At 44.1% G+C, this 55,869-nt stretch overlaps 1 protein-coding gene across 2 annotated transcripts; it reads right to left on the bottom strand.

Annotated features, from left to right (window-relative positions):
* Positions 1-6,473: 6,473 nt before the first annotated feature.
* lrrc56 (leucine rich repeat containing 56) lies at positions 6,474-41,438 on the bottom strand. Of its 2 annotated transcripts, none has more exons than XM_039017692.1 (9): positions 41,209-41,438; positions 17,071-17,167; positions 16,654-16,851; positions 13,402-13,634; positions 10,739-10,996; positions 10,326-10,393; positions 8,196-8,338; positions 7,805-8,007; positions 6,474-7,624 (listed from the first exon to the last, which is right to left on the bottom strand). In XM_039017692.1, the coding sequence occupies exons 3-9, from the start codon at positions 16,755-16,757 to the stop codon at positions 7,110-7,112; spliced, it is 1,524 nt and encodes a 507-aa protein (XP_038873620.1). In that variant the 5' UTR covers positions 16,758-16,851; positions 17,071-17,167; positions 41,209-41,438; the 3' UTR covers positions 6,474-7,109. The 2 variants fall into 2 exon arrangements, with proteins under 2 accessions (XP_038873620.1, XP_038873618.1); XM_039017690.1 differs by having other exon boundaries at positions 13,402-13,582.
* Positions 41,439-55,869: the final 14,431 nt, after the last annotated feature.

Raw genomic sequence — 55,869 nt, 5'->3', positions numbered from 1 at the left:
CAGGGCGCCAGTGGCGAATTTGCCAATCTTGGTGTTCTCTGGCAAATGCCAAACGTCCTGCACGGTGTTGGGCTATAAGCACAACACCTACCTGTGGACGTCGGGCCCTCATACCACCCCCATGGAGTCTGTTTCTGACCGTTTGAGCAGACACATGCACATTTGTGGCCTGCTGGAGGTCATTTTGCAGGGCTCTGGCAGTGCTCCTCCTGCTCCTCCTTGCACAAAGGCAGAGGTAGCGGTCCTGCTGCTGGGTTGTTGCCCTCCTACGGCCTCCTCCACGTCTCCTGATGTACTGGCCTGTCTCCTGGTAGCGCCTCCATGCTCTGGACACTACGCTGACAGACACAGCAAACCTTCTTGCCACAGCTCGCATTGATGTCCATCCTGGATGAGCTGCACTACCTGAGCCACTTGTGTGGGTTGTAGACTCCGTCTCATGCTACCACTAGAGTGAAAGCACTGCCAGCATTCAAAAGTGACCAAAACATCAGCCAGGAAGCATAGGAACTGAGAAGTGGTCTGTGGTCACCACCTGCAGAACCACTCCTTTATTGGGGGTGTCTTGCTAATTGCCTATAATTTCCACCTGTTGTCTATTCCATTTGCACAACAGCATGTGAAATTTATTGTCAATCAGTGTTGCTTCCTAAGTGGACAGTTTGATTTCACAGAAGTGTGATTGACTTGGAGTTACATTGTGTTGTTTAAGTGTTCCCTTTATTTTTTTGAGCAGTGTATATACTTGTGTATTGATTTTAAGAAAGGCATTGATGTTTATGGTTAGGTACACATTGGAGCAACGACAGTGTTTTTTTCGCTAATGCGCTTGTTAAATCATCACCCGTTTGGCGAAGTTGAAGTATGCTGTGATTCGATGATAAATTAACAGGCACCGCATCGATTATATGCAACGCAGGATAAGCTAGATAAACTAGTAATATCATCAACCATGTGTAGTTAACTAGTGATTATGTTAAGATTGATTGTTTTTTATAAGATAAGTTTAATGCTAGCTAGCAACTTACCTTGGCTCCTTGCTGCACTCGCATAACAGGTAGTCAGCCTGCCACGCAGTCTCCTCGTGGAGTGCAATTTCATCGGCCATAACGGTGTCCAAAAATGCAGATTATCGATTGTTATGAAAACTTGAAATCGGCCCTAATTAATCGGCCATTCCGATTAATCGGTCGATCTCTAATCATAACTGCCATCGATAAGAGACAATACTGTGCAGCCGTATTCATCGACCTGGCCAAGGCTTTCGACTCTGTCAATCACCATATTCTTATCGTCAGACTCAACAGCCTTGGTTTCTCAAATGACTGTCTCGCCTGGCTCACCAACTACTTCTCTGGTAGAGTTCAGTGTGTCAAATCGGAGGGCCTGTTGTCTGGACCTCTGGCAGTCTCTACTGGGGTGCCACAGGGTTCAAATCTCGGGCCAACTCTCTTCTAAGGACAGTCTCGTGGTTAAAACAGACACACCTTCGTACAGTATGTTCTGTATTTTTGCGTCTCCATGAATCCCACACAAGTCCTCCATGGTAGTGAGTAATCAAACAGTACTCTGTGGTCGCGATGGAAATCTGTTTTGTTGTTCTATGGCTCCTTTATTTCTGTTCTTTTGCCAGAGACAGCAGTGAAGCAGAACTGACAGACATGCAGAGTGGAATCAGGCCCTCTGTTTGCTGTTTGCTTGTGTGTGTGTCTCCAGGAACAGGATTTGGCCTTCTCAAATACTTCAGCTTGGTTAAAATTGTTCACCTGTTCATAGCAGTAACTTACACGAGGACATATATGTCCAGAACTCAGCTCGGTACCAATTATTTCTAATTTGAAAAAAATATTGATAATATATATAATTTGTACACAATAAAATCAATTATGGATCAACTTCTAAATATTGCTGCCAGCATTGATCAAAGATCAGAACGCTATTATTCTTGATCTGACTGAGTTCTATTCACACCTGCCTCTCTACGAACGAGTGGAATCATGAACAGTGATTTGTTTGTCTGCGTCCCCTAGATTTTCCTCCCAGATTTGCCTTTTTAGCAGCACATTCACCACTCTCTCAAACAACTAACTCCTCCCCCTCGCAACACAGGCCGAGAGACGTGACATTTTAAAACCGTCCCGCGACTCCTGCATGTCTGCAGACATCCCCATAGCCGCGGGAAGTAGTTTGGGAGTGCTGCGAGAGAAAAAAAGCCCTCCTTGAAGACGTCTATATTGGTCCACTAATACAGGACTAGTAAAGGCCCAGTGCACTACTTTTGGTAATTTTTTAAAACTAAATGTATTTGAGTGTTTACCAGCACTTGTAACTTGAGTCTGATAATTATCTGTACAAAACAGTTAATCAGATAATACTTGTGGAATATAAAAATACTTACTTGATATGTTTTCCAGTTTCTTGAAATACTTTGCAAATACAACTTATTTCTATGTAAAAACTGAAATGGTCTATTCATTCCTTTTCAGTAGATGCTCTTATCCAGAGCAAGTTACAGTAGTGAGTGCATACATTTTCATACTGTTCCCCCATGGGAATCAAACCCACAAACCTAGCATTGTAAGCACCATGCTCTACCAACTGAGCCACATCATCACAAATCAAACAAACCTAAATGATCAACCTATTTACATTAAGTGGTTTGTAAGGATGGTCAATTAATTCTCCACGAAAGGTGGTGGTTTTCCATGTTTTTTTATCAAGAAAAATATTTAATATGATGTGGAAGTTTTGTATCTTTGCCTATACCTTTGCAACTTTTGATGTAAATGTTTGAGGACAAGGTTTTGTTCTTTCTGGATTCCATTAGAATGACAATCACAGAGAAAGGGAAAGGGCAACAACTCTTACAATTCTAACTATTGAATCCTGCAAGATACTGTTCTTAACTATACAACAAAAAAATATTTTTGCCTGCTCTACAAAGGTATATATCGGTTGAAAAAAATATATAATAAATGTATTCTGATTTTTCAGGGGGTGCTGGCTATGGACATCCCCCAAACAAACTGCCTCTGGGAGAATGAGTGCACAACTGCAAACAAGTCGATTATAAATATGTCAGTCAGTCAGGGGGATAGCCTCTTGCAGAGACTTCTATTGGCAGTAACTGGCAGGAACGTTGAAGGGCTCTGGTTAGTATCACTTAGCTTGCTAGAAGGATGAATGAAGTAAGAAGCTAACGTTAAACGAAGCCTACCTCAGCAGGAGCAAAAATTACGCAACTAAGTTCTCATAATAACTTTGCTTTACATAGAGAAGGCTACTACTGAGACAGACAGTGAGTGATATGGCACTCAGTGGTGAGGCGGAGGCAGGCTGCAATGCATGCAGAAGGAACTAGAGGAGACAGAGAGGAAGCAACCAGAGATTGCAAGCAGAGAGAGGGTCAGAGAGGTTAGTGTAGTGGTTCCCAAACTTAGGGTTAGGGCCCCATTGGGGTCCCCTGAGAAAATCTGTACTAATCTTATCTCCACATGCAAAACCTGGACCTGTACAAACCAGCTGGGCTAAACAATCTGGAACCTCTCTTTCTAAAATTATCCGTCGCCATTGTTGCAACCCCTATTACCAGTCTGTTCAACCTCTCTTTCGTATTGTCTGAGATCCCTAAAGATTGGAAAGCTGCCGCGGGCCATCCCTCTCTTCAAAAGGGGTGACACTCTAGACCCAAACTGTTATAGACCTATATCCATCCTGCCCTGCCTTTCTAAAGTCTTCGAAAGCCAAGTTAATAAACAGATCACTGACCATTTTGAATTCCACCGTACCTTCTCCGCTATGCAATCCGGTTTCCGAGCTGGTCACAGGTGCACCTCAGCCACGCTCAAGGTACTAAACGATATCATAACCGCCATCGATAAAAGGCAGTACTGTGCAGCCGTCTTCATCGACCTGGCCAAGGCTTTCGACTCTGTCAATCACCGTATCCTTATCGGCAGACTCAACAGCCTTGGTTTCTCAAATGACTGCCTCGCCTGGTTCACCAACTACTTCTCAGACAGAGTTCAGTGTGTCAAATCGGAGGGCCTGTTGTCCGGAACTCTGGCAGTCTCTATGGGGGTACCACAGGGTTCAATTCTCGGTCCAACTCTTTTCTCTGTATATATCAACGATGTCGCTCTTGCTGCGGGTGATTCCCTGATCCACCTGTATGCAGACGACACCATTCTGTATACATCTATGCCTTTCTTTGGAAACTGTGTTAACTAACCTCCAAACGAGCTTCAATGCCTTACAACACACCTTCATTGGCCTCCAACTGCTCTTAAACGCTAGTAAAACCAAATGCATGCTTTTCAACCGTTCACTGCCCGCACCCGCCCGCCCGACTAGCATCACTACTCTGGACGGTTCTGACTTAGAATATGTGGACAACTACAAACTACACAGTTGTCTGGCTAGACTGTAAACTCTCCTTCCAGACTCATATTAAACATCACCAATCCAAAATTAGATCTAGAATCGGCTTCCTATTTCGCAACAAAGCCTCCTTCACTCACGCCGCCAAACATGCCCTCGTAAAACTGACTATCCTACCGATCCTCGACTTCGGCGATGTCATTTACAAAATAGCTTCCAATACTCTACTCAACAAACTGGATGCAGTCTATCACAGTGTCATCCGTTTTGTCACCAAAGCCCCATATACCACCCACCACTACGACCTGTATGCTCTAGTCGGCTAGCCCTTGCTACATATTCGTCGCCAGACCCACTGGCTCCAGGTCATCTATAAGTCTATGCTAGGTAAAGCTCCGCCTTATCTCAGCTCACTGGTCACGATAACAACACCCACCCGTAGCACGCGCTCCAGCAGCTATATCGCACTGGTCGTCCCCAAAGCCAACACCTCCTTTGGCCGCCTTTCCTTCCAGTTCTCTGCTGCCAATGACTGGAACGAATTGCAAAAATCGCTGGAGCTGGAGACTTATATTTCCCTCACTAACTTTAAACATCAGCTATCTGAGCAGCTAACCGATCGCTGCAGCTGTACATAGCCCATCTGTAAATAGCCCACCCAATCTACCTACCTCATCCCCATATTGTTTTCATTTACTTTTCTGCTCTTTTGCACACCAGTATTTCTACTTGCACATCATCATCTGCTCATCTATCACTCCAGTGTTAATTTGCTGAACTGTAATTACTTCGCTACTATGGCCTATTTATTGCCTTACCTCCTCACGCCATTTGCACACACTGTATATAGACTTTTTCTTTTGTGTTATTGACTGTACGCTTGTTTATTCCATGTAACTCTGTGTTGTTGTTTGTGTCGCACTGCTTTGCTTTATCTTGGCCAGGTCGCAGTTGTAAATGAGAACTTGTTCTCAACTAGCTTACCTAGTTAAATAAAGGTGAAATAAAATAAAAAAAATAAACATGGCCTATCTTCTCTATAGGCCTACATTAAAATGCAATCAATACAGTTGTAAAAATGTAATACATTTTAGTTTCGATGCTGATGCGACATCTCAGTGTGAATCATTTATCATATTTCCCCCCTTTCAGAGGTATAACATTACAATTGTATAGCTAATAGGCTATGTGTTTGTAGATCGACTGAGGTGAATGAACCTACAGCAGCCACGGTGATAATGTCTGGGGTTATTTTCTTCTTGTTTTTGCTGTTCTCTAAATACCATTTTAAAGTTTTTTAATTGTATAGAATTGCAGTAAATGAGCTTCAACTTCTTTTTTTTTTTATCCTCCCCCATCCCCTTCCAGACCTCATTAAAACTCAAACCCTGGTTACGGCCCTGCACCTGTTGTCGACAATGGATGTCACGTGAGGAGGAGGGTGTCACACAGCTTATCCAGTCAAAACAAACAGTACTCGTATTACTATCTACCCGTAGGAACTGATTTAGGATCAGTTTTCCCCTCTCTGTACCTGATCTTTCCACTGTAAGCTTCACAATACCACTGGCCCTTTTCCAGCAGCTCAGGACTATTTCTCGAAGCAGGGACACTGGCCAACTAACTTTTCCAGTTTTCCCAAATATTTGGAAAAAACTCCAGTAGCGTTAGTATTGACCTAAAGCGCTCAGACACAGTTATATTTACACACACACACTATTTCATTTAGTAATGTCTTAATTGCTTTTGCTGTTATAATCTCTCTTTGATCCGGCCCAAAGCAGAGAGTAGAATGTGGGTCTTGAGTAGTTTCATGGAGGCAGTGTTGACAAGACGGTAGGGGCAGTAGTGAGTGTTATATGGCGTCCCCAAGTGGCATAATATTGCCACACCACCACAAAGTTGGGGAAAGTGAAGTGAAAGATGATACATTTCTTCCATTGCAGAATAATCCTTGATTGGACTATACACGCTTTCTTTATATCTTAACAAACCTGGATAGATTCAAACTCTAGAGATGTGATTTAACAACTAAGACATTTGATCTTACTAAGCTAGTCAATATCAAATTGTTCCATTAAAGGAAAGATTAGTTGATCAAACTATGTTTTTATTTAAGGTGTGGATAAGGTAGTATTTGAGTGAATAAAAACAGTACAAAATGTAATTCAAACTGAAAAACACAGATATAAGACATGAATGAGACATGTGAAACACACTTAAGTCCCACAACAATTCAGCATTGTGAAAAGCATACTAATTCAAATTAAAGGCCATTCCAAGAAATATATCTTCGACCAAACTATAAACCTTTTCAAATAGAGCTGTTGTCCTTAGTAAAGCCAATGTGAGCTCAGTATCAGAGTCATTGTAAGTACTGTACTGTGCTGAGCTGAGAGAGCAGAGGGATGCAGGTGATTCTCTAACTGTCCATCAGAGGAAGTCAGAACACTGAGATAGCAAGTTCACACTTGGATTCAACAGCTTTTATGTTGCATTCTCCAGGTGACAGTTGGATGTAATCCAGCCCCCAGGGTCCTCTTTCCTAAACATAACATAGAGGGAGACTTGTCACTGCACTCTTAGGAAGTCTTCACATCACAAGATAGCTCAGCTCAGAAGAGCGGGGACCTGGAGGACAATCTCTATATTTGCCTCCGTTCCATCTCTGCCTCAGCTCCTGTTTTGAGTGTTCCCCTCTCAGGAAACAATCCCACACAGTGTGTGGCTTAGTCTAAGTGAGAGTTCCCCCTGCTGGGCTGGAGTGTGAGGCGCTGTGGCGTTTTCTGCAGTGCTGCCTTGGCCGCGTGAGGACGCATAATGGCCGGCCTCCCTGGTGGTCTGCTCAAGACGATTGGTTGAAGCCCGTTGACAGAATGCACAGAAGCTCCACCTGTTGGTGACCTGAGCCTTCTGACCAGTGGGCTGGAGGCTGGCCTGTGGGGCATGTTGTAAGTAGCCTTGGGCAGCAGAGGGACTTTGGGCCTCACAGCCTCCTGGAGCCCCTGGTTCTCCAAGATGGGGACTCCTGTGATCGTCTCTGAGTCTGTATGATATTCAGCTGGCCTTACAGCAGCCCCAGCCACCCCACCACTGAGCCTCAGTCTGTGTGCTCGCAGCATTGACAGCCTCCGGCTACCAGGGGCTGATGTGGCACTTTGAGGGGGAGAGGGCGACAGAGTGCAGTCAGGGGACAGGGAGAGCCGGGCCACTTCAGGGGATTTGGCTTCTCTCTGAAACACATCTATAAATTATACATAGTTTATTAGACAACATTTCAGACTGTGTTGTGGTAGTGTGATCTCAAGTTATTCTGTGTTTAAATCCCTGGATTTAGATTTGGATTTCTTGGTTTTATATTTCATATACTGAGTAGGTTTGGCATGTTTGATGGCCTTCTTAACCAGAGATGAGAGAGACTCGCCTGGAGAGGGGGACTGGGAAGACGAGTCTGCCGAGTCAATGTTTAACCAGTGACTCAAACCAGCGCTCTCTTTTTTTCCCTCCTCTTCTTCCTCCTTGCCACTGAAAATGCTGAGACTTTCATCATCTTCATCATCCTCCTCTTCATCACCATTGAGGATGGTCAGTATCTGAGGCCCATCCCTCTCCATGGCTAATAGACGTCTGGAACACAAAGCAATAGAAAACGGTTCAGTAATTATCGGTTCAGTAATCTCTCACACAGACAGTAAGTAAGTGAGTAAGTGAGTAAGTGAGTGAGTGAGTGAGTGAGTGAGTGAGTGAGTGAGTGAGTGAGTGAGTGAGTGAGTGAGTGAGTGAGTGAGTGAGTAGGTGGATTAGGTGGTCAGTACTTGTTATGCTGTTCCCTCCAGGCCCTGAGCTCAGAGAACACATCACTGCGCTGGCATCCTTCTTGCTCCTCAAGGTCATAGGTGTGCTCCGGATCATGGAGGGGCGGGGTGCTAGGAGTGGACACAGGGGAGGGGGCTGCATTCTGCATAAGGAGGCAGTAAGGGAATTTGATTAAGCTGGCCCGGGCGCCTAGGTAGGCGGACTTTGCACCGGTTGAAAAGTGATTGCATTCATTTTTGAACCAGGCTGCCACAGGTGCCCGTTATGGCCGGCGGCGAAGTCGGCTCAAAACAAAATTGCCGTAGTTTAAGCACGTGGAGTAATCAGTAGCATTCTTTGTTTTCACATTCAAAAGTTATTGCTTTTCATGAAAATGTATTATCTGCATTCCCAATGAAAACTAGTGAGAAAATTCTAACAGATATTTTATGCTGTACTTTTCTGGGCTAAACCTGGTTGAATTAACGTTGTTTCCACAACATTTAATCAAAAAATACAATGTGTTGACGTTGAATCAACATGGAAAACTGATTGGATTTGCAAAAAGTCATCAACGTAGGGGAATTTTGTCTTTTTTTCAGAGAACTTTTAACCGAAATCCAATGACATAGTGAATTATTTTGTTGATTTGACCTTGAATTCATGTTAGTTGACAACTCAACCAAATATAAATCAAAACTAGATGTTGAACAGACGTCTGTACCCAGTGGGATGCTACCTTGTTGACCAAATGACAGAGATAACTGTTCGATTTCCGCAGGGCGCGCCTCCCTCACCGGATTCGCCCGATCACGTGACGGGCCATAGCCCGGGTCAACCCTGGCTAGCTTAATAAAATCCCCTCAGTAAGAGAGAAAGATGAATGAGTTTCGCGATAGAAGAGGGATAGAGAGACGGAGGGAATTAGAGACTAATAGAGGGATAGAGGGACAGGAATAGTAAGAGGGATGGAGAGATAGAAAAATGATACAAAGGGAGACAAAATACAGAGAAGATCTGAAAGAGAAATTAGGGATAAAGATTAAAGAGAGAGAATGACAGCTCAAGAGAGAGAAGAGTGTGACAGCAGTTTGAGAGTGAGTGACGGATGGCAGGTCTATAGAGATGACAAGGTGACAGATCGCCTGGCATTGGCAGTGCTCCATCTGTCATGTCACCGGGGCAACAGCTGCATCCCTCTATCACCCTCCCCTCCTCTCTCTGATAATTATCTCCTTCTGTTCATCCTGACATCACATTAGAGAGACAGGGGGAGATGTCACGTCACCCAGTCATAATGGCCTGTCACAAAGAGGGGTAACCGCAGGTAGCCTAGCGGTTAAAGACAGCATGTTCGAAATCTGCCGTTCTACCCTTGATCAAGTGTGAGAGAAAAAGTACGTATTTACTTGATTTATTTGATATTAATGGTTAACAATTAATGCTAATGCTGTGTTTTTATGGTCTTCACTCTAGTTCCATGCAGCTAATCTGGGCGTATGGTCACCAGAGATGGCTTGAGCTGACAAACGAGATAAAGATTGCATTACATAGACAAGAATGTGTTTTACTAGAGATAGCTTAGGAGTAGAACAATCGCTCAATGGGGTGGGGGGAGGACCAACCATGAATAAGCATTCTTAGTGTCAGCTATATAAAGTCAGCTATATAAAGAACTCTGCATTTGTGTAAGGGTTAGGTTACTCGGTCCAACACTCAAGGGATTTTGGGTCAACCAGCCTCATTATTGCAATAATTAATCGATATTGAATAAATATAATTGTTTGAAGAAGTCTCTCTCACTTGATTAAAATATTCCATGACACAAGGTAGTTGACCCCAACAGCAACTGCTCCTCGGGTGACGCGGACGTCGATTAAGGCAGCCCCCCGCACCTCTCTTGATTCAGAGGGGTTGGATTAAATGCGGAAGACAAATTTCGGTTGAATGCATTCAGTTGTGCAACTGACTACATATCCCCTTTCCCCAACACATAACTACTCCCCTTCACTCTGGGCCACTTTCCCCTGACGCTGGAAAACTGTGTCAAATCTCTGCTGTGGTCAATGTGCGGAGAGGACTCAAGTTTGTCAAATAAGGATTGAGACGCTGCAGTTAATTAGTTTCATGCTAATGATGGGTCAACAAACCCTCATCTTCTGTCGCCTGGCTCTGAGGGCCTGGACAGGGCTCCCACAGAACAAGACCTTCCCTGCACCTGGAGAGAAACAAAACCATTTCATTACTATGGAGGATAGCTAATCAGGGATGGGATTGTCACAATATAGGAATTTAGAAAAATTGCTAAAGGTATAAGGCATAGTATGCCTGAACTCTGGGGTTGGAAAATCAAAGATCTCTGATTTAAAAATACATAATGAATCTTCAGACACTGTTACAAGATGTCCTCATGGTGGCAGTGTTGAATAATTATACAGGTGAAAAGGATACAAAACAATAAGCCTGATTCATTATATGGACCTATTCAGGGACGTAAAACTGAAGCTTTATATGTGGAGATGGTAGGGCTTTCAGTGCCAAGGACACCAATACAGTGTCTCACCGTGTGTCAGAATGCTAGCGTCTGGGTCCACAGAGACTGGATCTGCATCAGTAGAACCAGATCTGGACCCGGGAGGGGAGAGGGCTCTGTACCCAGCCGCTGATAAGGGTCGTGACCCAGACAGGGGTCTGGAGCCGGCTGCTGAGAGGGGCCTGGCAGTGACCGGTCGGCTGGAGGGACGGGAACTGGAGAGGCTGCTAGCTAGGCGCTGGCCAGAGCTGGGTCTGGAGTAGGCACACACACTGACTGCTCTCTTCTCTATGGCCAGACAGGGTAGAAGGAAAATATTGCATATCAAAACACAGAGTAGTAGAACTGGCCTGGTGGATCTACTGTCTTTGATGTTCAGATACAGTGCATTTGGAAAGTATTCAGACCCCTTGGCTTTTTCCACATTTTGTTATGTTACAATTGTTTTTTTCCCTCATCAATCTACAAAAGCAAAAGCAAAAACGTTTTTATTTTAAATGTTTGCAACAAATGTATATTTAAAAAAAACGGAAATATCACATTTACATAAGTATTCAGACCATTTAATCAGTACTTTGTTGATGCACCTTTGGCAGTGATTACAGCCTCGAGTCTTCTTGGGTATGACGCGACAAGCTTGGCACACCTGTATTTGGGGAGTTTCTCCCATTCTTCTCTGCACATCCTCTCAAGCTCTGTCAGGTTGGATGGGGAGTGTCGCTGCACAGCTATTTTCAGGTCTCTCCAGAGATGTTCGATCGGGTTCAAGTCCGGGCTCTGGCTGGGCCACTCAAGGACATTCACAGACTTGTCCCGAAGCCACTCCTACGTTGTCTTGGCTGTGTGTTTAGGGTTGTTGTCCTGTTGGAAGGTGGAACTTCGCCCCAGTCTGAGGTCCGTTCTGTACTTTGCCCCGTTCATCTTTCCTTTGATCCTGACTAGTCTCCTAGTCCCTAACGCTGAAAAACATCCCCACAGCATGATGCTGCCACCACCATGCTTCGCCGTAGGGATGGTGCCAGGTTTCCTCCAGACGTGGTCAATTCAGGCTAAACAGGTCATTCAACAGAGAACCTTGTTTCTCATAGTATGAGAGTCCTTTAGCTCAAACTCCAAGCGGGCTGTCATGTGCCTTTTATTGAGGAGTGGCTTCCGTCTGGCCACTCTACCATAAAAGCCCGATTGGTGGAGTGCTGCAGAGATGGTTGTCCTTCTGCAAGGTTCTCCCATCTCCACAGAGGAACTCTGGAGCTCTGTCAGAGTGACCATCGGGTTCTTGGTCACCTCCCTGACCAAGGCTCTTCTCCCCCAATTGCTCAGTTGACCGGGCGGCCAGCTCTAACATGCTGACCAGACCGGACACGTCGCGTGCGCAGGCGTCGCAAAATAAATTTAGAAATCCATGTTATTCAATTATTGCACCCACACTACTCGCACGCGCCAACGAGAGTCTGCGTTACCAAGGGCTAAAATAGAACTCCTTTCTATTTCTGACGCAGATCGCGCTGAAAGTCCTGCCTCTCCCAGCTCATCATTGGTTTATAGAAGCAGGTACCCACGTGCCATCTCCTCATTGGTTATACCCACGTGGGTGATTGAAAGATGAACTGTTTTGCCTGTAGTCGTGGTAATACTATGAAAGTTTAGATGTGATCACCATATAAGTTCAATGATGAAAAAGCCTGGAAGGAGGAGAGATGACTAGAAACGATTTGGTTGACCGTTTTATGTGTGGATTAATTTGTCGGAGTAGAGGACCTTGTGCAGTTCAGGTAAAATAACAACTCAATGTTTATATCCCAGGACAAATTAGCTAGCAACAGCAAGCTAGCTAAATAGCACAAATTAGCTAGCAAGTGCAAGCTAACTAGTTAAATTGCCATACATGTTTAATGCTTTTCGACCTGTCCCCAAATTAATGTCATTGGTTCAGAGTTTGTTTTGATATTTTAACCTGCGTGTCGTGATCGCGTTTGGTGTAGGGGGACAAAATACATTTATGCACGATAGCGCACGCGCGCAGCCGGTTTGGGTTCCGTGTTAGAAGAGTCTTGGTGGTTCCAAACTTCTTCCATTTAAGAATGATGGAGGCCACTGTGTTCTTGGGGACCTTCAACGCTGCAGAAATGTTTTAGTACCCTTCCCCAGATCTGTGCCTCGACACAATCCTGTCTCGGAGCTCTACGGACAATTCCTTCGACCTCATGGCTTTGTTTTTGCTCTGACATGCACTGTCAACTGTGGAACCTTATATAGACAGGTGTGTTCCTTTCCAAATCGTGTCCAATCAATTACATTTACCACAGGTGGACTCCAATCTAGTTGTAGAAAAATCTCAACGATGATCAATGGAAACAGGATGTACCTGAGCTCAATTTTGAGTCTTATAGCAAAGGGTCTGAATACTATGTAAATAACATTTTTCTGTTTTTTATTTTTCAATACATTTGCAAACATTTCTAAAAACCTGTTTTCGCTTTCTCATTATGGGGTATTCTATGTAGATTGATGAGGGGAAAATATAATTTACTCTATTTTAGAATAAGGCTGTAACGTAACAAAATGTGGAAAAAGTCAAGGGGTCTGAATACTGAATACAAATGCACTGTACACACACAGACAGATATGCACACAAGCAGATGCAAGCACATAGATCCACACACACACAGATGCACAGACCCGCACACACACACCCTCTGCTGTCTCTGTAGAGCTGCAGTCTGTAAAAGACTCTCTGAGCAGGGCCCAGTCTTCCCCCATTGAGATGCTGCAGCGAGACCCCGCCTCCTCCCTGGCATGCATATTGTCTAGGTAACGCAGCTGTGGGACCAGCTCCCTCACCGATGACCGGTAGCAGTACCCCTCCTCCTCCTCCTGGGAAAAGGAGAAGACAGCATCCACAAAAGAAAGGGGGGGGTGGTTGTATCTGGAAGAGAGCCCAGCCCACACCTCATTCAACGAATCATGTTTCATATGAGCAGATGAGAAGTTGAATTAGGCTAGGTTTGATAAAACTGGGCCCACCCCTGGACGACTGTGATAAAGAATGATAGATGATACAGTAATAGGACTGCATAAAAGGGTTCAAGGTTGTACCTTTAGTTGTGATTTGAAAGGTTGATAAAGGCCAAGGTAAGTCCAACCTTTCAAAGTTAGCCTTTCAATGCCAAATACACAACACTTAACACCAGTATACCATACCATAACACAGCATAACAATACATAACATAGAGCTTTTTAGGCAACAATGAATGTGTAACTTCTGTTCAAAGGAGGAGACAAAGAACATGGTTCTGAGTGGGCCGATAACAGAGTACTAATAAAGGCAATAATCTGCACTTTGTACTGTGCTTTGATCATTTATAAGCACTGAGAGACAGCTCAGAGAAGAAAGAGGAGAGAGAGACCAGTAAGAGCACTATGCTGCTGCTGCTGCTGAGAGATCAAACCCACAGAGAGAGGGAACGAGATGAGGGAAGAGGGGGTTAGAGAAGGGGGGAGAGAGAGAGAGAAACCCAAGGACCCCTCTCTCAGTGCTTGGACCAGGCCTAATGCATATTCAGATCAGCCTTCCCTCCCTCACTGCCCCAGTTTCCTAAGTCCTGCTGCTGGCTGGGTAGGTGAAAATAAACACATTCACTCTGTCCCAAAAATCCTACAAAGCACTGGGGCACATCGCCTCACAGGCCAAGCTCCTGGGCTCTCCTAAAAACCCACAATTGGTAAACAAGATAATATGTGGCACAGGAACTAGACTAAAACATGGAATGATATGGGCAGGAAGCATCGTCCAGTCATACCACTTCATCGTGTCATTGTGCGATAGTAAAACCTTAATAAACCACTTTAATATGGGCTCAATCCCATCACTCAAAACATTGTTTTTGCTTTGTCATTTCCTTTTTCCACATTTTGTTACGGTACAGCCTTATTCTAAAACGGATAAAATAAAATAAATTCCCCTCATCAATTTACACAGAATACCCCATCATGACAAAGTGAAAAAAGGTTAAGAATTTTAGCATTAAAAAAATGTGTCAAATGTATCAAAAATTTAAAAAAAACTGAAATACTTTATTTACATAAGTATTCAGACCCTTTGCTATGAGACTCGAAATTGAGCTCAGGTGCATCCTGTTTCCATTGATCATCTTTGAGGTGTTTCTACAACTTGATTCGAGTCCACCTGTGGTACATTTTATTGATTGGACATGATTTGGAAAGGCACACACCTGTCTATATAAGGTCCCACAGTTGACAGTGCATGTCAGCGCAAAAACAAAGCCATGAGGTCGAAGGAATTGTCCGTAGAGCTCCGAGACAGGATTGTGTCGAGGCACAGATCTGGGGAAGGGTAGCAAAACATGTCTGCAGCATTGAAGGTCCCCAAGAACACAGTGGCCTCCATCATTCTTAAATGGAAGTAGTTTGTAACCATCAAGACTCTTTCTAGAGCTGGCCGCCCAGCCAACTGAGCAATTGGGGGAGAAGGGCCTTGGTCAGGGAGGTAACCAAGAACACAATGGTCACTCTGACAGAGCTTCAGAGTTCCTCTGTGGAGATGGGAGAACCGTCTCTGCAGCACTCCACCAATTAAGCCTTTATGGTAGAGTTGCCAGACGGAAGCCACTCCTCAGTAAAAGGCACATGACAGCTCGCTTGGAGTTTGCCAAAAGGCATCTAAAAGATTCTCAGACCACGAGAAACAAGATTCTCTGTTCTGATAAAACCAAGATTTAACTCTTTGGCCTGAATGCCAAGCATCACGTCTGGAGGAAACCTGGCACCATCCCTACGGTGAAGCATGGTGGTGGCAGCTTCATGCTGCGGGGATGTTTTTCAGTGGCATCGACTAGGAGACTAGTCAGGATCAAGGGAAAGATGAACGGAGCAAAGTACAGAGATCCTTGATGAAAACCTGCTCCAGAGCACACGGGACCTCAGACTGGGGCAAAGGTTCACCTTCCAACAGGACAACGACCCTAAGCACACAGCCAAGACAACGCAGGAGTGGCTTCGGGACAAGTCTTTGAATGTTCTTGAGTGGCCCAGCCAGAGCCCGGACTTGAACCCGATCGAACATCTCTGGAGAGACCTGAAAATAGCTGTGCAGTGACACTCTCCATCCAACCTGACCGAGCTTGAGAGGATCTGCAGAGAAGAACGGGAGAACTCTCCAAATACAGGTGTGCCAAGCTTGTAGAGTCATACCCAAGAAGACTCGAGGCTGTAATCGCTGCCAAAGGTGCTTCAACAAAGTACTGAATAAAGAGTCTGAATACTTATGTAAATATGATATTTCCATTTTTTTATATACATTCGCAAAAATGTTGAAAAACCTGTTTTTGCTTTGTCATTATGAAGTATTGTGTGTAGATTGATGTGGGGGAACAAACGATTTAATCAATTTTAGAATAAGGCTGTAATGTAACATAATGTGAAAAAAGTAAAGGGGTCTGAATACTTCCGAATGCACTGTATCTAGCTACCATCCCATAGCCTGCATTGCATATGAAGTGTGGCTAAGCTCATCCGTGGACATATGGAGAAAATTACCATTTGTGCTCACTGATTGGCTAAATGTCAAGTTGTTGGCCACTGACGCGCATTGGTATATTCGTTGCTACCGGGTTGCACGCAGGTACAACTTTTGTTCTAGCAAGAGAAGGAACGGCTTCCCACTGTGATAAGTAGCTATTGGCAGTGAGATTCTTGGTGTGTTTCATGCTTTAAAGCAGCCTGGGATCACAGCCAGACTCACTGCATTTTGGCCAATATCATCTGGGCCCATCAGAGAGAGCATGGCTCACAGCCCCCCATACACACACATACACAACTTGAGTATCTATGAGGATTCAGTAATGAATTCAATAATATACACGATTATGGAATTGTGGTGAGGGTTAGGGTAAGAAGATACAGTAGGAGTGTGTGTATATAGGTACCTGTGTGGCGTTGGGGTGGGGGCACATACAGACGGGGTTTCCCTCCAGGGTAAGTGTGCGGAGCTGGGAGCAGAGGCCCAGGTACTGCACCTGCACCAGGTCATTCACATCATTCCCTTCCAGGTCCAACAGCTGTAGATTCTCCAGCATGCTCACCTGACTCAGGTCCGACACACTGTTGTAGGCCACATACAGCTCCTAGCGTAGGGAGAGGACATACCAACACAGGCTCAGGTTTAGTGTCGCTCAACTGTTATTTGCACATAGTCAAATGCATAAAACTTCAACTTTTGTTGAATTGTGAGATTTTCACAGGTGAGCAAAGTGGGTAGAAGCCAGGTGGATTAGGCAGGTGGAACAAGTCTATCCTCTAGTTCATGATGGTCCACTGCAAAAGTTTTCTAGTACCAACTCTACCTTGAGAGAGGAGAAGGAGGGAATCCCATCCAGGTCTGCCAGGTTGCAGCGAGACATCCACAGCACCTGCAGATGGGACAGCGTGGTTCCCAGGTCCCTGGGAGACATAGACAGTCATGATCCAGAGGCAAGGGTGGAATTGTATCAACAGAACATCAGGTGCCGTGACATATGGTTTATGAATTTATAAAATGTGAACCGCAAATCCAGGATGGAAAGAAAATAAATTGCCTCGTAACATGAGTCCTAACTTTTGAACGGTTTAGGCTAGAGACGAGCAGTTTTCTGCAACGTAAAGGTACAACGTGGCGTTTTTTTTAATGGTACACTACATGGCCGAAAGTATTTGGACACCTGCTCGTCGAACATCTCATTCCAGAATCATGGGCATTAATATGGAGTTGGTCTTGTTGGAAAGGGGGCACGTTGAAAGCCACTGAGCTCTTCAGTACAGGCCATTCTACTGCCAATGTTTGTCTATGGAGATTGCATGGCTGTGTGCTCGATTTTATACACCTGTCAGCAACTGGTGTGGCTGAAATAGCCAAATCCACATACTATTGGCCATGTAGTGTATCAAGAGGCTGTGGTACAGCGAATCCTAATCAGACTTGCACAAGCTCAGGGTTGGGTAGGTTACTTTCTAAATGTAATCCATTACAGTTACCTGTCCAAAATTGTAATCAGTAATGTAACTTTTGGATTACCCAAACTCAGTAATGTAATCTGATTATGTTCAGTTACTTTTAGATTACTTTCCCCTTAAGAGGCATTAGAAGAAGACAAAAATGTATGTTACCAATTGAGCGACATCTATTGCAGGATAAATCAATGTTAAAGTTTACATAGCTGGCCATATATGGACGTTAAATTTTACTTTATGGGTTGGTTATGTAGGCTTCTTCTAAGTCATCGCTTTGTACTACATATAATAATACGATTAAATTATATAAACTATATATATTAATGTAAAGATAAGTCACAAAATGGATGTAGCAACTACAGATTACCCCTTTAAGTCTATCAAAAGTTTACGAGTTTAAGCATGTGTCCATTAGGCCTATGGAACAAAAATGTATCAGCATGAATTAGATTGAGCAATAAAAGCCTTACTTTTATTCCATAGTCTGGGATCTGCACTATGCAGCTTTTGCATTTTTCACTGGCTGTCCACTGGTTTCAAAAACAATGATTGATTGGCAGCTTAAACTTCTTGAATTCAACCATTATTGGGTTCAAATACACATTTAGATTTGTGAACAGCCATCCACAACAACCACAATATGTAAGGCGCAAATAGCTAAATGAGAGAGCAGCAGTGTGATTCACATCAATGCGCTATGTAGATATCAATAATAAGTGATATCCATATCGCCGTAGACTACACCACTGCTGTCATCCTTACCTCCAAGAGTTTATTCAAATTGGATAATCTTTGGATGCCGACAGTAGTCGCACCATTGGAAGACATACAAAACACATTCTTGCTCTTTTCCCACGATCCATCAAACACATTTGGTGTGTCATCATAGTGGTCTCTGACTTGTGGTCAGACTCGCTAAGGCAGAACAAGTTTAAACATGCGCCTTTTTACAATGCTGATTTTAATGTAATTGAGAAAACAGAGAAGTGTCAAAGATTTTTTTCCCGCAAACATATTTTTCTGAATTTAAAAGTAATCCTCAAAGTAATCATCTAGGTTTTCAAAAGTATCTGTAATCTGAGTACAATATTTTAGCTGGTAACGTAACGGGTTACAGTTACCGTTTTTTGTAATCATTTACTGTACATGTAACGGATTACATGTCATCCGTTACTCCCCAACCCTGCCCGCATCTCATGGTTGTCACGGGTGAAGTGCAAAGGAAATTTACAGATGAAGGATGATTTTATATTAATTGAAATGGGTTCAGGTGTTGTGATACTGATGGTTTCTTGGAACTGATGGCTTCTACAGTTGTGGCTAGTTGTAGTACAGCCATGTAGTTGTCGAGTCAGGGACAACTGTAGCACTTCAGCTAAGCCTAAAGCTCAAGTTTAATAAATGCTTCCGAGTCAAAACAGTTAGTGCATATATTATGACAAAATGTTGTGATTTCTTGGCTAATTTTGATCTTTGGGATTTTTTTTGTTAGCTGTTCGTGTGTAACAGTATAACTTTAGTACGTCCCCTCGCTCCGACCTCGGGCGCGAACCAGGGACCCTCTACACACATCAACAACTGACACCCACGAAGCGTCGTTACCCATCGCTCCACAAAAGCCGCGGCCCTTGCAGAGCAAGGGGCAACACTACTTCTAGGTTTCAGAGCAAGTGACGTAACTGATTGAAACGCTAGTAGCGCGTACCCGCTAACTAGCCAGCCATTTCACATCCGTTACACGTGCACACAATTTTTCTTTATGCAAGTCCAAGTTTGGTAGCCAAAGTATTTTTTTTGTCATTTAACGAGAGAACTCCTTGTCAAAAATGCCAAAATTAATGACCGATTTATTGATTTATTTTAGATTACTTCGGACTATTTTAAGGAAGTGTTTCGGGCTATGTTGTTGCTACAGTGGCTAAAGAAGGACAAATAACAATTTTTTTTCAAGTAAATGTGTTTAGGGAGTATACGAGCACAGACGGTTGTTTCGCCTAGCCAAGTTCTGCTAGGCGCAAACCAAACCTATGTATGAAGACGCCTTAACCCTAACCTTAACCTAATTCTCCTAACCTGCTGCATTAATTCTCCTAATCTGCCGCGTTAGTTCTCCTAACTTGCCGTGTTAGCTCTCCTAACCTGTTGCGTTAGCTCTCCTAACCTGTTGCATTAGCTCTCCTAACCTGTTGCGTTAGTTCTCCTAACCTGCCGCGTTAGTTCTCCTAACCTGCCGTGTTAGTTCTCTTAACCTGTTGCGTTAGCTCTCCTAAACCTGCTAGGTAAAGTCACTTCTGTCTGTAGCTGTACTCCATCTAGCCACAACCGTAGAAGTTGTCAGTTCAGAGAAACCATTTATCACAACACCGGGACCAATCACAATAATGTGATCGGTAAATAAGTTGCCAAAATCTGACCAATCACACCATGTTTTGTTTTGTATTCCCATTGCGATTGTTCCGAGCCTGAACCCATAGGAGGCCATTTTCAAATAATATAAAAGCCTCCTTCATCTTTCCATCTGTAACCCGATGTTAACAATAACGAAGCAATTTAACCAAATTCCACTTTCCTCCAAGTTTTGTTGAATTCCTCTTCAATCTCACAGGTGAGGTGAAATGATACAATGTATCGACTTTGCTCATGATGTGCATCACTGAATTAATGGTAGAATACAAATGTAACAACAGCCTGCGCACCTGACAAGAAACAACAACTTTGCTAACTCCCAACGACATACATAGTATTTTGCCATTCTATGTAATATCTGGGTGAATATTTTTCTAGGCACACTGGTGCTACCAAATCAATACTCCTCATGATGAGGAAAAACAATCAAAGTTCTGAAAGAATCCTACTGCCCCTTTTCCCAATGCATGTCCACACTTGTATTTTGTATTTATTATGGATCCCCATTAGCTGCTGCCAAAGCAGCAGCTACTCTTCCTGGGGTCCAACAAAATTAAGGCAGTTTATTCAATTTAAAACATTACAATACATTCACAGATTTAACAACACACTGTGTGCCCTCAGGCCCCTACTCCACCACTACCACATATCTACATTACTAAATCCATGTGTATGTGTAGTGAGTAGGTTATCGTATGTGTGTGTGTATGCATGTGTATGTGCCAATGTTTGTGTTGCTTCACAATCCCCACTGTTCCATAAGATGTTTTTTAATATGTTTTTGAAATCAAATTTTACTGCTTGCGTCAGTTACATGATGTGGAATAGAGTTCCATGTAGTCATGGCTCTATGGAGCACTGTGTGCCTCCCATAGTCTGTTCTGGACTTGGGGACTGTGAAGAGACCTCTTGTGGCATGTCTTATGGGGTATGCATGGGTGTCAGAGCTGTGTGCCAGTAGTTTAGACAGACAGCTTGGTGCATTCAACATGTCAATACCTCTCATAAATAAAAGTAGTGATGAAGTCAATCTCTCCTCCACTTTCAGCCAGGAGAGATTGACATGCATATTATTAATATTAGCTCTCTGTGTACATCCAAGGGCCAACCGTGCTGCCCTGTTCTGAGCCAATTGCAATTTTCCTAAGTCCTTTTTTGTGGCACCTCATCACACGACTGAACAGTAGTCAAGGTGCGACAAAACTAGGGCCTGTAGGACCTGCCTTGTTGATAGTGTTGTTAAGAAGGCAGAGCATCGCTTTATTATAGACAGACTTCTCCCCATCTTAGCTACTACTGCATCAATATGTTTTGACCATGACAGTTTACAATCTAGGGTTACTCCAAGCAGTTTAGTCATCTCATCTTGCTCAATTTCCACATTATTTATTACAAGATTTAGTTGAGGTTTAGGGTTTAGTGAGTGTTTTGTTCCAAATACAATGCTTTTAGTTTTATAAATATTTAGGGCTAACTTATTCCTTGCTACCCACTCTGAAACTAACTGCAGCTCTTTGTTAAGTGTTGCAGTCATTTGAGTAGCTGTAGTAGCTGACGTGTATAGTGTTGAGTCATCCGCATACATAGAAACTCTGGCTTTACTCAAAATCAGTGGCATGTCGTTGGTAAAGATTGAAAAAAGCAAGGGGCCTAAACAGCTACCCTTGGGGATTCCTGACTCTAACTGGATTATATTTGATAGGCTTCTATTAAAGAACACCCTCTGTGTTCTGTTAGACAAGTCTTTATCCACATTATAGCAGGGGGTGTAAAGCCATAACACATACGTTTTTCCAGCAGCAGACTATGATCGATAATGTCAAAAGCTGCACTGAAGTCTAACAAGACAGCCCCCACAATCATTGTATCATCCATTCCTCTCAGCCAATCATCAGTCATTTGTGTAAGTGCTGTGCTTGTTGAGTGTCCTTCCCTATAAGCATGCTGAAATTCTGTTGTCAATTTGTTTACTGTGAAATAGCATTGTATCTGGTCAAACACAATTTTTCCCAGAAGTTTACTAAGGGTTGGTAACAGGCTGATTGGTCGGCTATTTGAGCCAGTAAAGGGGGCTTTACTATTCTTGGGTAGCGGAATTACTTTAGCTTCCCTCCAGGCCTGAGGGCACACGCTCTCTAGTAGGCTTAAACTGAAGATGTGGCAAATAGGAGTGGCAATATTGTTTACTATTATCCTCAGTAATTTTCCATCTAGACTGTCAGACCCTGGTGGCTTGTCATTGTTGATAGACAACAACAACAAAAATTCACCTCTTCCACACTGACTTTACAGAATTCAAAAGTATAATTCTTGTCTTTCATAATTTGGTCCGATATACCTGGATGTGTAGTGTCAGCGTTTGTTGCTGGCATGTCATCCCTAAGTTTGCTTATCTTGCTAATGAAGAAGTCATTAAAGTTGTTGGCAATATCAGTGGGCTTTGTGATGAATGAGCCATCTGATTCAATGAATGAAGGAGCCGAGTTGGCTTTTTTTCCCAAAATGTCATTTAAGGTGCCCCAAAGCTTTTTACTATCATTCTTTATATAATATATCTTTGTTTCATAGTGTATTTTTATTTTTATTTAGTTTAGTCACATGATTTCTTAATTTGCAGTACATTTGCCAATCAGTTGGGCTGCCAGACTTAATTGCCATTCCTTTTGCCTCATCCCACTCAACCATACAATTTTTCAATTCCTCATTAATCCAAGGGGATTTAACAGTTTTTACATTTTCTTAATGGGTGCGTGCTTATTAGTAACTGGAATAAGTAGTTTCATAAATGTGTCAAGTGCAGCGTCTGGTTGCTCCTCGTTGCACACCACAGACCAGCAAATATTCTTTACATCATAAACATATGAATCACTACAAAACTTCTTGTCTGACCTCTAATACACTATATTAGGCCCAGCCTTTGGAACTTTGGTTTTCCTAGATAGGGCTATTATATTGTGATCACTACATCCTATGGATTTGGATACTGCTTTAAAGCAAAACTCTGCAGCGTTAGTAAAAATGTGATCAATACATGTTGATGATTTAATTCCTGTGCTGTTGACCCCTCCATCTGCCACTGTCCCATCTCTCTCTCCCCTGCACTCTCTTCCCGCTCTAACCAGCCTCTGTTATCAGTACCCCTGGACCTCCACTCAGCACACTCCTCACAGTCCCCCCCGACTGGCCTCCAGAACCCAGTCAGCACACGGCACTCTCAATAACCCCTCTAGCATTCCAATCCCAACTCTTCCCAGCCACCGCATTCACTCCCAGGGCCATAGATTACATTTCAATTGATCTATGACTTCTGGTCAGTACCCAACTTCAGCATACTCTCAAAGGCTGCCCCACCCTCAGCCTTAGCCTCAGGAGGCACACTCCCCAATTTCTCACCTGACTTCTCACAACACCAGCAGCCCCAGTATCCAGTTGACCCTGACCACCACCCTCCCTCCCCAACACTCTCTCCTCCTCAGCCCCCGCAGCCCAGAGCAGGAAATGCTATCAGGGGCTGTTCACGTCAGGCCGGCCCTTAGCTGCTCATAACAGGGTGGGTCACACAGTTCTCTATCTCCACTCTGCTCCTCCCCTCTCTTATCCCTTGTTCATGTACAGCTTTCTATCTTCCCTCTGCTCTCTTATACTTCACTCCCTCTACAGGACTCCCAGGGTGTGTTACACAGGTATATTTCTTCCCTCTGCCCCTGTCCTTTCCTCTTGCGTTCTCTGCTTCCTGTTCCCCAGATGCATCTTACTTCATCTTCATCCTACAACGACAGGCTTTGTCCAGCAGCACCTTTTCAGTCTTGCCTGGTTCCCTGATCTGTGTGCATTGTACCACTATACTTACGAATGAAAAAGGTTCTGGCTAAAGCAAAAACTGTTCTGGCAACCAGGCTACTGTCTGTCTGCTGTGCGATTTACAGGTGGGGTGCATCCGCTCCACAGACAGAGGACCTCAGTCAGATTCGCTGCTCCCCCTCATCCTACTGTTACAGCTCCCTATGGCCTGCCTAAGTGGAAATAAAAACCCTGCACCTGTACTGCGTGATGTTCCCATCCCATGCCCAACCAACAGGGTCTCAGTCTTCAAAGCACAGCTCTTAACTATATCCCTGTCCTCTAGAGCCTCCTACTCTAGGGCGTTTCCTGATGCAGACAACCAGACCAGGGTGAAGTATGACAGGGATCCCCATGGGGCGACACTAGCTCTGGTTCCAATTACGGCTGGGATTGTACCATTTGAGCCACTGGCTTAATCCTATTCTTTAACTTTTATTGTTGTTCCGCCCTCAACTTCTGGACTTGTCTCTGTGCTACTGTGCTGTTTGTTGCTCCTTGGCTATCTGCCAAACTTTTTGGTTTTTACTTTTAATACATTTACCTACGTTTTTTCCTCACTCTAATTTTTTTATTAAACTTTTTCACCCCAGACGCTTTATCTAGACATGGTTCTACAGGACCTCCACTAGGCGAAAAAGCTAAGTAGTAACATTAACACTATGCCATCTAATTGCAGTCGCTGTACTCATAATATACAGGAGAACTATCGCCTTATGGTGAGGTAGCCGTGTTGCAAGCACAGCTTCATATGCAATCGTTAGGCAAGTGCAATTTAAGTGTAGGAAAGGATGAAACAGCGTCTGTGCCACCAGTAAATTCAGATTGTAGTAAAAATCCCCCCGCACAGTCCCCGCAGCCGGAACATATTCTCTAGGCTTCTGGAATGAAATGCTGTCGGCATGCTCAACCAGTGTTGCTCATTCAGCTGACAAACTTTCAACCGGTTCTCCCCATTAAGCAGCGAGTCAGAGTCGGAGGCCAAGCCTTCTCAGGTCTCTCCTCCACCTGTTACGGTGTCTGAGCCGTCCCACCATTAGCTCTGAAATATTGAAAACCTTAGTCTTTGGCGGCTCCATTACCCACAATATTAGACTTGAAAATAATTATCCAGCGATCATACACAGGTGGCAGTGCTACCAACAAAAAATACTATTCTGAAGATGGTGCTGGCTAAGGCTATTGTAGAGAGTATAGGGATATTGTTATCCACGTCAGCAGCAACGATGTTAGGATGAAACAGTCAGAGGTCACCAAGTGCAACATAGCTAGAAAGATGTGTCGGCATCGAGTAATTGTCTCTGGCCCCTCCCAGTTAGGGGGAGTGATGAGCTCTACAGCAGTCTCACAACTCAATTGCTGGTTGAAAACTGTTTTCTGCCCCTCCCAAAAGATAGAATTTGTAGATAATTGGCCCTCGTTCTGGGACTCACCCACAAACAGGACCAAGCCTCACCTGCTGAGGAGTGACGGACTCCGTCCTAGCTGGAGGAGTGCTCTCATCTTATCTATCAACATAGACAGGGCTCCACAATGAGATAGGGTGCAGGCCGCAATCTGTTAGCCAGCCTGCCAGCTTAGTGGAGTCTGCCACTAGCACAGTCAGTGTAGTCAGCTCAGCTATCCCCAATGAGATCGTGTCTGTGCCTCAATTTAGGTTGGGCAAAACTAAACATGGCGGTGTTCGCCGAAGAAATCTCACTGGAATAAAGACCTCCTCCATTCCTGTCATTATTGAAAGAGATTGTGATATTTCACATCTCAAAATTGGGTTACTTAATGTTAGATCTCTCACATCCAAGGCAGTCATAGTCAATGAACTAATCACTGATCATTATCTTGATGTGATTGGCCTGACTGAAACATGGCTCCAGCCTGATGAATTTACTGTATTAAATGAGGCCTCTCCTCCTGGTTACACTAGTGACCATATCCCCCACGCATCCCGCAAAGGCGGAGGTGTTGCTAATATTTACAACAGCAAAATTCAAATTACAAAAAATATACAAATAAATGACTGCGTTTTTGTATTTTGAGCTTCTAGTCATGAAATCTATGTAGCCTACTCAATCACTGTTTATAGCTACTGTTTACAGGCCTCCTGGGCCGTATACAGCGTTCCTCTCTGACTTCCCTGAATTCCTATCGGACCTTGTAGTCATGGCAGAAAATATTCAAATTTTTGGTGACTTTAATATTGACATGGAAAAGTCCACAGACCCACTGGGTTTTGTCCAACATGTCTCTGGACCTACTCATTGCCACAGTCATACCCTGGATCTAGTTTTGTCCGGTGGAATAAATATTGTGGATCTAAATGTTTTTCCTCATAATCCTGGACTATCAGACCACCATCTTATTACGTTTGCAATCACAACAAATAATCTGCTCAGATCCCAACCAAGGATCATCAAAAGCCGTGCTATAAATTCTCAGACAACCCAAAGATTCCTAGATGCCCTTCCAGACTACCTCCACCTATCCAAGGACATCGGAGTACAAAAATCTGATGATCCAAATGTAACCTTGTGTAATACCCTAGATGCAGTCGCACCCCTAAAAACCAAAAACATTTGTCACAAGAAATTTGTTCCCTGGTATACAGAAAATACCCAAGCCCCGACTAGCTTGGAAAGACAGTACCGTGCAATATTGAAGAGCCCTCACCGCTGTTCGATCATCCTATTTTTCCAGCCTAATTGAGGAGAATAAGAAAAATCCAAAATTTATTTTTGATACTGTTGGAAAGCTAACTAAAAAACAGCATTCAACAAGAGAGGATGGCTTTCACTTCAGCAGTGATGAATTCATGAACTTCTTCAATGAAAAGATCATGATAATTAGAAAGCAAATTACAGACTGTCCTGAGTCTGCACAGAACTGCCAGGAACTAGGATCAACGGAGACACAAGTTTTTTTTAATCCTGTATCTCGACACATTCATGAAAATAGTCATGGCCTCTAAACCATCAAGCTGCAAACTGGACCCTATTCCAACTAAACTACTGAAAGAGCTACTTCCTGTGCTTTGCCCTCCTATGTTGAACATAATAAATGGTTCCCTACCCACCGGATGTGTACCAAATTCACTAAAAGTGGCAGTAATAAAGCCTTTCTTGAAAAAGCCAAACTTTGACCCCTGAAAATGTAAAAAATTTCGGCCTATATCGAATCTCCCATTCCTCTCACACATTTTAGAAAAAGCTGTTGCACAGCAACTCACTGCCTTCCTGAAGACAAATAATGTATATGAAATGCTTCAGTCTGGTTTTAGACCCCATCATAGCACTGAGACTGCACCGAAGGTGGTAAATGACCTTGTAATGGCGTCAGACCAAGGCTCTGCATCTGTCCTCATGCTCCTAGATCTTAGTGCTGCTTTTGACACCATCGATCACCACATTCTTTTGGAGAGATTATAAACCCTAAATTGGTCTACACAGACAAGTTCTTGCCTGGTTTAGATCTTATCTGTCGGAAAGATATCAGTTTGTCTCTGTGGATGGTTTGTCCTCTGACAAATCAATTGTAAGTTTCGGCGTTCCTCAAGGTTCCAGTTTAGGACCACTATTGTTTAAACTATATATTCTACCTCTTGGCGATGTCATTCGGAAACATAATGTTAACTTTCACCGCTATGCGGATGACACACAGCTGTACATTTCGATGAAACATGGTGAAGCCCCAAAATTGCCTACCCTTGAAGCCTGTGTTTCAGACATAAGGAAGTGGATGGCGGCAAATGTTTTACTTTTAAACTCGGACAAAACAGAGATGCTAGTTCTAGGTCCCAAGAAACAAAGAGATCTGCTGTTGGGATCTGACAATGAATCTTGATGGTTGTACAGTCTTCTCAAATAAAACTATGAAGGACTTCGGCGTTACTCTGGACCCTGATCTCTCTTTTGACGAACATATCAAGAATATTTTAAGGACAGCTTTTTTCCATCTTTGTAACATTGCAAAAACCTGTAACTTTTTGTCAAAAAATGATGCAGAAAAACTCATCCGTGCATTTGACACTTCTAGATTAGACTACTGCAATGCTCTCCTCTCCGACTACCCGGATAAAGCACAAAATAAACTTCAGTTAGTGCTGAACACGGCTGCTAGAATCTTGACTAAAACCCCAAAATGTGATCATATTACTCCAGTGCTAGCCTCTCTATGCTGCTTCCTGTTAAGGCTAAGGCTGATTTCAAGGTTTTACTGCTAACCTACAAAGCATTACATGGGCTTGCTCCTACCTCGCTCTCTGATTTGGTCCTCCCGTACATACTAGGGATAAACAATATCAGTAATCAGTGAACATATCGGAATCGGCCGATATTAGCTAAAAATGCCAACATTGGTATCGGTATCGTAAGATGGTGCCCCCAGCCGATTGTGTTTTTTGGTTTGTTTATTTGCAACTTATTTTTTTACTTATTTTGTACATAATGTTGCCGCTACCGTCTCTTATGACCGAAAATAACTTCGAGACATCAGGACTGCGATTAATCACCACGGACTAGCAGAATAATCTGTTTCCTTTCATGACTCTGACGAGCCAGACGCAAAGGATATACTGCTTCCTCGGGAACAGGCCCAATCCCCGTGATCTGCGTGAAGAGGAGGCGGAGAATGAGGGGCCGAAGGTCAGGCTGCCTTCTGAGAACTCGTAGGCAATCGAATAAACCCCCATTTCCCTCCATTCTGCAAGCATATGTGCAATCTTAGGAGAATAAAATCGCTGAGTTACGCGGAAGATTAAATTACCAATGGGACATTAAAAACTAACATCTTATGCTTCACGGAGTCGTGGCTGAACGATGACAATATCAACATACAGCTGGCTGGTTATACGATGTACCGGCAGGATATAGCACTGGGGTCTCGTAAAACAAGGGGCGGCGGTATATGTATTTTTGTAAACAGCTTGTGCACGATATCTAAGGAAGTCTCGAGCTATTGCTCGCGTGAGGCAGAGTATCTCATGAAAAGCTGTAGACCACACTACCTACCGAGAGAGTTTTCATCTGTATTCTTTGTAGCTGTTTACATACCACCACAGTCAGAGGCTGGCACTAAGACAGCATTGAATGAGCTGTATTCCGCCATAGGCAAACAAGAAACCGCTCACCCAGAGGCGGCGCTCCCTAGTAGCCAGGGACTTTAATGCAGGGAAACTGAAATCCGTTTAACCAAATTTCTTTCAGCATGTTAAAAGTGCAACTAGAGGAAAAAGAACTCTGGACCACCTATATTCCATACACAGAGACACATACAAAGCTCTCCCACGCCCTCCATTTGGCAAATCTGACCATAATTCTATCCTCCTGATTCCTGTGTACAAGCCAAAATTAAAGCAGGAAGCACCAGTGACTAGATTAATAAAAAAGTGGTCAGAGGAAGCAGATGCTAAGCTACATGACTGTTTTGCTACCACAGACTGGAATATGTTCCGGGATTCCTCCGGTGGCATTGAGGAGTACACCACATCAGTCATTGGCTTCATCAATAAGTGCATTGTCGTCCCCACAGTGACTGTACGTACATACCCCAACCAGAAACCATGGATTAAAGGCAGCATCCGCACTGAGCTAAAGGCTAGGGCTGCCGCTTTCAAGGAGCGGGACTCTAACCCGGAAGCTTATAAGAAATCCCGCTGTGCCCTCCGACGAACCATCAAACAGGCAAAGCTTCAATACAGGACTAAGATCGAGTGGTACTACACTGGCTCTGACGCTCGTCTGATGTGGCAGGGCTTGCAAACCATTACAGACTACAAAGGGAAGCACAGCCGAAAGCTGCCCAGGGACACGAGCCTACCAGATGAGCTAAACTACTTCTATGCATCGCTTCGAGGCAAATAACACTGAAACGCATGAGGGCACCAGCTGTTCCGGAAGACTGTGCGATCATGCTCTCCGCAGCCGATGTGAGTAAGACCTTTAAACAGGTTAACATTGACAAGGCTGCAGGGCCAGGTGGATTACTAGGACGTGGATTACTAGGATGTGTACTGCGAGCATGCGCTGACCAACTGGCAAGTGTCTTCACTGACATTTTCAACCTCTCCCTGGCAGAGTCTGTAATACCAACATGTTTTAAGCAGACCACCATAGTCCCTGTGCCCAAGAACACTAAGGTAACCTGCCTAAATGACTACTGACCTGTAGCACTCACGTTTATAGCCATGAAGTGCTTTGAAAGGCTGGCAATGGCTCACATCAACACCATCATCCCAGAAATCTTAGACCCACTCCAATTTGCATACCGCCCCAACAGATCCACAGATGATGCAATCTCTATTGCACTCCACACTGCCCTTTCACACCTGCAAAAAAGGAACTCCTATGTGAGAATGCTATTCATTGACAACAGCTCAGCATTCAACACCATAGTGCCCTCAAAGCTCATCAATCCATCTGCAACTGGATCCTGGACTTCCTGACAGGCCACCCCAAGGTGGTAAGGGTAGGTAACAACACATCCGCCACGCTGATCCTCATCACAGGTGCTCAGTCCCCTCCTGTACTCCCTGTTCACTCATGACTGCACAGCCAGGCACGACTCCAACACCATCATTACATTTGCCGATGATACAACAGTGGTAGGCCTGATCACCGACAACGACGAGACAGCCTATAGGGAGGAGGTCAGAGACCTGACCATGTGGTGCCAGGACAACAACCTCTCTCTCAACGAGATCAAGACAAAGGAGATGAGGTGAGGTGAGAGATGAGAGGAAAAGGAGGACCGAGCACGCCCCCATTCTCATCGACGGCTCGACGGGGCTGCAGTGGAGCTGGTTGAGAGCTTCAAGTTCCTTTGTGTCCACATCACCAACAAACTAACATGATCCAAGCACACCAAGACAGTCGTGAAGAGGGCACGACAAAACCTATTCCCCCTCAGGAGACTGAAAAGATTTGGCATGGGTCCTCAGATCCTCAAAAGGTTCTACAGCTGCACCATCGAGAGCATCCTGACTGGCTGCATCACTGCCTGGTATGGCAACTGCTCGGCCTCCGACCGCAAGGCACAATAGAGGGTAGTGCGAACGGCCCAGTACATCACTGGGGCCAAGCTTCCTGCCTTCCAGGACCTCTATACCATGCGGTGTCAGAGGAAGGCCCTAAAAATGGCCAAAGACTCCAACCACACTAGTCATAGATTGTTCTCTCTGCTACCGCACGACAAGTGGTACCGTAGCGCCAAGTCTTTGTCCAAGAGGCTTCTAAACAGCTTCTACCCCCAAGCCATAAGACTCCTGAACATCTAGTCAAATGGCTACCCAGACTATTTGCAGTGCCCCCCCCTTCCCACACCACTGCTACTCTCTGTTGTCATCTATGCATAGTCACTTTAATAACTCTACCTACATGTACATACTACTTCAACTAACCTGTGCCCCCGCACATTGACTCTGTATCGGTACCTACTGTATATAGTCTCGCTATTGTTATTTTAATGCTGCTCTTTAATTACTTGTTACTTTTATCTCTTATCCATATTTTTTTTAAACTGCATTGTTGGTTAGGGGCTCGTAAGTAAACATTTCACTGTAAGGTCTACACCTGTTGTATTCGGCGCATGTGACTAATAAAATTTGATTTGATGTCTAGTTTAACGCCCCGATGTGCAAAACCGATGTCAAAGCTGACATGCATACTTATATAACTTAGGTACATGACGTAATGACGCCACGTAAAATGTTGCGCTATACGTGCAACACAGCATTCCTACACTAGCCCACAATGTGTGCTGTGTGGATCGAGCAGTCATTTGAAAGAGTAACAAAATTTCAGCGGGACAACTTGAAGACGAAATCCATTAATGCCAAGATAATGGAATTCATGGCCCTTGACAATCAATCGTTCTCTGTCGTGGGTGATGTTGGCTTTCGCCGACTTAGGAGCACCGGTACACACTACCAAGTGCGCTATTTTTCAGATGTTGTCCTACCGGAGTTACACAGTAATAGTGTCACTGCTATTAGCTTCACGACATACAAACTATAAAACGCTGTTTGGGTCTTTGCGTGTCAAAAAAGATACAGTAGCACTGTCAAAGCTGTACAAAAAAGTATGCAAACAAGCAAACACAGGCCACGAATGATTTGTTTACAATACCGCGTTGGTAATAAAGCATAATTTGTTCGACCGCAACTTCTGGGGTAGCTAGCTTTAGCTTGGTACCTAGCTAGCACCAATACAACCAGCCTGAAAACTGACCATTAGAACATACAGTCATTTTCACTATTCTTAGCAATGATTTAGGAATCCTTGTGCGTAAGTTTTAGCTAGGTTGCCACTTGTTGTTCACCTATTGAAATTGAACTTTAGTTCATGAAAATAAATGGCTAGTCAGCAACTTAACCCTGGTGCCCAAAGTTAACGTTATAAGCAGAGAGCTAGCTTCATCTGGCTAGTGAGGCTCGACCACACCAGGTTGTGTTGTGAAGCTAGCCACAATAAGGATTAGGAACAATAGTGGAATTTGCGGTTTGCCTTCAAAATAAAGTGTGTCATTGACAGCTCTGCACTATGGGACTCCCAATCACGGCCGGATGTGCTACAGCCTGGATTCAAACCAGGGACTGTAGTGATGCCTCTTGCACTGACATGCAATGCTTTAGACTGCTGTGTCCATGTGTGTGTGTTAACTATTTAACTGTACTAGAATGCTTTAAAGGCCGCTAAAATTGTAAATATCGGTTATCGGTATCGTGTTTTTTTGTCAAGGAAAATATTGGATATTGGTATCGGGCAAAAATGTCATATCGGTGCATCATCAGTACATACCTACACGTACGCTACGGTCACAAGACGCAGGCCTCCTTATTGTCCCTAGAATTTCTAAGCAAACAGCTGGAGGCAGGATTTTCTCCTATAGAGTTCAATTTCTATGGAATGGTCTACCTATCCATGTGAGAGACGCAGACTCGGTCTCAACCTTTAAGTCTTTACTGAAGACTCATCTCTTCAGTAGATCCTATGATTGAGTGTAGTCTGGCACAGGGGTGTGAATGTGAACGGCAAGGTACTGGAGTGACGAACCACTCTTGCTGTCTCTGCCTGGCCGGCTCCCTCTCTCTACTGGGATTCTCTGCCTCTGACCCTATTACGGGGGCTGAGTCACTGGCTTACTGGTGCTCTTCCATGCCGTCCCTAGGAGGGATGCGTCACTTGAGTGGGTTGATTCACATACGTGATCTTCCAGTCTGGTTTTGCGCCCCCTCAGGCTCGTGCGGTGGAGGAGTTCTTTGTGGGCTATACTCAGCCTTGTCTCAGGGTAGTAAGTTGGTCTGTTGATATCCCTCTAGTGGTGTGGGGGCTGTGGTTTGGCAAAGTGGTTGGGGTTTTATCCTGCCTGGTTGGTCCTGTCCTGGGGTACCTGTCCAGAGGTAGTGTCCTGTCTGAATTTAAGTATGCTTCCTCTAATTCCGATTAGAGCAATTAGGAAGCATTTAAGTATGCTTCCTCTTCCTCTGATTTTTCCAAGATGGCGTAGCAGTTTTGTTTTTGTCCCATGGAAATAGTATTTTTCGTTTTTTTTGTAAACATATTTCAATCTCCTTTTTCCATTTTCAAATTAAATATACCTTCCTGCAACCCGCCTCACCCAATGTGGTACGGATCTGCTATTTTTTAGACCTTATAACTGGAACCTCCATCAGAAGCTAGCCGTCAGAAGCTAGCCAACTAATTAGCTACTAGCTATTTAGTCATTGTTAGCCACTGCTAGCGGTGTTTACCTTTAGCACGGAAACCAGCCGCTTTAGCCTGGATAGCCCAGATAAAACCTGCCAGTCTGCACAGCGGGATGTCAAACCTGAGCATATCGGACTGCTTCTTTTTTCCACTACATCACCGGATTCCTGCCGCAAGCTCTGGACCATTACACCGGATTGTCGCAGCTAGCTAGATGCTATCGAGTGGCTATTGTGGCTAACGCCCTTGTCCAGAAGCATGCACCAGTTAGCCTCGAGCTAGCCTCGAGCTAGGCCCATCTCCCAGCTAACAAACAAAGTACACCAACTACAATTTGGCCTGGACCCTTTGTCGACATGGAGCCCCGCCGATCTATCACGACTGGTCTGCTTATCTGCTGATGTAATTCAGCTGATGTGCTCTCAACCGGCCTCTGCATTGTGGATGTGGTGAAGATCCATCTGCTAGCCCTGGCCCGCTAGCTTCCTGAACACTGTCTCCCGCTTGCCTAGCGTAGTAATCGACTACCGAACATCTCCCTGTTTCATCTATTGCTGCTCATTGGACCCTAAGATCACTCGGCTACACAGCTGATGCCTGCTGGACTGTTCATTAACACGGTACTTAATTTTGTTTATCGGTCGGCCCCTGCCTTGAACTCAGGCCCTGTGTGTAGCTAACAGACCCTCTCTTTGCCTATTTATCGCCTTGTACCTGTTGTAGTTGTCTTAGCTGTTTACCCGTTGTTGTCTCACCCGTTGTTCTCTTAGCTCTCCCAATCAACACCTGTGATTGCTTTATGCCTCTCTCTAATGTCAATATGCCTTGTATACTGTTGTTTAGGGCAGCTCTCATTGTTTTATTTTACTGTGGAGCCCCTAGTCCTGCTCAACATGCCTCAGATAGCCCCCTTGTCCCACCCCCCACACATGCGGAGACCGCACCTAGCTTAACTAGCGCCTCCAGAGATGCAACCTCTCTCATCAATGCCTAGGTTTACGGCCACTGTACTCGCACCCTACCATACCCTTGTCTGTACACTATGCCCTGAATCTATCCTACCACGCCCAGAAATCTGCTCCTTTTATTCTCTGTTCCCAAAGCACTAGACGACCAGTCCTTACAGCCTTTAGCCGTACCCTCATCATACTGCTCCTCTGTTCCTCTGGTGATGTAGAGGTTAACCCACGCCCTGTGTGTCCCCAGGCGCTCTCATTTGCTGACTTCTGCAACCGTAAAAGCCTTGGGTTCATGCATGTTAACATCAGAAGCCTCCTACCTAAGTTTGCTTTATTCACTGCTTTAGCACACTCCGCCAACCCTGATGTTCTAGCCATGTCTGAATCCTGGCTTAGGAAGGTCACCAAAAATTCAGAAATGTCCATCCCCAATAACAACACTTTGCGTCAAGACAGAACTGCTAAAGGGGGCGGAATTGCAATCTACTGTAGAGATAGCCTGCAGAGTTCTGTCATACTATCCAGGTCTATGCCCAAACAGTTCGAGCTTCTACTTTTAAAGATCCATCTCTCCAGAAAGAAGTCCCTCACTGTTGCCACTTGTTATAGACCCCCCTCAGCTCCCAGCTGTGCCATGGACACCATATGTGAATTGATCGCCCCACATCTATCTTTAGAGATCGTAATGCTAGGTGACCTAAATTGGGATATGCTTAACACCCCGGCCGTCCTACAATCTAAGCTTGATGCCCTCAATCTCACACAAATTATCAAAGAAACTACCAGGTACAATCCCAAATCCATAAACATGGTCAACCTCTTAGATATAATCATGACCAACTTGCCCTCTAAATACACCTCTGCTGTTTTCAACAAGGATCTCAGCGATCACCGCCTCGTTGCCTGCATCCGTAATGGGTCCACGGTCAAACGACCACCCCTCATCACTGTCAAACGCTCCCTAAAGTACTTCTGCAAGCAGGCCTTTCTAATCGACCTGGCCCGGGTATCCTGGAAGGATATTGACCTCATCCTGTCAGTAGAGGATGCCTGGTTGTTCTTTAAAAGTGTCTTCCTCACCATCTTAAATAAGCATGCCCCATTCAAAAAATGTAGAACTAAGAACAGATATAGCGCTCGGTTCACTCCAGACTTGACTGCCCTTGACCAGCACAAAAACACCCTGTGGCGTACTGCACTTGCATCGAATAGTCCCCGCAATATGCAACTTTTCAGGGAAGTCAGCAAAGCAAAGGCTAGTTTTTTCAAACAGAAATTTGCATCCTGCAGCACTAATTCCAAAAAGTTTTGGGACACTGTAAAGTCCATGGAGAATAAGACTACCTCCTCCCAGCTGCCCACTGCACTGAGAGTAGGAAACATTGTCACCACTGATAAATCCACGATAATCGAGAATTTCAATAAGCATTTCTCTACGGCTGGCCAGGCTTTCCACCTGGCTACCCCTACCCCGGCCAACAGCTCTGCACCCCCCGCAGTAACTGTCCCAAGCCCCCCCGCTTCTCCTTCACCCAAATACAGATAGCTGATGTTCTAAAAGAGCTGCAAAATCTGGATCCCTACAAATCGGCCATGGTCATCCCCCTCTTCAAAGGGGGAGACACTCTAGACCCAAGCTGTTATAGACCTATATCCATTATAGACCTATATCCATCCATCTGCCCTGCCTTTCTAAAGTCTTCAAAAGCCAAGTGAACAAACAGATCATCAACCTTTTCGAATCCCACCGTATCTTCTCCACTATGCAATCTGTTTTCCGAGCTGGTCACGGGTGCACATCAGCCAGGCTCAAGGTCCTAAACGATATCATAACCGCCATCGATAAAATACAATACTGTGCAGCCGTCTTCATCGACCTGGCCAAGGCTTTCGACTCTGTCAATCACCATATTCTTATCGGCAGACTCAACAGTCTTGGTTTCTCTAATGACTGCCTCACCTGGTTCACCAACTACTTCTCAGATAGAGTTCAGTGTGTCAAATCGTTGTCCGGACCTCTGGCAGTCTCTATGGGGTGCCACAGGGTTCAATTCTCGTGCCAACTCTTTTCTCTGTATATATCAATGATGTCACTCTTGCTGCGGGTGATTCTTTGATCCACCTCTACGCAGATGACACCATTCTGTATACATCTGGCCCTTCTTTGGATACTGTGTTAACAAACCTCCAAACAAGCTTCAATGCCATACAACACTCCTTCTGTGGCCTCCAACTGCTCTTAAATGCTAGTGAAATTAAATGCATGCTCTTCAACTGATTGCTGCCCGCACCCACCTGCCCGACTAGCATCACTACTCTGGACGGTTCTGACTTAGAATATGTGGACAACTACAAATACCTAAGTGTCTGGCTAGACTGTAAACTCTCCTTCCAGACTCACATTAAGCATCTCCAATCCAAAGTTAAATCTAGAATCGGCTTCCTATTTCGCAACAAAGCCTACTTCACTCATGCTGCCAAACTTACCCTCGTAAAACTGACTATCCTACCGATCCTTGACTTCGGCGATGTCATTTACAAATTAGCCTCCAACACTCTATTCAGCAAATTGGATGCAGTCTATCACAGTGCTATCCGTTTTGTCACCAAAGCCCCATATACTATCCACCATTGCGACCTGTATGCTCTCGTTGGCTGGTCCTCGCTACATATTCATCGCCAAACCCACTGGCTAGTCTTTGCTAGGTATAGCTCCGCCTTATCTCAGCTCACTGGTCACCATAGCAATACCCACCTGTAGCACACGCGCTAGCAGGTATATTTCACTGGTCATCCCCAAAGCCAACACCCGCTTTGGCCGCCTTTCCTTCCAGTTCTCTGCTGCCAATGACTGGAACGAATTGCAAAAATCACTGAAGTTGGAGACTTATATCTCCCTCACTAACTTTAAGTGTCAGCTGTCAGAGCAGCTTACCGATCGCTACAGCTGTACACAGCCCCTGTAAAAAGCCCATTCAACCAACTACCTACCTCATCCCCATATTTTTTTTCTTCTGCTCTTTTGCACACCAGTATTTCTACTTGCACATCCTCATCTGCACATATATCACTCCAGTGTAAATTGCTAAATTGTAATTACTTTGCCACTATTGGACTATTTATTGCCTTACCTCCTTACTTCATTTGCACACACTGTATACAGATTTTTCTATTGTGTTATTGACTGTACGTTTGTTTATCCCATGTGTAACTCTGTGTTGTTGTTTTTGTCACACTGCTTTGCTTCATATTGGCCAGGTCACAGATGTAAATAGGAACTTATTCTCAACTGGCCAACCTGGGTTAAATAAAGGTGAAATAAAAAATAAATAAATGAAATAAAAATAATTCTCTCTCTCCCTCCCCTCCCAGAGGACCTGAGCCCTAGGATCATGCCTCAGGACTACCTGGCCTGATGACTCTTGGCTGTCCCCAGTCCACTTGGTCGTGCTGCTGCTCCAGTTTCAACTGTTCTGCCTGCGGCTATGGAACCCTGACCTGTTCACCAGACGTGCTACCTAGTCCCGGAAGTGATGTTTTCGACTTTCTCTCTCTCTCTACCGCACCTGCTGTCTCGATCTCTGAATGCTCAGGTATGAAAAGCCAACTGACATTTACTCCTAAGGTACTGACCGGTTGCAGCCTCTACAACCACTGTGATTATTATTTGACCCTGCTGGTCATCTATGAACATTTGAACATCTTGAAGAACAATCTGGCCTTAATGGCCATGTACTCCTATAATTTCCCCCGGCATAGCCAGAAGAGAACTGGCCACCCCTCAGAGCCTGGTTCCTCTCTAAGTTTCTTCCTAGGTTCCTGCCTTCCTAGGGAGTTTTCCCTAGACACCATGCTTCTACATATGCATTGCTTGCTGTTTGGGGTTTTAGGCTGGGTTTCTGTATAGCACTTTGTGGCATCTGCTGATGTAAAAAAGGCTTTATAAATACATTTGATTGATTGATAGGAAACCCATACACAGTGGGTCTCCTGCTCTGTCCCCTATCATGGAGACTGAGCATATACAGTTGAAGTTGGAAGTTTACATATACTTAGGTTAGAGACATTAAAACAAATTTTTCAAACATTCCATAAATTTCTTGTTAACAAACTATAGTCTTGGCAAGTCGGTTAGGACATCTACTTTGTGCATGACACAAGTAATTTTTCCAAAAATTGTTTACAGAAGGATTATTTCACTTATAATTCACTGTATCACAATTCCAGTGGGTCAGAAGTTTACATACACTAAGTTGACTGTGCCTTTAATCAGCATGGAAATTTCCAGAAAATTATATCATGGCTTTTGAAGCTTCTGTTAGGCTAATTGACATCATTTGAGTCAATTGGAGGTGTACCTGTGGATGTATTTCAAGGCCTACCTTCAAACGCAGTGCCTCTTTGCTTGACATCATGGGAAAATCAAAAGAAATCAGCCAAGACCTCAGAAAAAAAATTGTGGACCTCCACAAGTCTGGTTCATCCTTGGGAGTGTCACGTTCCAGACCTGTTTTCTGTTAGTTTTGTATGTGTTAGTTGGTCAGGACGTGAGTTTGGGTGGGCAGTCTATGTTTTCTGTTTCTATGTTGGTTTAAAGGGTGACCTAATATGGCTCTCAATTAGAGGCAGGTGTTTTTCATTTCCTCTGATTGAGAGTCATATTAAGGTAGGTGTTTTCACACTGTTTGTTTGTGGGTGGTTGTTTCCTGTGTCAGTGTGTGTTGCACCATACGGGACTGTCTAGGTTTGTTTGTACGTTCGTTCTTTTATGTAGTCAGTTTTCCTGTTCATGCGTTCTTCGTGTTTATGTAAGTTCGTCGTCCAGGTCTGTCTACTCCGTTTGTTGTTTTGTTAGTTTATAGTGAAGTTCGTGTTTTCGTCTTTTCTTTAAATAAATCATGTCAACTCAAGACGCTGCATTTTGGTTTAATCCCTGCTCCTCCTCTTCGGATGAAGAGGAGGAGGAACGCCATGACAGGGAGCCATTTTCAAACGCCTGAAGGTACCACGTTAATCTGTACAAACAATAGTACGCAAGTATAAACACCATGGAACCACACAGCCATCATACCACTCAGGAAGGAGACGCGTTTTGTCTCCTAGAGATGAACGTACTTTGGTGCGAAAAGTGCAAATCAATCCCAGAACAACAGCAAAGGACCTTGTGAAGCAGCTGGAGGAAACAGGTACAAATGTATCTATATCCACAGTAAAACGAGTCCTATATCGACATAACCTGAAAGGCCGCTCAGCAAGTAAGAAGCCACTGCTCAAAAACCGCCATAAAAAAAGCCAGACTACGGTTTGCAACTGCACATGGGGAAAAAGATTGTACTTTTTGGAGAAATGTCCTCTGGTCTGATGAAACAAAAATAGAACTGTTTGGCCATAATGACCATCGTTATGTTTGGAGGGAAAAGGAGGAGGCTTGAAAAAGACCATTACATATTTATCTCTGACCCCACAGAAAGCCTTGTCGGGAACAGAAGACCTCGTTCGGGTCACTTCCCTGGAAATGTGTGTGGACACTCAGGAGAGCACTCTTGGCAACTTTGGTGAGAGACAATCACTGGTCAAGCAGCTGTTAGAGCGCAAAGAACACCATCCCAACCGTGCAGCACGGGGTGGCAGCATCATGTTGTGGGGGTGCTTTGCTGCAGGAGGGACTGGTGCACGTCACAAAATAGATGGCATCATGAGGGAGGAAAATTATATGGATATATTGAAGCAACATCTCAAGACATCAGTCAGGAAGTTAAAACTTGGTCGCAAATGGGTCTTCCAAATGGATAATGACCCCAAGCATACTTCCAAAGTTGTGGCAAAATGTCTTAAGGACAACAAAGTCAAGGTATTGGAGTTGCCATCACAAAGCCCTGACTTCAATCCTATAGAAAAGTTGTGGGCAGAACTGAAAAAGCGTGTGTGAGCAAGGCCTACAAACCTGACTCAGTTACACCAGCTCTGTCAGGAGGAATGGGCCAAAATTCACATAACTTATTGTGGGAAGCTTGTGGAACGCTACCTGGAACGTTTGACCCAAATTAAACAATTTAAAGGCAATGCTACCAAATACTAATTGAGTGTATGTAAACGTATGACCCACTGGGAATGTGATGAAAAAAATAAAAGCTGAAATAAATCATTCTCTCTACTATTATTCTGACATTTCACATTCTTAAAATAAAGTGGTGATCCTAACTGACCTAAGACAGGGCATTTTTACTAGGATTAAATGTCAGAAATTGTGAAAAACGGAGTTTAAATGTATTTGGTTAAGGTGCATGTAAACTTCTGACTTCAACTGTATATATCTACCTCAATTACCTCGTACCCCTGCACATCGTCTTGGTACTGGTACCCTGTGTATGTAGCCAAGTTACAAGTTGGCTAAGGTGTATGTAAACTTCCGACTTCAACTGTACAGGGCTACGTGCCTTTTTACTGTGAAGTACTGCTAGCAGTAGTATTTGTAGTACTTGGAATGCAGAAAGTGCTTTGTTTTACCTAGTCAAAGAGAAGTAAAAAACTACAACACATAACTATAATAGACATACAGAGACAGAGCACTATAGTGGAACTTTCCACTTACCTCACTGACATTATCATACTGTTGTTCATTTTCAGCTGCACCAGCTTGGGCAAGTAGGCACCTGCAAGATGATAAGATAGAGAGAGACGTTCCTCACACGTCACAGAGGGCCGATGACTTGATGTGATTGGGTCTTAAACAGATGGCTGGCTCCCTCCCAGCCATGCCTCAACAGGCCTATAAACTCCATTCATTAGCAGAGAGATTGAGAGTGAGATGGACTCTGCTGCTAGTGCACTAGCCAGACGCACGTGATTCACCCCTGTGCAGACAAACTTCAGTCAAGCCAGCACACGTTGTGCAACTGAGGTTTTCCTAAGGACATATGTGAGCATGATGGTGTGGTTCTTTCTGGCCTTATCTTTAAAACCAGTGAGAAGAGAGAGGGAGGGAGTTGTGCCCAGTGAGAGAGCTTTGGTACAGTACAAACCTGAGGGTGAATTTGGCATGTTCTGTTTTGTGTGTCACACAGCTACAGTGTTTTTTTGTCTGGTCTTTATCTATGTCTGACGAGAAACCATGTCTGTATAGATTGTGACTGTCTTCATTTACCTATGCTATAAGTCATTACATGAACTCATCAAGTGTGAGTCGATCAACCCTGTACATTTCCACATTTGCAGTAGGTATGGCATAACGCCCACTTCGTGTTTGATTAAAAACGAGGATTCACATACAGTACTATTGATATACACTTCATATACAGTACATAGTCCCCTATAAATTCAAATACTGCATGCAAAAATATGTATATATCTATTTGTAGTGTATGCTGCTTGACCAGTGATTGTCTCTCACCAAAGTTGCCAAGAGTGCTCTCCTGAGTGTCCACACACATTTCCAGGGAAGTGACCCGAACGAGGTCTTCTGTTCCCGACAAGGCTTTCTGTGGGGTCAGAGATAAATATGTAATGGTCTTTTTCAAATTGATTCTCTTAGCCTACATTATGTGAGAGCACACTGGTTGAATTAATGTTGTTTCAACGTAATTTGTCATCCTATTGTGATGTGGAATCTACGTGGAAAGCATTTGGATTTGCAAAAAGTTATCAACCAGTACTGTTTATCTAATTTCAACCAGTGTTGCAAACATTGAAATTAGTGTAAAACTTAACTTAAATACAATGACTTAACCTGACTAACAGGTTGTTACGTCAATCTAATTTCAACATAGTCATCAGAACTATGTATACGTTGAAAGTGCTTAGAAAATTCCATGTAGAAACGGAAACAATATTTTTCATCCTATATACAATATACTTTATATTGGGTGGTTGATATTATGTAGAATTTCATATGATTAGATTTATGTTTACCTTGTTTCAATGTTGATAGTAAAATTATATGTTTGAATCAACCTCATTGTTTCTACGTCATGCCATCAACCTAAATAAAGAGGTGTATTGAAACAAAATTTGAAGCCACAGTCAAATGATTCCTGCCTGAACAGTGACTTGTGCTGGTTTATGAGGGATAATGCACTTCATTGACAACTAGTCTTCCATCCAGATGCCTACCTCTATGTATAACCTGGTCTCAGTGCCTTTTCGTATTATTCTGTACGTAAATCTGAGTCACTCCTTTTAGCATGATATGCTACTTTTCGTATGGTATGTATTAAATTGTGGATGTCCATTATGTATTAATCTGTGGATGTCCATTATGCATTTGCATGATACAGTATTATACGAATTCTAGCTAGCTGGCTAACGTTAGCTAGGCTAGGGGTTAGGGGTTGGGTTAGGGTTAAGTTTAGGAGTTACATACAGTACATTTGGAAAGTATTCAGACCCCTTGACTTTTTAAACATTTTGTTACGTTGCAGACCTTATTCTAAAATTTATTAAATAGTTTTTTCCCTCATCAGTCTACACACAATACCCCATAATGACAAAGCAAAAACAGGTTTTTAGAATTTTTGGTAAATGTATAAAAAAAAACTGAAATATTACATTTACATAAGTATTCAGACACTTTACAAATGCTTACTTACAAGCCCTTAACCAACAATGCAGTTAAGAAAAACATACTTAAAATAAAAGTAACAAATAATTAAGGAGCAGCAGGTAAATAACAATAGCGAAGCTATATACAGGGGGTATCGGTACAGAGTCAATGTGCGGGGGCACCAGTTAGTCGAGGTAATTGAGGTAATATGTACACGTAGGTAGAGTTATTAAAGTGACTATGCAAGAAAAAGTATGGCAAGAAAAAGTATGTGAACCCTTTGGAAATACCTGGATTTCTGCATAAACTGGTCATACATTTTTATCTGATCTTCATCTAGGTCACAACAACAGACAAGCACAGTCTGCTTAAACTAATAACACACAAACATTTATACGTTTTCATGTCTTTAATGAACACACCGTGTAAACATTCACAGTGCAGGGTGGGAAAAGTATGTGAACCCTTGGATTTAATAACTGTAACGTCCTGACCAGAGTTCTTATGTGTTTTGCTTGTTTAGTGTTGGTCAGGACGTGAGCTGGGTGGGAATTCTATGTTGTGTGTCTAGTTAGTCTGTTTCTGTGTCCAGCCTAATATGGTTCTCAATCAGAGACAGCTGTCAATCGTTGTCCCTGATTGAGAATCATATATAGGTGGCTTGTTTTGTGTTGGGGATTGTGGGTGGTTGTTTCCTGTCTTTGTGTTTTGTCTGCACCAGCTAGGACTGTGACGGTTAGTTTGTTTTGTCATTTTGTATAGTGTTTTGTGTTAATTAAATAATTCCAACCAACACTGTGAATGGTTAAATTATGTATTCAATATAGACAAGAAAAATACAATTTGTGTGTTATTAGTTAAAGCACACTATGTTTGTCTGTTGTTGTGACTTTGTTGAAGATCAGATCAAATTTGATGACCAATTTATGCAGAAATCCAGGTAATTCCAAAGGGTTCACACACTTTTTCTTGCCACTATAAATAATAAACAGAGTAGCAGCAGTGTAAAAGAGGGGGGGGGGGGGGGGGCAATGCAAATAGTCTGGGTAGCCATTTGACTAGATGTTCAGGAGTCTTATTTTATTTATTTGTATTTTATTTCACCTTTATTTAACCAGGTAGGCTAGTTGAGAACAAGTTCACATTTGCAACTGCGACCTGGCCAAGATAAAGCATAGCAGTGTGAACAGACAACAACACAGAGTTACACATGGAGTAAACAATAAACAAGTCAATAACATAGTAGGGGAAAAAAAGAAAATCTATATACAATGTGTGCGAAAGGCATGAGGAGGTAGGCAATAAATAGGCCATAGGAGCGAATAATTACAATTTAGCAGATTAACACTGGGGTGATAAATCATCAGATGATCATGTGCAAATAGAGATACTGGTGTGCAAAAGAGCAGAAAAGTAAATAAATAAAAACAGTATGGGGATGAGGTAGGTAAATTGGGTGGGCTATATACCGATGGACTATGTACAGCTGCAGCGATCGGTTAGCTGCTCAGATAGCAGATGTTTAAAGTTGGTGAGGGAAATAAAAGTCTCCAACTTCAGCGATATTTGCAATTCGTTCCAGTCGCAGGCAGCAGAGAACTGGAAGGAAAGGCGGCCAAATGAGGTTTTGGCTTTAGGGATGATCAGTGAGATACACCTGCTGGAGCGCGTGCTACGGGTGGGTGTTGCCATCGTGACCAGTGAACTGAGATAAGGCGGCGCTTTACCTAGCATAGCCTTGTAGATGACCTGGAGCCAGTGGGTCTGACGACGAACATGCAGCGAGGACCAGCCGACTAGAGCATACAGGTCGCAGTGGTGGGTGGTATAAGGTGCTTTAGTAACAAAACGGATGGCACTGTGATAAACTGCATCCAGTTTGCTGAGTAGAGTATTGGAAGCTATTTTGTAGATGACATCGCCGAAGTCGAGGATCGGTAGGATAGTCAGTTTTACTAGGGTAAGTTTGGCGGTGTGAGTGAAGGAGGCTTTGTTGCGAAATAGAAAGCCGACTCTCGATTTAATTTTGGATTGGAGATGTTTGATATGAGTCTGGAAGGAGAGTTTGCAGTCTAGCCAGACACCTAGGTACTTATAGATGTCCACATATTCTAGGTCGGAACCATCCAGGGTGGTGATGCTAGTCGGGCGTGCGGGTGCAGGCAGCGACCGGTTGAAAAGCATGCATTTGGTTTAACTAGCATTTAAGAGCAGTTGGAGGCCACGGAAGGAGTGTTGTATGGCATTGAAGCTCGTTTGGAGGTTAGATAGCACAGTGTCCAAGGAAGGGCCAGATGTATACAGAATGGTGTCGTCTGCGTAGAGGTGGATCAGGGAATCGCCCGCAGCAAGAGCAACATCATTGATATATACAGAGAAAAGAGTCGGCCCGAGAATTGAACCCTGTGGTACCCCCATAGAGACTGCCAGAGGACCGGACAACATGCCCTCCGATTTGACACACTGAACTCTGTCTGCGAAGTAGTTGGTGAACCAGGCAAGGCAGTTATTAGAAAAACCGAGGCTACTGAGTCTGCCGATAAGAATATGGTGATTGACAGAGTCGAAAGCCTTGGCCAGGTCGATGAAGACGGCTGCACAGTACTGTCTTTTATCGATGGCGGTTATGATATCGTTTAGTACCTTGAGCGTGGCTGAGGTGCACCCGTGACCGGCTCGGAAACCGGATTGCACAGCGGAGAAGGTACGGTGGGATTCAAGATGGTCAGTGATCTGTTTGTTGACTTGGCTTTCGAAGACCTTAGATAGGCAGGGCAGGATGGATATAGGTCTGTAACAGTTTGGGTCCAGGGTGTCTCCCCCTTTGAAGAGGGGGATGACCGCGGCAGCTTTCCAATCCTTGGGGATCTTAGATGATACGAAGGAGAGGTTGAACAGGCTGGTAATAGGGGGTGCGACAATGGCGGCGGACAGTTTCAGAAATAGAGGGTCCAGATTGTCAAGCCCAGCTGATTTGTATGGGTCCAGGTTTTGCAGCTCTTTCAGAACATCTGCTATCTGGATTTGGGTAAAGGAGAAGCTGGGGAGGCTTGGGCGAGTAGCAGCGGGGGGGGGCGGAGCTGTTGGCCAAGGTTGGAGTAGCCAGGAGGAAGGCATGCCAGCCGTTGAGAAATGCTTGTTGAAGTCTTCGATTATCACGGATTTATCGGTGGTGACCGTGTTACCTAGCCTCAGTGCAGTGGGCAGCTGGGAGGAGGTGCTCTTGTTCTCCATGGACTTTACAGTGTCCCGGAACTTTTTGGAGTTAGAGCTACAGGATGCAAATTTCTGCTTGAAAAAGCTGGCCTTTGCTTTCCTGACTGACTGCGTGTATTGGTTCCTGACTTCCCTGAACAGTTGCATATCGCGGGGAATATTCGATGCTATTGCAGTTCGCCACAGGATGTTTTTGTGCTGGTCGAGGGCAGTCAGGTCTGGAGTGAACCAAGGGCTATATCTGTTCTTAGTTCTGCATTTTTTGAACGGAGCATGCTTGTCTAAGATGGTGAGGAAGTTACTTTTAAAGAATGACCAGGCATCCTCAACTGACGGGATGAGGTCAATATCCTTCCAGGATACCCGGGCCAGGTCGATTAGAAAGGCCTGCTCGCAGAAGTGTTTTAGGGAGCGTTTGACAGTGATGAGGGGTGGTCGTTTGACAGCGGACCCGTAGCGGATACAGGCAATGAGGCAGTGATCGCTGAGATCCTGATTGAAGACAGCAGAGGTGTATTTGGAGGGCAAGTTGGTCAGGATAATGTCTATTAGGGTGCCCATGTTTACGGATTTAGGGTTGTACCTGGTGGGTTCCTTGATGATTTGTGTGAGATTGAGGGCATCTAGCTTAGATTGTAGGACTGCCGGGGTGTTAAGCATATCCCAGTTTAGGTCACCTAACAGAACAAACTCTGAAGCTAGATGGGGGGCGATCAATTCACAGATGGTGTCCAGGGCACAGCTGGGAGCTGAGGGGGGTCGGTAGCAGGCGGCAACAGTGAGAGACTTATTTCTGGAGAGATTAATTTTTAAAATTAGAAGTTCGAACTGTTTGGGCATAGACCTGGAAAGTATGACAGAACTTTGCAGGCTATCTCTGCAGTAGATTGCAACTCCTCCCCCTTTGGCAGTTCTATCTTGACGGAAAGTGTTATAGTTGGGTATGGAAATCTTCCTAAGCCAGGTGGCCTTCCTAAGCCAGGATTCAGACACGGCAAGGACATCAGGGTTGGCAGAGTGTGCTAAAGCAGTGAGTAAAACAATCTTAGGGAGGAGGCTTCTGATGTTGACATGCATGAAACCAAGGCTTTTTCGATCACAGAAGTCAACAAATGAGGGTGCCTGGGGACATGCAGGGCCTGGGTTTACCTCCACATCACCCGAGGAACAGAGGAGTAGTAGGATGAGGGTGCGGCTAAAGGCTATCAAAACTGGTCGCCTAGAGCGTTGGGGACAAGGAATAAAAGGAGCAGATTTATGGGCGTGGTAGAATATATTCAGGGCATAATGTGCAGACAGGGGTATGGTGGGGTGCGGGTACAGCGGAGGTAAGCCCAGGCACTGGGTGATGATAAGAGAGGTTGTATCTCTGGACATGCTGGTTATAATGGGTGAGGTCACCGCATGTGTGGGAGGTGGGACAAAGGAGGTATCAGAGGTATTAAGAGTGGAACTACGGGCTCCATTGAAAACTGAAACAATGGTAACTAACCCGAACAACAGTATACAAGGCATATTGATATTTGAGAGAGACATATAGTAAGGCATAAAGTAATCGCAGGTCTTGATTGGGAGAGCTAGCTAAAACAACAGGTGAGACAACAGCAGCTAGTCAGCTAACACAACAACAGCAGGTAAAATGGCGATGACTAGGCAGAGAGGGTCGGATTAACTACACACAGAGCCTGAGTTCGCGGCTGGGGCCGACAGATAAACACAAATAAACAGAATGGAGTACCGTGATTAATGGACAGTCCAGCAGGCATCAGCTATGTAGCCAAGTGATCGTAGTGTCCAGGGGGGAGCAGTGGATGGAACAGGGAGGCTGTCACCACGCTAGCACGCGGCGTTTAAAGTTAGTAGCCCGGGGGTGGTCTGCTCAGACGGAGGCCGGTTGAGGGCACAGCGGATGGAGTATTTGTCGGCAGACCAGACGTGGTGGTGCGGCGGGGCGCCGTGTCGACAGAGAATCCAAGCCAGATGGCGAAAGAGGTATTGTAGAATTTTGTTTGCTAACTGGTGCTAGCTTCGTGGCAGTGGCGTTAGGGGATAGCTTCGGTACTGGGTGCCACGAAGGGTGCAAGCTAGCTGTGAGCTAGCTAGCTGCAAGCTGTGAGCTAGCTAGCTGCAAGCTACCTGTGAGGATCAGAAGTAGTGGCTCAGGGATTACGGCAGGAATCCTGCGTTGTTGTGGCTTGGGGTAGAAGCTGTTTAGAAGCCTCTTGGACCTAGACTTGGCGCACCGATACCGCTTACCCTGCGGTAGCAGAGAGAACAGTCTATGACTATAGGCCAGAGTCTTTGACAATTTTTAGCACCTTCCTCGGACACCGCCTGGTATAGAGGTCCTGGATGGCAGAAAGCTTGGCCCCAGTGATGTACTGGGTCGTACGCACTACCCTCTGTAGTGCCTTGCGGTCGGAGGCAGAGCAGTTGCCATACCAGGCAGTGATGCAACCAGTCAGATTGCTCTCGATGTTGCAGCTGTAGAACCGTTTGAGGATCTGAGGACCCATGCCAAATCTTTCCAGTCTCCTGAGGGGGAATAGGTTTTGTCTTGCCTACTTCACGACTGTCTTGGTGTGCTTGGATCGTGTTAGTTTGTTGGTTATGTGAACACCAAGGAACTTGAAGCTCTCAACCTGCTCCCTACAGCCCTGTTGATGAGAATGGGGGCATGCTCGGTCCTCCTTTTCCTGTAGTCCACAATCATCTCCTTTGTCTTGATCACGTTGAGGGAGAGGTTGTTGTCCTGGCACCACATGGCCAGGTCTCTGACCTCCTCCCGATAGGCTGTCTCGTCATTGTCGTTGATCAGGCATACCACTGTTGTGTCATCAGCAAACTTAATGATGGTGTTGGTGTCGTGCCTGGCCATATGTGAGTTAACAGGGAGTACAGGAGGGGACTGAGCACGCACCTGAGGAGCCCCCGTGTTGAGGATCAGCCTGGCAGATGTGTTGTTACCAACCCTTACCACCTGGGGCTTGCCCGTCAGGAAGTCCAGGATCCAGTTGCAGAGGGAGGTGTTTAGTCCCAGGGTCCTTAGACTAGTGATGAGCTTTGAGGGCACTATGATGTTGAACGCTGAGCTGTAGTCAATGAATAACATTTTCACATAGGTGTTCCTTTTGTCCAGGTGTGGAGTGCAATAGAGATTGCATAATCTGTGGATCTGTTTGGGTGGTATGCTAATTGGAGTGGGTCTAGGGTATCTGGGATAATGATGTTGATGTGAGCCACGACCAGCCTTTCAAAGCACTTCAAGGCTACAGACGTGAGTGCTACGGGTCGGTAGTCATTAAGGCAGGTTACCTTAGTGTTCTTGGGCACAAGGACTATGGTGGTCTGCTTGAAACAAGTTTGTAATACCGACTCAGACAGGGAGAGGTTGAAAATGTCAGTGAAGACACTTGCCAGTTGGTCAGCGCATACTCGGAGTACGCGTCCTGGTAATCCTTCTGGCCCTGCGGACTTGTGAATATTCAGGAACCCGAGTGGCACAGCGGTCTAAGGCACTGCATCTCAGTGCTTGAGGCGTCACTACAGACACCCTGGTTTGAATCCAGTCTGTATCACAACCGGCCGTGATTGGGAGTCCCATGGGGTGGTGCACAATTGGCCCAGCGTCGTCCGGGTTTGGCCGGTGTAGGCTGTCATTGTAAATAAGTATTTGTTCTTAACTGACTTGCCTAGATAAATAAAGGTTAAAAAAAAGTGTACTTGTTTAAAAGGTCTTACTCACATCGGCTACAGAGAGCGTGATCACACAGTTGTCCCGATCAGCTGATGCTCTCAAGCATGCTTCATTGTTACTTACCTCGAAGCGAGCATAGAAGTAATTTAGCTGAATTGAAGCTTGGCCTGTTTGATGGTTTGATGGAGGGCATAGCGGGATTTCTTATAAGCTTCCGGGTTAGAGTCCCGCTCCTTGAAAGCGGCAGCTCTAGCCTTTAGCTCAGTGTGGATGTTGCCTGTAATCCATGGCTTCTGGTTGGGGTATGTACGTACGGGCACTGTGGGGACGACGTCATTGATGCACTTATTGATGAAGCCAGTGACTGATGTGGTGTACTCCTCAATGACATCGGAGGAATCCCGAAACATATTCCAGTCTGTGCTAGCAAAACAGTCCTGTAGCTTAGCATCTGCTTCATCTGACCACTTTCTTATTGACTGAGTCACTGGTGCTTCCTGCTTTAGTTTTTGTTTGTAAACTGGAATCAGGAGGATAGAAATATAGTCAGATTTGCCAAATGGAGGGCGAAGGAGAGCTTTGTGCACGTCTCTGTGTGTGGAGTAAAGGTGGTCTAGTGTTTTTCCCTCTGCTTACACATTTGACATGCTGGTAGAAATGAGGTAAAACGGACTTATGTTTTCCTGCATTAAAGTCCCCAGCCACCTCTGGTTGAGCGTTTCCCTGTTTACTTATGGCCGTATACAGCTCATTGAGTGCGGTCTTAGTGCCAGCATCGGTTTGTGGTGGTATGTAGACAGCTACGAAAAATACAGATAAATTCTCTTGGTAGATAGAGTATTTCATGATAAGCTGTAGACCACACTATCTCAAGTGAGCAAAACCTTGAGACTTCCTTAGATTTCGTGCACCAGCTGTTTTTACAAATATACATAGACCGCCACCCCTTGTCTTACCAGAGGCTGATGTTCTATTCTACCGAAAAAGCTTAAAACCCACCAGCTGTATATTATTCATGTCGTCATTCAGCCACAACTCGGTGAAACACAAGATATCACAGTTTTTAATGTCCCTTTGGTAGGATATAAGTGATCGTATTTCGTCTATTTTATTATCAATGATTGTACGTTGGCAAATAGGACTGATGGTAAAGGTAGATTACCGTCTCGGCGACGGATCCTAACAAGGCACCCGGATCTTCGTCCACGATACCTCCGTCTCTTTCTCCTGCGAATTACGGGGATGAGGACCTTGTCGGGCGTCTGTAAATCCTCCCCATCCGACTCGTTGAAGAAAAAGTATTCCTCCAGTATGGGGTGAGTAATCGCTGTCCTGATATCTAGAAGCTCTTTTCTGTCATAAGACACGGTGGCAGAAACATTATGTACAAAATAATGTGAAAAAACATGCACAATTGGTTACGGGATCGTAAAACGGCAGCAATCTCCTTCGGCGCCATTGCTTGATCTGGAGGCTTCTTGGGTTTGACGCTACAAGCTTAGCACACCTGTATTTGGGGAGTGTCTCCCATTCTTCTCTGCACATCCTGTCCAGCTCTGTCAGGTTGGATGGGGAGTGTCGCTTCACAGCTATTTTCAGGTCTCTCCAGAGATGTTCAAGTCCGGACTCTGGCTGGGCCACTCAAGGACATTCAGAGACTTGTCCTGAAGCAACTCCTGCATTGTCTTGGCTGTGTACTTAGGGTCGTTGTCTTGTTGGAAGGTGAACCTTCGCCCCAGTCTGAGGTCCTGAGCGCTCTGGAGCAGGTTATCATCAAAGATCACTCTGTACTTTGCTCTGTTCATCTTTCCCTTGATCCTGACTAGTCTCCCAGTCCCTGCCGCTGAAAAAACATCCCCACAGCATGATGCTGCCACCACCATGCTTCACCGCAGGGATGGTGCCAGGTTTCCTCCAGACGTGACGCTTGGCATTCAGGCCAAATAGTTATTTCTTGGTTTCATCAGACCAGAGAATCTTTTTTCTCATGGTCTGAAAATCCTTTAGGTGCTTTTTGGTAAACTCCAAGCAGGCTGTCATGTGCCTTTTACTGAGGAGTGGCTTCTGTCTCGCCACTCTACCATAAAGGCCTGATTGGTGGAGTGCTGAAGAGATGGTTTTCATTCTGGAAGTTTCTCCCATCTCCACAGAGGAACTCTGGAGCTCTGTCAGAGGGACCATCAGGTCCTCGGTCACCTCCCTGACCAAGGCCCTTCTCCAATTGTTCAGTTTGGCCGGGCAGCCAGCTCTAGGAACAGTCTTGGTGGTTCCAAACTTCTTCCATTTAAAAATGGAGGCCACTGTGTTCTTGGAGACCTTCAATGCTGAAGACATTTTTGGTACCCTTCCCCAGATCTGTGCCTCAACACAATCTTGTCTCAGTACTCTACGGACAATTCCTTCGACCTCATGGCTTGGTTTTTGCTCTGACATGCACTGTCAACTGTGGCACCTTATATAGACAGGTGTGTGCCTTTCCAAATCATGTCCAATCAAGTTGAATTACCATCTCAAGGAGGATAAATGGAGAAAAAAAAAATTAAAAAATGTTTTCGCTTTGTCATTATGGGTTATTGTGTGTAGATTGATGAGGAAAAAAACTAAATAAGGCACTAATGTAACAAAATGTGGAAAAGGTCAATGGGTCTGAATACTTTCCGAATGCACTGTAGGTTAAGGTAAGGACTAGGGGAAGGGGAAGGATTTAGCTAAAAGGGTTAGGGGAAGTGTTAGCTAACATGCTCAGTAGTTGCAAAATAGCTAAAAAGTAGTAAGTTGGAAAGTTGCTAATTAGCTAAAGTTGATGAGATTTGAACTCGCAACCTTAGAAACAAGCTGGACTATCATGTCAACACATTTAGACATTGATCAGCTTCCATACTCATTTTTGTAGACCAGCTAAATAACATTGAATATTTGAAAGTAATAACTTTCCTTCACAAGCTGTATGTGAATGTAAATTCAGAGTGAGGTTGGGTTTATATAGGCAACATTGACATCCGATTCGCCCAAATGACACCATTTCAAAGAGTAGCTAGGTATACTATCATTCATTCATGGTTGATTGTATCTTTAGAAGTAATTATCATTAGCCATATAAATAGGATGCCAAATTAATGATATTAATAATAAACTTTCACCTTTGGATATTGTCTTTTATATGAAGGATGGTTGGTTGACTTCAAATGTAATCTACAACTTAATAATTAAGAATAGGACTAAATCAAATCAAACTTATTTCAAGAGCATTATTATTGCTATGCTTTAAACTTAGATTTTTGGTTGAGAAGGAGACATGAATCCATCTTATCAATCAACTGGATATTGAATTGTGAATGCAACCAAATATCAACGTTTCATGCTTGGATAATATATTAATATATACACTACCGTTCAAAAGTTTGGGGTCACTTAGAAATGTCCTTGTTTTTTAAAGAAAAGCACTTTTTTGTCCATTAAAATAACATAAAATTTATGAGAAATACAGTGTAGACATTGTTAATGTTGTAAATGACTATTGTAGCTGGAAATGGCTGATTTTGAATTGAATATCTACATAGTCGTACAGAGGCCCATTATCAGCAACCATCACTCCTGTGTTCCAATGGTGGTTGTGATGGTTGTTAGCTAATCCAAGTTTATAATTTTAAAAGGCTAATTGATCATTAGAAAACCCTTTCGCAATTATGTTAGCACAGCTCAAAACTGTTGTTCTGATTAAAGAAGCAATAAAATTGGCCATCTTTAGACTAGTTGAGTATCTGGAGCATCAGCATTTGTGGGTTCGATTACAGGCTCAAAATGGCCAGAAACAAAGAACTTTCTCCTGAAACTCGTCAGTCTATTCTTGTTCTGAGAAATGAAGGCTTTTCCATGCGAGAAATTGCCAAGAAACTGAAGATCTCGTACAACGTTGTGTACTACTCCCTTCACAGAACAGCGCAAACTGGCTCTAACCAGAATAGAAAGAGTGGGAGGCCCCGGTGCACAACTGAGCAAGAGGACAAGTACATTAGAGTATCTAGTTTGAGAAACAGACGCCTCACAAGTCCTCAACTGGCAGCTTCATTAAATAGTACCCACAAAACACCAGTCTCAATGCCAACAGTGAAGAGGCGACTCCGGGATGCTGGCCTTCTAGGCAGAGTTGCAAAGAAAAAGCTCAGACTCAGACTGTCAATAAAAATAATAGATTAAAATGGGCAAAAGAACACAGACACTGGACAGAGGAACTCTGCCTAAAAGGCCAGCATCCCGGAGTCGCCTCTTCACTGTTGGCGTTGAGACTGGTGTTTTGCGTGTACTATTTAATGAAGTTGCTTTTCTTTCAAAAACAAGGACATTTCTAAGTGACCCCAAACTTTTGAACGGTAGTGTACATATTTCTGATAATCATGTTGAAATTATGTTAACGTAACAAATCTGTAAGTCAGTTTAAGTCATTGTATTTAAGTTGAAGTTTTACCCTAATTTAAATGTTTATAACGCTGGTTGAAATGAGATGAAAACAGTACTTGTTGACTTTTTGCAAATCCAAATATGTTTTCCACATAGATTCCACGTCACAATAGGCTGACAAATGACGTTGAAACAACATTGATTCGACCAGTGTGTGCCCAGTGGGAGTGTTGTGTAGTAATTACTCTTGCTTTTGGAGAAAAAGAAACCAGTGAAAGCTTACCTTCCACAGGCGTCGACAACATTCTAAATTCTACTCATGACTGTGTCTATTGTCTGTCTGTCGCTGGAGGAGGTAGCCAGGTTCTAGGTTAACACCACAGATGATTATGGATGGGAGTGTTTGCACCCCATGCCTTTTGGCTCAGCGTAATCAGAATGGTGCACAGACACCAGAGATATATCATAACCTCCCCAATAGCTTTAATGGCCACATCTCAGTAGGCACACCTATGTCTCCTCCATCCCAGAGACCAATCTCACTGAAAAGGCTAGCAGCATTCCCACCAGGCAACAGCACCACAGCTTAATTTATAGTATAAACTTGCCCACCAAATCATTTCAAAAGTGACGCTGAAAGAGAGGGAGAAGAGTGTTTGATTGCTCAGTGTTTGTTTTGATAAAATGCTAACCAACAAACTCCATTTAAAAGTAACACTGCAAGGAAAGTTTCTCCAGTGTGCCATTCATCAACCTCTGATGCAAGTGAGACTTTTATGAATGTCCCCCCATATGTCCACTCAGCAATCAAGATAATGGAGCATGTTAATGGCTGTAAGAACAGTGTCACATCGGAGTCATAGCTCATTCGCATGTCTGTTCATTCAAGCATCTTTTAAATGCATAGGAATATAGGAATGTACAGTCGTGGACAAAAGGTTTGAGAATGACACCAATATAAATTTTCACAAAGTCTGCTGCCTCAGTTTGTATATGATGGCAATTTCATATGCTCCGAAATGTTATGAAGAGTGATCAGATGAAATGCAATTAATTGCAAAGTCCCTCTTAGCCATGCAAATGAACTGAATCCCCAAAAAACATTTCCACTGCATTTCAGCCCTGCCACAAAAGGACCAGCTGACATCATGTCAGTGATTCTCTCGTTAACACAGGTGTGATTGTTGACGAGGACAAGGCTGGAGATCACTCTGTCATACTGATTGAGTTCGAATAACAGACTGGAAGCTTCAAAAGGAGGGTGGTGCTTGGAATCATTGTTCTTCCTCTGTCAACCATGGTTACCTGCAAGGAAACATGTGCCGTCATCATTGCTTTGCACAAAAATGGCTTCACAGGCAAGGATATTGCTGCCAGTAAGATTGCACCTAAATCAACCATTT

The sequence above is a fragment of the Salvelinus namaycush genome, chromosome 21 (genome assembly GCF_016432855.1).
Source record: "Salvelinus namaycush isolate Seneca chromosome 21, SaNama_1.0, whole genome shotgun sequence".
Classification (NCBI taxonomy): Eukaryota; Metazoa; Chordata; class Actinopteri; order Salmoniformes; family Salmonidae; genus Salvelinus; species Salvelinus namaycush.
This window is presented reverse-complemented; position numbering and strand designations above follow the sequence as displayed.

Excerpts from the sequence above, each read along its gene's own strand:
- lrrc56 (XM_039017690.1), bottom strand. The coding sequence starts at position 41,237 with ATGAACAACAGTATGATAATGTCAGTGAG. Across the intron at positions 8,339-10,325 it reads CCAGGCGACAGAAGATGAGG|AATGCAGCCCCCTCCCCTGT; the intron begins GTTTGTTGACCC and ends CTCCTTATGCAG. Across the intron at positions 7,625-7,804 it reads TTCCCAGTCCCCCTCTCCAG|ATGTGTTTCAGAGAGAAGCC; the intron begins GCGAGTCTCTCT and ends TATAATTTATAG.